Here is a 72,089-nt window from a genome sequence, read left to right on the forward strand (position 1 = left end):
TAACAAAAATTAATAAGAAGGGCAATAATGCTGATCCGGAAAAATTTTAAAAAATTAACTACAAGTGCAATAATGCCGATCCATAAAAATTAACAAACATTAACAAGAAGTGCAATACTGGCGATCTGGAAAAATTAACAATAAGTGCAACAATCAGAAAAATTTTAAAAAATTAACAAGAAGTGCAATAATGTCAATCCAGAAAAATTAACAAAAATTAACAAGAAATGCAATAATGCTGATCCGGAAAAATTAACAAAAATTAATAAGAAGTGCAATAATGCCGATCCGGAAAAATTAACAAAAATTAACTAGAAGTGCAATAATGCCGATCCAGAAAAACTTAACAAACATTAACAAGAAGTGAAATACTGGCGATCCGGAATAATTAACAAGAAGTGCAACAATGGCAATCCAGAAAAATTAACAAAAATGCCGATCCAGAAAAATTAACAAAAATTAACAAGAAATTGAATAATGGCAATCCGGAAAAATTAACAATAACAAGAAGTGCAATAATGCCGATCCGGAAAAACTAACAAGAAGTGCAATGATGCCGATCCAGAAAAAAAAATTAACAAGAAGTGCAACAATGCTGCTCTGGAAAAATGAACAAAAATTGACAAGAAATGAAATAATGCCCGTCCGAAAAAATTAACAAAAATTAAAAAGAAGTGCAATAATGCCGATCCGGAAAAATTAACAAAGTTAACAAGAAGTGCAATAATGCCGATCCGGAAAAATTAACAAAACTGAACAAGAAGTGCATGAAAGGAGAACGGTAAATCGAACATGAATAAAAAAAATAAATATAATGAATGAGCAAATGAGGTTAAATCTGAACGGTCGGTAATTCTTATTCGCTAAATGGCTGGTATTTTCATGTGTTTAAAAATCTGCTGGGCTCTGTTATGTTAACACTGAAAGTACTCAAATAGGTCTTCAAACTCACTTTGAAAGTGTGTGTGTGTGTGTGTGTGTGTGTGAGAGAGAGAGAGAGAGAGAGAGAGAGAGAGAGAGAGAGAGCAATGTTATGTGAGTACTGAAAGTACTCAAATAGGTCTTCAAACTCATTTTGAAAGTGTGTGAGAGAGAGAGAGAGAGAGAGCGAGAGAGCGAGCAATGTTGTGTGAGTACTGAAAGTACTCAAATAGGTCTTCAAACTCACTTTGAAAGTGTGTGTGTGTGTGAGAGAGAGAGAGAGAGAGAGAGAGAGAGAGAGAGAGAGAGAGAGAGAGAGAGAGAGAGCGCACAATGACAAAGTGTTATAATGCTAAAACGTTCAAGGTGCCTTCCGTGAATGCAATTCAAAAGTAATTTTAGGTTCCTGTTCTGATTCCCAGGTGATATGCGGCGCCTCCCTGACGCCATAGCCAGCGCAGTTTATTTGTTAATTAGCCTATGATTCGCTGAATAAGTTGGACCTAGGTTCGGTCCGGTGCCCGGTCCTCGAATTATGCAAGTTCCAAAATTAGACGAATTCAGTAGAAGCGGTCTTATTGCCAGGACAGTCTTAACAATAACACTAAATACTGATGTCACTCAAAACTTCAAAACAAGAAGACACCGTCAGCTAGAACGCCCCTAGTCTGACGAACTGAGAAAGTAGACCTCCAAGATTTTGATATATCATTCAACCCTTCTAATTAGCTCATCTTTTGAGGACATTTGGTTGGAAAATGTGACAACGCAGACAACTGAAGTTTTGATATGTTATAGAGTATCAAAAACTAAGACACTTTGGCTGGAAAACTCAAAAAACTTAAAAAAAAAAAAAAAAAAAAAAGGATACGCCAGTTCGTCAAAACTGGGACTATCTGAAGCACCAATGCGTCCCCTGTTGCTCACTGTATCCCACGCTAATAAGTTGGTCGGAAAGCTCAAAGGTAGTTAGCCACTTTGAAAATTTGTAAAGTAGCCTTATAATAAAGTTATAAACATTAAATATAACGGGAAAACACGGCTGCGTTAAAAAAAACTACCCGTTATCAAGTCGTTCAAGTTGTACATATTTCAGCGGCTACATGCATCCTGTTTCAGAGTGAACAGCAGTTAACAGAATACTTACATAGTATTATCGTAATATTTTTTGGTATTTCCCGTGATAGTCCTTTGTGATTAGAGGATTGCCTACACACCGTCAGACTTTTCCTGTTCGAGTTATGGGTACTAGCACGACTACTACTATTACTACTACTACTACCATTCAGCAATTGGGCTTGTCTGATATTAATTAATCTTATTCCTATGGAACACGATGTATTTGACATTATTGGTCTCGTGATGTAAGATAATTTCGCGATGAGTTTGCCTTGTAGTCTGCTAATCATCAGTTGGTGGAACTGATTTGAAAGTTACACATAATAAGATGAGAGAGAGAGAGAGAGAGAGAGAGAGAGAGAGAGAGAGAGAGAGAGAGAGAGAGAGAGAGCGATTTTATCGATTTCTTGAGACACGAAAGTAAAAATTTCCTGCAGTTTTAAACCTTTCCGTACCTATCAGTGTTAGTTTTATTTCAAAGATACAGTACTGATAGATCGTCATCCACCAGTAACGATATCTGCCATGTAGGCCTAATGCTGTAATGTAATCCAAGGGAGAGTTAGATTTTTCGAGAATGTGGATTGCAATGAAATGTTAATTGAAGAGTAACTTTTGTAAAAATGAAATGTAATGGATGCTTGCATCCTTCATCTGCAAAAGCATCTCCACGTGGCCATGAACGGTATTGGCCCGGTATGTATTCAAATTTGTCAGTCAAGGGCAAACTCAATGGGACGCCGTGTTTAGTGCTAGCCCCACGGGGATCAAAGATATCGTTTATTAATATAATTTGTCGACCACACAATATAGAAATGGGTGTATATCATACTTTGATCCCCGAGCAGTACTCAACACGGCGTCCCATTGAGCTTCCGCTATGTTTAGTACTAGCTGCTAGCACCTCGGTGGCGGTGGATACATGTACCGGGTTAATACCGTTATGAACGTTATCCTGAAATGCGCCTTTATTATTGACATTCTTTATGTGCCTTTACCTTAAGCTTTGAAAGCCATTCATTGTTTTATGCATTCTTACTGTCTGTGCAAATGCAGCACCATCGACTTTGTTTCATATAGGTACTGCAAGTAATTTCAATACGAGTTCTTTATAGAAATAATCCCCCAAAAATAGAGATATAGCATTCGGGCCCTGACCGTAGATATTCTGCATTTCTGCAAAAGCCGTTTTAGTGTTGTCTATAACAGGAATCTCTGTCACGACGGAATGTTGCCCTAACCCTGCCAGAACACCAAATAGACAACATGCGGAGGTCGGCAACATGTTGATGAAGATTAACTGCAGTCGACGGCAGGCAGGGAATTGCTAGGATTGTAATCAAGCTTTCCCAATTAGTACGATCCCAGTGCCCCGACGTTCATGGTAACGAATGCAGGAGTAATCGAATCTAACTGAGAAAAACTACCGGCGATTTTTAATTATATAATAGTCAGTCAACTGGACAATGATGTGTGTGTGTGTGTGTGTGTGTGTGTGTGTGTGTGTGTGTGTGTGTGTGTGTGTGTGTGTGAGAGAGAGAGAGAGAGAGAGAGAGAGAGAGAGAGAGAGAGAGAGAGAGAGAGAGAGAGAGACTCAGGGAACATTTTACAGCTATAAGAATGGAAGTCGTATATACGTTACGAAATCACTTTGTGAGGCAGCTTGATATTCCGAACCAAAAGAAGGGAAACCTTTCTCTTTAGGGATAAAAAAAAAAATTGAGTAAGTTGACAATGGAAAAGTCTCGAGACACGTTGTGTGTAAACATTAAAGGATCATCCGTATCAATTATTGCTCGCGGGATATCACAGTTTATGAGTTTAGTGAGATAAATCATGAACTCACCCCCTACGGGAGCGTAGAGTATTTGAGTAAGTCTTACGATGCCCCCTTAATCATAAAGAAAAAGCAAGCCATAGTTACGGAAGCACGGAAGGTAAGCATGGCCTTATTTGTCTTTTGATTAGACTTAACTCATAATAGACCTATCCTGACACCACCTTAGCATTTGATCGGTGACTTCACCCTCTGACCCCAGTTCTCATCGACTATGTGTATCCCCCCCCCTCACAAAAAAGTAAATATATGAGCCGAAGTTTCTTCGGCGCAATAGAGTTTTACTGTACAGCCACTGCAGCGTACAATCAAGGTCACCGAAAATAGCTCTATCTTTCGATGGTCTCTGTATAATGCTGTATGAGCCGCGGCCCATGAAACTTTAACGACCGCTCGGTCGTGGCCTGTCCTATATCGTTGCCAGACGCACGATTATGGCTAACTTTAACCTTAAATAAAATAAAAACTACTAAGGCTAGAGAGCTGCAATTTTGTATGTTTGATGATTGGAGCGTGGGTGATCAACGTACCAATTTGCAGCCCTCTGGCCTCAGTAGTTTTTAAGATCTGAGGGCAGACGGAAAAAGTGTGCACAGAAAAAGTGCGGACGGACAGACAAAGCCGGCACAAAAGTTTTCTCTACAGAAAACTAAAACCTGGAATACAAATATTAAACTCATAAAATGCCACGTTTTCCTGTACTTTTTCAAAGGACAAAGGTTAGTACATAAGAAAATGACTATCTAGAGAGTCCTAGTTGGCACATCGAAAAATATGGCAATGAAATTTGCAGTAGCTGATCATAAGGAGATAGAATCAGAAGATGATAATAAAAAACAAGTAAAAAATGCGCCGAAGTTTCCTCGGCGCAATCGAGTTTTCTGTATAGCGTATAATGGTGTATGAAGCTTTCACCCAAGGCCCATGAAACTCAACCACGGCCCGATGGTGGCATGTCCTATAGCGTTGCCAGACGCACCATTATGACTAACTTTAACTTTAAATAAAATAAAAAAAAAAAACTACTGAGGCTACAGGGCTGCAATTTGGTATGTTTGATGATTGGAGGGTGGATGATCAACATACCAATTTGCAGTCCTTTGCCTCAGTAGGTTTTAAGATCTGAGGGCGGACGGACAGACAAAGCCACCTTAATAATTTTCTTTTACAACAAGTAAAGGGCATTGCTAATAACTGATTCAAACAACCTAATATCCAGCGTAGACTCAATTGACTTGTGAATGTGCATCAAATCCTTGCTCTAGAGAGAATTCTGATTTTTTCCCTTATCTTTCTGATACGGTTGCTTCTCCCGAATGCACAAATCCTAAATAGACCGTACATGAACGAAGTTTGTTAACGGAAAAAAAAAAGCCGTCCGTATATATAATAGTCACCGTCATATTCTGATGCACTCGTTTTCTCTATTATCACTGGTTTTAAAAGAACACGGCAAAGGAAACAGTTTCAATAGAAACTAAATGTTTTATTTCAAAATGGGTAAACGGGTTATTTTCTATACTATAGTCTAAAGCATACCATCTTAGTCAGTGACAGAACTATTAGGGTGAGAGGTCCCAGTTTACCTAGGAGTCAAGGGAAACAAAGCACCGGCCCCCCTGTCAGGTTAGGGCACGACGTCCTTGGTTAGGTTAGGTACAGGTAACTGGTTAGGTCATAATCCCTCTGAAATAGCCTGCCTACTACAGAAGTGCCTGCTACAATAGCCCTGACCCCTCACTCTGTATTCGTCCCAAAGAATAAGAGGTATATAATACTTACGACTGAAATCAAAGTATTGGAGCAGGTCACTGATATTGAAATTAGCCAGTGATATTAAATTCTTAATATTGATATCAGCTCGGTATATGACCAAATGCCCATGTCTTATGGCCTAGAAATACGTTGGTTACTTACTGTCTTTATCAGTATGGGGTCCCAAACCTGGCTTGTCCTTCCAGGGAAAGGGAAGTGACGCTGTTAGAAGTACTCCTACGAAGTGTCCAGATAATGACGAAATATTCCTAGATAGCAAGGAAATGCCCAAATTCTCTGATATTTACCCAGTAAATATCCCGTCGAGCTGTGGGGGTGACGGGAGAGTAGCGTTTTCAGTGGGGCTATTGTACCTTTAAACAGTTGAATCAGCGGTGTTTGATGTACTGATTTAGTAGAAGTTTTCTGCGGAAAGTTTTTCTTAATTCAACAGTCAACAAGTGGGGACTTTCTTTATTTGTAGATACAATATATATATATATATATATATATATATAAACATACACACACATATATACATATATATATATATATATATATATAAACACATTGTACAAAAGTAGATACTTGTAATTTCAAACTTCTCGATTTCTTCACATTTTAGAAACGCTTGTATCACTTACGTAGCGTCAACTTGATGTTTGTTTTTCACTTACGATGATGTTGGGTTACCAAACAGCTCACTAATTTGAACTTATTCACAATTCCTTACAATGTTTTAGTCTGTAATTCATCTGTGATGCCTCATATTTTTCAAATAAAAATAAGTTTGAAATTTTTGCAGCTCATAAATTTAGTTCAGCTCGTGGCGTTTCTGTGCTTCCCGACCCTTCCTTCTTGTTGCTTTGGATAGATACAAATTTATTTTTGTGGTTCGTTCCTCCTTTGCAATCCCTTCTTTTAAATGCCTGACGTTCAAAGTCATAATCATTTACTGCCTTAGCAATGAAGTACTGAATACCCAGAGTAAAGAATTAACTGAATTTCTTAAGTGTAATCGTAAGTCATACTGATAAATATTTTAGTGAGCATCTAGTGTAAAGAATTGATTAAAATACTCAATAAATGTAATGGGAAGTCATATCGATGAATATTTCAGCAGTAAGAGTTCTTCGGAAATTCTGTGGATTGCGAGAGATTGCTACAGACAGTTGTCAATAGTCAAATTTGTAGTTACATGACTTCATATCTGAAAAAAAAACTGAGCGGGTGCATTTCACCGTAATAATTATTCACAGCAATATTACTTTCAACATCCTACCTACATATCTACAGCACAATCTTAATTGTATGTGAATATTATATCATAAAACCTTTGTGGTTAACATTAATATATATGAGTTAAGATCTTTCATTATATCATAAAATATATATTTGTATATATATATATATATAGTATATATGAGTTAAGATATATATATATATATTATATATATATATATATATATATATATATATATATATATATATATATATATATATATATATATATATATAGTTAAGATCTCTTTCATTTGTAAAATTCTCAATAACTACGGTTCCTGATCCGTTTAACAACGCATTTCTTGGAATAATGACCAAAAATTTTCAAGTAATCAATATTATAATAAATTCCCTTTACATTTTAAATTAAATGCATCTTTTAATGGAATGCATCAGCAAAGACACAACTCCATTTGTCTGATCCAAAACAACGTGTATCCGTAGCTCTCCCGACATTCGCCCTTCTAAGTATCAACATTCTGACGTGTTGCACAGCGACAGGCCGCTTCATATATCAACAAACAGCTGTTCACCTTCTGGAGGAGAAAACTCTCTCCTGCGACGAAGATTCCGGACAGAGATGGACACTTTCATGGGGTTTTCTGTCCACATGGTAAGTACATTTACATTACAGATGTGCAAGTAATGCTTGTTTGCTAGATGACTGCTCTGTTGGGGTAGCATCTTAGGTTCTGGCCGGGTATCATAATTTTGACATTCGCTGAGGCCAGGTTAGGTCAGTCCGCTTATTTGGAGCGAATGCAGAGTGAGGGGTCAATAGGACTACTGCAGTAGGCCTTCTAAGCCTTTCTGTAGAGGGCATTTCTGAGGGAATGTGCCCTTGCTGGACTAACCTTTACCTTTACCTGACCTAGCCTCAGACGCCGAGCCCTAACCCGCATACTTCCCATAGGGTGATAATGCCATCATTGCCCCTCACGCTGTGCACTGTAGCCATTACAGAAGGTTCATTGCAGCGTTCCTTGGGCCCTTATCTGCAAACCCTTTAATTCCTTTTACTGTAGCCTATCTCCGTTCACATGATCTCTCTTCCATCTTACTTTCCACCCTCTCTTAAGATTTGCTTCATACTGCGAGTGTGAGGTTTTCCTCCTTTTACGCCTTTCAAACCGTTTGCTTTCAATTTTCCTTTCAGTGCTGAATGACCTCTTAGGTCCTAACACTTGGCCTTTGACTGAAATTCTATATTCCAGTTCCTAACCCCCTTACTGATGCTAGCCTATGTGTACCTGTATCAGCATCAGTAATATTTTTAGGCTTTTTTTGTTTGTTAGATTTCTATTTTACCATATTCTGTTGACTGGAATATTCCCTGCCTTTTGTTTGTTTGTCATTTGGGATAGTTTGCAGAATGATGGGATGAGGCCTTTCTGATGTTCAGTGTTACTTGGTGGGGGGGGGGATACAAGATGGGCAAAACCCCCAGCCAGGTTAGGGCACGGCACCCTAAGTAAGGTTAGGAAGGTAAAGGCTGGTTAGGTCAGGACATGGCATTTTAGGAAAGATTGTTTGTTTTCGTCTGCGGAACTTTTTACTGTCATTCTACACTCGCCCTGTCATTTGTTTATGTTTATGATATTTACCCTCTTTTGTTTATGTTCTTGCATTCATTCCCAAAGGGCAGTGTCGCTGAAATGTAGAAATGTGGCCTCCGGTGTGGAAGTTTTCATGCACCGCATAATTTGGTGCAGAAGTGGCGTCTTCTTTTAATGGTCTGCCACACTTTTTAGGGGTTTATTGTGGTCAGATATATTATTTTGTTATATTAAGCGATTCATTTACCCATATTCTCGGTAATTTTCATATTTATATATGTGTATGTAATAATGACTGAATAAGGAATCATCAAAGAATGGTTTTTACGTGCCAAATTATGAAGCTGCAGAAATTGATCGAGGAGCGATGGCTCGACTGACACATAGACTGCAGATGATAACAAAGAGACAGCTTTAGGTTTCCATCTAATTAAGGTAGCTTTAATCTATTGAAAATTGTTGTAATAAATGTAAAAAGTGATTGCGATTAACTTGATAAGGGAAGTTCTTTGCAAAGTGATATTGTAAATGCACTTGATGTTTAGATCTACTGTACTGTATATAATAGTACAATTATCATTTAATGCTGTAGCATGTCAAGAGACCCATGTAATGATAAACATTCAGGTTTTCCTGTTAACATATGTTTAAGGGAAGTGATCTTTAGAGAGCAAAGGAAAGCATATATTGTATTGTATTATATACATTAGATTTTACTGATGGTTGAATGAATATAAATTAAAGTGGGAAATGAGAACAACAACTCTATGTTATAGCCAAATTCTTGGTAGGCTGTCCATAGCCTGTGATATTTACTCTATACTACTACCAGACATTTCAGATAATTCATTGGATAGCCTAATCAAGGCCCCGTGGACTGTGAATGTACTATGTAAGCGTTTATTTTGGAAGAATTACTCGAGTTGAATTTTATCATGTTAAGGTCGATAATTTTTAAGGTATCTAGAAGCAGATTTTTAATACAGTATCCATTGTACAGAATATAGGCAGAAATATGGTAAAAATATTCGGGTTAGATTTTCACATTTCATTGAATCTTGATGGGAGTTTTTTTTTGTTTTTGTTAAAAGTTACTGTAGGAAGTTAAAATTTCATGAAAAGTATTTTTAATATCAATGAAAAGGATAATTAAGACAAGTATTCATGTATTGTGTCATTATTATTGCCAGAATAAATAATTTTTATTCTTGTTGCAGGACTTTGAAGGCCAGAGATTAGCAGAGAGATTATTCCAAATAATTGTTGTCACATTTGGTGTAAGTATAATATTCCTGTTCGTGTGAGTTTTTAATATTCTTTTTGTGGGGAAAAAATATACTCCTGTAGTTGATTTGAACTAGTGGTTTCAGGCAAAATAAATGTTATCAGATTCAGAATTGCAGACATGTTATTATGAATCCATACGTTTTACACCTTTGGTAATGGTAACTGCTTTTTAGTTTTTTAATCAGAGAAATGTTGAGCAAGAGGAATTGGACTTTCTCACAGTTCCACCTGTAGATCCTTGTACTTTGTTTCCTTTAATGTCTGTAACTCTTTATCTTGCCATCCAATCACTCCACCTCCCTCTCGGTGCTTGACTTAGCCTAAATTCTATAAATCAGTTGATCACTCCTTTACTTTTGCAAGCAGATGAAGTTGCTCCTCAGTTGGGTGAAAGATGCCCCCAAGGAAGCAAAATCCCCCTTCTTTCTGGTTTCTTTACTCTGAAGAAGTTAAGTTGTTTCTGTTTCAGAACTAGTGGAATGGAAATTTAAGATTTTCTTAGGTAGCCTTAATCTCTTTCCTTCACATCATCATTACCCTTCTTAATTATATCTGAAACCTCAAACACACCACTCCATCAGTGGTTTGGTGCATGATCATTATACAGTGGACTTATGGTCTTGGCCTATATACTGGTAGGTCTAATTCCTGTGCTGGTATGTAAAGTAAGCTAGACTTGAGATTGCACTCTAGGTGAAGAGAATCAGATCTCCCCCATAAAAACACTATCTATCTGCTTTACAACTTGTAGCAGCCTGAAGGGAACCATTTGTCTCCTCCAAATTTCAAAATCCTACTCCAAATAGTCCTAGAATTTGATGTGGTGTTTCCTTGCCCTGACATCTCCCAACTGATCTTAATTTCTTTCTGGAGTTGATTGCAATCTGTGCTGTTTATCATCTTGACTTATCTCATATGATGTGCGGTGACCTAAAGTAGCTAAGGAAGACATTTTGGTTCTCTTTTTAACTTATTGTTGCATATCATCCTGAAGACTGTCCATCCCAGTTAGAAATCCAAAACTTCTTCAGCATTTTCTTCTAATCTGCTAAAGTAATACAGTTTAGGAGCAATAGAACTTGTAAGGTTCCACAAAGCTTTGGATGTCTTCTATACAAGAAAAATGAGGTCCATTGGAGTTTTATCCAAGGGTACTGGTTTGGCTTTTGACAGGGAAGATTTGAGAAATACAATTTGTGTTGTCACGAAACACTCTGGCAAGACTGATGACTACACTTCACAGGAAAAAATCGATCTCCAGTCTATAAAATGCTGATTTTCCTTGGTACTAAACTATCTTTTTAGTGTTGATCAAAACTCTTGGTTTCACTGTTCCTCATTCAGCATAATGACCTCTTTGTTTCTGGATTATAGCCTATGCTTCCTGTAGGGGGGTAGTGCCATCAGTGCACTGTAGGCATTACTTAACATTCTTTGCAGCATCCCTTCAGCCCCTACCTGCAACCCCTTTCATTCCTTTTACTGTACCTCTCTTCATATCTTTCTTCACTCTTACTTTCCACCCTCTCCTAACAATTGTTTGATAGTGCAACTGTGAGGTTTTCCTCCTGTTGCACCTTTAAAGCCTTATTTACTCTAAATATCCCTTTCAGTGCTGAATGACCTCATAGGTCCCAGCACTTGACCTTACACGTAAATTTTATATTTTGTTCCAGTACAGCCTCTGCTGTTGCTGCTTTAGATTCTGGTTTACTTCACAGGAGAAATAATATTGTTAAGTGATCTTGATTTTGCAATGATACTGTAATAGTGAAAACATAAGCAGCTCTTTCATTCATTATTGGCATTTGGTTTTCTCTTTTTGTTAAAGTGATGGTTTGCTCTTTTCAGCAGAGAGCACCCAGTTTGTATTTGCTTAGGTCTATTTAAACAAATATCAGACACTTTATACCTTCACCCAAATTGTCCATTAACCACAAAAGCCTGGGAAGTTATATGTAACATTTGTGTGTGTATTAAAATAACATAAAAGATTGAATGAAACTCATGCTATATTAGTAAGCTTTTGAGCAAGCATGCCTAGAATGACATTGGTTATAGCTTTGCTACTTTTATTGATAGGTATCAGTCACATTGGACGTTGTATTGCTTTTTGTTCAGTTCACTTCACTCATCCTCTCTGTGGCCTTTCTGGGTTTGAGTTTGGCATCAGTAGAGAGGAGAGTAACAATTTTAATGGGATTTTTGTATGAGTGATACAGTGAAGGTTGCAAAGAAAGGATGTGGGGAGAAATAATATTAATTTGAAACATTACAAGCCACTTTGCAATACCAAAATGGACATAGGTTAGCAGAAACAATAACAAAAACATTTAGCAATTGTAAAACCCATTCAAAGTTTTCCTTTACAGTAATTTGACGCATAAGATCATTAAAATGAGTGAAATGAGGATTTGTTGGGTAAAAGCTGTAGCTTCAGGGATAGTTTGGGATGTAATTTCTGGCTCATTACCTTTTGGCTTTGGCCTTGCATTTTAGCTAATTCAACAAAACACCAAGGTTTTAATCTTTCTAGGTTTTTGGTTAGAGTGGACTTATCAATAAAATTGGTTTTAATGTGGCATTAGTGTGGCTAATCACAAATGCTGTTGCAATTTTGTTTTAATAATGCAATGTTGCAGTCAATGCAAAACTCAACAAAATACCAAGGCTATAGTTTTGAAGTATTTTCAGTTTGAATGGACTTTTCATGAAACTGGGTACAATGCAGTTATGATTGCAAAATTTCAGTATATCACAATTTCTTTGTGGTGCATCAGGATTGCAGTCATTTTGAGATCAGTGCTTTTGTATTCCTAGGTTTTAGGGGTTAAGGCATATGGCTAAGTTGAAAGATTTGAGTGTATGAAACAAATGCTGTTTAAAATGTATATTTGATTAAATACCTTTGATTAAAAAATCTTTACTTTTACAGGCTGTTGGTTGGCTGTATGGTTACTATGTACAGGATTTCTTTATGACTGTTGCAACTCTTGGAGCAGGATTTGTTTTAGCTTGTTTGGTAAGTTTATCATGCCTCTACACAAATGCATCATCCTGTGGTTCCTCACAAGTCCAGACTTATTTTTCTTTAATCTCCAGAGTAGTTTAATTGCTGATATTTATAATAGAAGTATCCTTCAATAACACTTGCTCTGGTCATTGAAGCTACTAACAAGATTGTTAAGGTGTGTATGTTTGGTGAGTTAGTGGAGAAGCCCAGTTCACTCACTTGGCAGTACCTCCACTTTTTTCATGACTATTGTTGAGACAAGATGCTCTTGTTTTTCTGTGTGGTGAAAGGAAAGGTCTTGACTTGGTTGTGAAGTTTATTATATTTCTGTTTTATTGCTTTTGATGGTTGTTCTGTATGTTTGTGATATTAGAACAATGATCTTGCTTTTGTGTTTTCTTTCCAGCAACTGTACCTTTAGGACAATGTACGCTTACTGGAATCCTTCAGGTTCATTGTACTGTGATTATAATATAGATTATTATACAGTAGCTCATACAAAATACTGACCTATGTCTTTACAGTAACATTAGGTTTTTAAGATAGAGAAACATGGTGTTTTAATTATGAAAAAGTCTTCTATAAATTATTTTTTGTTAGGTCAGGTTTGTTAATGTGTGTCTAAAAGAGAATTGTTCAGGGACACTGTTTCTGTCTTTGGTGCCATGTCCTTCCTGTCTTTGTTGCCTTGTCCTTCCTTTATTGGTCTTTGTACCAATTAAGGAAGGGGGAGCAGTGAGATTGTTCTCAGGGTCATTTATTTGGATCCCTTCTCCTATAGAAGAAAAAAAAAGAAGTATATCTTAGTTTAACCAGACCACTGAGCTGAGTAACAGCTCTCCTAGGGCTGGCCCGATGGATTAGACTTATTTTACGTGGCTAAGAACCAATTGGTTACCTGGCAATGGGACCAACAGCTTATTGTGGAATCCGAACCACATTATGACGAGAAATAAATTCCTCTAATTCTTCACTGGCCGGACGGAGACTCGAACGCTGGGCCAACAGCGTGCTAACCGAGAGCTCTAGCCACCCCTCCAAAGAAGAACTCCTGTAGAAGAGAATCCAGGCTTTGAGCCCTTCCTGGGGGAAGCTGTTGGCTTAGCTAGACTTTCTTGACCCCTCCTTTTGTTGAGCTGCTTGTCATTCTTGAAGTCTCCAAGACATTAGGAGAGCATCTTAATGGAGGACTGAAGGGAGAGTCTTTCTGGCCCTTTCAGTCTTCCAGCCTGCCTCAGTCATGAATGGGAGCAAGGGGAAGAAGAGAAGATGCTGGATGTGGCAGTCCGCTCCAGCCTCCATGAGTGGGGATGTGCCTATTATACCATGGGCAGTGACAGGGGGGGGGGGGGTGAAACCCTGGGTAATGTGTCTTTCAGGATGCTTACAGACTACTCTTGTAAGGATTTAAGCACACCTTTCCCATATGGGACTGATTCTATTTCCTCCCAACTCACCAAGATTGTTCACATGTCTTGTTCTCTCAGTGGAGATGTGGACAGTGTTGGAGAAAGATGCCCTGGAAGTCATAGACAACTACTCTTCAGGCTTGTACAGCCATATCTTCCCTATGGTAAAGGCAACTAGAGGCTAGAGACCAGTCATCTACCTTTCACTTCTGATTGGGTTTGTTCCTCAAACTTTTCAGGATGGAAACCCTATGTTACCTGTTGGCTTCCATCAAAGAGGGCAACTTCATGCTTTTGATGGACCAGGAGGATACATATTTTCAGATACCCATCCATGAGGACCCTTGGGAGGTCCCTTTACTCCATCTGTAATGGACAGAACAGCATCTCACGCAAGGTTTGTGGTGAAATGGATGAAAAACTTGTGATTGGTGTTATTTCTCTTTTCTACCTTTGCCAAGTAGTTAGTGGTCATATTCTTGCTGGTCAGGCCAGGTGCAGGTCAATTACACAGCCGAGTTTCCACTCTGGTTGATTTTTAGTTGGTAGATGTAAATCCTGCCATCCCTCTTTTAATAGGGTAGGGGGTTAGGTAGAGCGTAATCGTATGGGAATTCATGATAATATGCTACCTTCCAAGTTGGTCTTCATGTTCCTAAAGGAAAAGTGAAGTTCTCTTCTTTTTCCTTGAGTAAGGTTGTAAACAAGCCACACTTTGGCACAGAGTGCTGTCAATTGTAGCCTCGCACATGCTAGACTTTACGAGTGGTTACAGGAGTCATCTTTCCCCTGTTCATATATGTGACCAAGAAGCTGACATTTTCGGGTGAAGAAAAAAAATACCATTTGTGTTTCTGGGTCTATACCCTCCACCTAAGTGAGTGAGGCTCCTTATAAAAATTGAAGGTATGTAAGAGATTACAAACTGAAGATAATTTTTGTATTTCCTGGATATGCAGACCTTAAATCTTGAATGAAATCCCACCTAGAATCAGTTGTGCATTTGTCCCTGTTGCTGAAGGAAAAAGTAGATGCTGTTTACATAGCAAGTTGTTGGTTCCCCATCATCCTCACACCTGCCATAGTTAACTACTTTATCTTGTTACTGAGTTTTAACTCCTGGCTCAGGTTTATATATCTAGAAAAACACACAAAATATTTTAATTGAGTGATATTTGTGCGACAGAATCATAGTTTCAATGACTTTTTGCCTTGGGTGCATCCAGCTAACCCAAGAAATGAGCTGTGTTTGTATCATACTTATGGCAAGTTGTGTAAATTGTCATCTCTGGCACCCTGTAGTACATTCTTTGCTGTTCCATTGCTCAGCATCATTTATGTAGGTATTATTGAATATTTCTAACACTCTAAGTGCCTTTGTTTTTATGTTTTATGTGAAAATAGTGTTAACCATAGGTTCCACAATATTATTCAAATTCTACATTTACAGGTTACGCTTCCACCATGGCCGATCTACCGACGATATCCTTTAAAATGGGCACCTGCTCAAGATAGCGCAGCTTCCATTTCTGGAGGTGAAAGTTCTTCAGCTAAGAAGAAGAAAAAGTAGATAGGATAATTTGAATTACTGTAGGTTATAGCTTGTTTTTCTTCAGCTATCTTTTAAAAAAATGAAGTTTCATTATTTTTTGTAGTTGTATCATACTTGGAGAGGTTTTTTCATTCGTAAATTAATAAAGTTCCAAGTTTCTTTCATTGTTCATTACAAGGGCAGGATATTTTTTGTGGTTGTAAAAGCTAATTTTTATATTCAACATTAAGTTTAAATAAAATTTTCATTACAATATGTTCAGTCCACTTGTATTTTCTATTAAATGTTACAATGAATATGCCCTTTATTTTAAATTCTCTTATGTCATAAGCTTCCAGGCCTACATCTCCCTTGAATAAATAATGGAGTTTTTAGGCACTGGAAAACCATTTTGTGCTGGGTGCAGACACTAAGTTCACCACAAGCTCTCCCGGGTTGCAAATGTGGCAAGAGTACCATCAGCATATAATGAAAATTGCTTTTAGTAGTCATCATTTTCATAGTGATCACATTTGGAAATGCCAGATGTGCTTGGCAAATTTTTTTTCTTATAGATTTGAAAAGTCCTCAGAGGAACTTCACCACTACACATATGCATTGACATGACCTTGACCATTTGCAAAAAATGTTTACTGTATAGTGTGGTAGTTTACTCAGACAGCCGAGTCATTTCCGGGCACTCGTGACTGGTCCAAGGGAGTTGGTCTTAAATGACTGGTGAAAATGGAAGCTAGACAGCAGTACAGAAGTTGCACAGGTAAGAGAGACAAAGGATTGTATGAAAGCAAAATGTAGAAAGTGATGCAGTGAGGTGGTTTTTGGCACTGTTGTAAATGATTCCCAGTGATGAGGTGCTCATGGGGAACAGTTAATCACCACACACTATCACATGATGAATTTGTGGCATGCCAATTATATGCTAGCTATAATTGGCAGGAAAGCTGCAAGTAAAGCATATTTAAAAATGGTAATTCTTGATACAACTAAAACTGCTTTATTATAAAGCACTGTAGAGTAACAAGACCACTGAGTAACACTGCTAAATTCATTATGAGCAAACCCAAAGGATCTGCTCTTAAGAACTGAAAATGGAAGTTGTAAAATTCAAGTAGTAAGACAGCTCAGTGACAGAACAAAGGGAATGAATGACAAGTGCAAGAGAGAAAGAAATACAGCTGGGGCCAAAGGGACAATGTACTATAAAGAAAACTTTATTACCACCTATACTATCCTATAGTGTGGTATGCAAGGTTCACTATAAACAGTAATTCCCCTTCCCTAAGGGGTACTGAATCTTGAAAATACAGACCTGACATGGTGATAAAATATTTAATTGCAAGAAATTATTTACAGTGGTAGTTACAACAGTAAGAGAGACACCGAGTACAGCAGTAAGAAAGAAAAGGGTAACTTTATTCTATTATATTTATTCTGTAAATGAAAATTTACAATAAAAGAAATAAGTAACTTTCCATTCTATCATAGCTATTGTGAAAATGAATAATTATTATACCAATAACAAAGGCATCTTTTATTTTTCTTTTAAAATACTGTAGTATAAAAAATAAGCAGACTTCTTTTTATTGATGCCTTACTATTAGTCTCACTATGTTGTACTAATGATTATGAACTAGTAAACAGGTAGTTACCTAACAAATATAACCTTCCTTATTAATGTGAGGCTCTTCTCAACTTTCACTTTTTTAGGGTGTGAACTCCGGTGCACCTACATTTGGTGGGTTGCAGTTTGCCATTCAATTAAAGTTTTCTAACTCTGTAACCTAAAATTGTTAAAAAATAGCATAACTTTTTTTGTAAGTTAGTATAACACCTTTTTCAAAACAATAAACTGCATCAAATTTCATCTTTTTATATTTCCTTAGGGCTGGCTCCCATCTCCTTATTTCAATCCAAGCTTATTTTCCATTGCTGTTTATAGGAGAAAAGCTCTGACTAGAGATGGGAGATGCCCCTGAAAAAATATGAAAACTACAGGAGAAACCATAGTACTGTATGATTCACTACTGAGCTCTTCAGCAATTATGTCCATCCGATTGGAAATCATCATCAAACTAGTGTTTGGACTTGTACTTATCTCCAGATCCTTTAACATAATCTTTATGACTGCTGTTTAAAACCTTTTGAAATAAGATACAACGCAACAAGACAACTATGTTTCTACAACCAAAACATCAGAAGGCACCAAGCACAACATTAAGTGTACCACCAGGACTTTATGAAAACGAGATGAAGTATGATGGCATCAAGAAACTCAAGTAATAGAATGAAGGAGTTAAGAAGCTAGTCAACTAAAAAAAAAAACTACAAAAAATAAAACTTTCAGGTGAAAACTGCAAACAACTTTACCAAGAAAGGGGCATGACAGTGACTTTAGATTTCTGAAAAGAAAACTATTGTGCCGGCTTTGTCTGTCCGTCCATACTTTTTTCTGTCCACACTTTTTGTCTGCTCTCAGATCTTAAAATCTACTGAGGCTAGAGGTTTGCGAATAGGTATGTTGATCATCCACCCTCCAATCATCAAACATACCAAATTGCAACCCTACAGCCTCAGTAGTTTTCAATTTATTTAAGGTTAAAGTTAGCCAAAATCGTGCATCTGGCAATGGTATAGGCCAGGCCACTACTGGGCCGTAGTTTAAGCTTCATGGGCCATTGCTCATACAGCATTATACCGAGATCACCAAAAGATAGACCTATTTTCGGCGGCATTGTTTATACGCTGTACAGAACACTTGATTACACAGAAGAAACTTCAGCACATTTTTTACTTGTCTAAACTTTATGATGATTAATAACAATTTCTTCATATGGAATTCATAAAAAAAATTGCTAATTCAGCTAATAAAAGAGTGATGACATTTCTAAACTGAATACCCTGTACAATGGAGAAAATAGGCCAAAGGCTTCAACAAAATATTGTTTGTTTGTTTATCACCTAAACACGGAAATATTAAGCATGTGAAAAAGGGCCTCCAATTTCAGGGTATGTCTCATCTGTAGGCTAAGTACTGCTTTAGTTTGTTAAATAGCACTTCAGTAGTCGACCACTCTTGTTTGACAGGTGATAATGACTGGAAAAAATGAATGGTTTGTTTTTCAATTAAATACTCAAATTATTTCCTACTCGTTACCTTCTTTTGGATTATTTCTGCAAATGACTGACACCCTTCTATCTCTCTGAACTGCAATGGAACCAAAGAAGGATTTGTTTTCTTCTAATATTTCATGTGTGTAGTTGTACCGAGAGCCATCTCTGTGGAAAAAAAGGAAAATGCATCAACTAGAGGAAAAAGAAAGTTTAACATGGAAGAGATTACGTATTATGAGGAATTCATCACTGCTGAGTCATAAAACATCAAAGGCACTTGAACTAACACAATTGTGAGATATTAATGGGCTCAAATCTTTCTTTTGCATCTTTCTTTCCAGCACTCATATATTACTGATACTGCAATTTTAAAAATCTTCAGAACTAATTATTGTTGACAGTATCTTAAGGGATAAAAAAAGGATTTTGACAAAGGAAAAATATATTTCTGGAGAGGGTCCCGTGTCACCCGGTGAAAAAGTCCATTCAGCACTTATTTCTAGGTAATTCCGTTGCTAGATACCAGAGAAAGCTAATGAAATGCTGGAGTTACTACCCCCAGAGCGAGCTCCACTAGATGGAGTCGTGTATGGAAAAGGGTGAAACTACAAAACACGGAACCTTATCCTATAGAGATTCCCAATGTCAAAAGTCCCAACGAGAGAGGTGCCGATACAAGCCCATGCACTACTCAAGGACTGTATACAAGGCAACACTAGCCGCATTCCATGTTAGCACCCACCCCACTAGAATGAAGTTTACCATGGGAGGGAGAGAATGAAAAACAGGGTGGGTCACCGGGTGACACGGGCCCCTCTCCAGAAATAGATTTTTCCTTTGTCAAAATTTTTCTGGATCAACCCGTGTCACCCGGTGAAATAATAACAGAGAAATAAACATCATTCTTATGCTATTAAAGACTTAAATAGAGACGTTGAAAACTAGGAAAATTCTACCCTGAACATGAGTAAGGTCCTCTAAATTCATGTAATGAAAATAATGTAAGTGGTCACCGTCTAAGATCATGAGCTTAGAATAGCACCTGAATAGGCTTGTATTAAGAAAATACTTCCTGCCTAATAGCAGACCCAATGACAATATAATGTTGAAACACACTGGTCACCTGTACTTCCACAATCATTCAAACAAACTTATACATTCAAACAAATCGCTGTTTATGCAACAAGCCTATTTTTTTTCTTTCTCTCATATTAATATACAACTGAAAAAATGTACCTGTCATAATTTTAAGTCCATGAAAGATGTCTGACAGCAATATTGTGATTTTATACTTGAATTTGCAGTTGTATTTAAGATATTTTCCAATGCTAATAAAAATACAGTCAATTATAAACTACTGTAGTTGAATATGTTCACTTAAATGTAAACAATTAATGTTCCATGTTGTGGGATATTGTGTTGAGGGCACACTAAGGGATCAACATCAGCAGCAGGGGAACATTCATGAAAACTAATGAAATGCATTGCTAAGTAGAGGCATAATGACTGATGTACAGTATAATGACTACATTTTACAAATATTGAAGCTAGTTGCTAATTAAATATGTAAAATCCAAAACCCTTATCAGTAAGCATTTCTACAAAGTAAAGATGACTGGTATGTACCGTTACCTTACATAATATTTACTGATGTCACATGACAGCTAATGCAATATATTGATTAGTAAAATCATGATCACTGATACCTTATCACTACAGTTTAAAGCTTTTATGCTAGTTGCTTTTTACCAAAGGGATATGTAAAAACCTTAGGCATAGACATTTGTATAAGGAAAAGACATTTGATAAGTATTGTTACTTTAGATAATAGTTACTAAAAACAAAAACTGGTAAAATGTTTTCTTCCAAAGATGAAACTTTAATTCAATTTAATTTTTCATTTGATTGTATTCAATTTTTTACATTATTTTTGTAAAGAGAAACAGTGTTCCAAATTGCAAAGTAATGTGTGTCATTACATGGCTTATATCTGTTGTATCAGACTACAGTGGCCCATAGATGAGACTTGTACATTTTGACCTTCACCTTATAAGTTGCATCATGAATTTCTGTAACCTTTTTATAGAAAAAGTGCTTATATGACAACAAATACAGTATGGCATACTGTATCAGCATTTTAGCCTTTTTCTCTGGTTGGAAGTGACTTGAGAGAAAAATAAACCATCACTCATTTACACTTCAATCCTTTGCCCGCTGAATAAGAAAAAGTTCTTGCGCAGAAAACTTCTAAAGAATGTGCCCCTTCATACACAGAAGGCTCCCCAATCCCCCTAAACAATGCATCACTCATCTTTATCGCAAAAGCACTTGAGTATTCTGAATATTAAAGGGTTTCCATTCTAACAACTCCTGCAAGTCATCTAGCCAAAACTCCTATTCCCTCTCTCCTCCTTCCTCCCAAAACTTATGAATTATGTGAACTTTCCTCTAATCCATCATTATGCATTCTCAGATACAGTATACCTAATTTTGACTGATACTATTAATCATGCATACACCTGGCAGCAGAAGACAGGAATGGGAATTGTAGCTTTGCATCCTTTAAAGGCAAGCTGCAACTTGTCATATCTCCTCCTCCTACCCAACCAAAAACCAACTACAAACAAACTAAACACTTATGAGTAAAACAAGATGGTAAAAGAAAAAAAGGCATGTTAATACCAAAAATATGCATTAAATGTACATGCCTACCACTACCACATACAATCATATACCAAGACCACTGGAAAAATTATAGTTTTATGAAATGCAGTAACAGTACTAGGTAAACAAGCTCAATGGAGAGCATAGTAAATTAGGTACAATGTACACAATAAATGATTACCTGTAAACAGTTAATCATTTTCACACCATCACTTGATCAGATATCAGTTCAGTCACTGAAAAAACAAAATACTCCTAAGAATAGTAATTATGAAAATTAACAACGGATGGTCATAAATTAGGCCAGTTAAAGAGCTGCCAAAGGTTATTTGCCTTCCACCAGACCGAGAAAAGAAAAGAGGGCTAAAGCAGGCAAGAAATGAGGCTCCCCTACCAAAGGATTTTTTTGCCTGTCTTCTAAGTACGTCACCCATTTGCTTGTTTGATAGTCAGTGATATGACGCCTGGTTTCCTGATTTTCTTTATGGGGTGCTCACACAAACAACACCCCATGCTGGTATAAGGCCAGCTTACTCTAACAACAATGAGGTCTCTCATTAGACGGGCAATAAAGGGATAAATAAAGTAATATGCTTACTCTCTGTATGAACACTTTATGGCAGAGTTGAAAAATTTAAATTTGTTTGATTACTGTACACAAATTTTTACCTCATTATATATAGTGCTCTCCTTGGTAGCATGACATCAATAACTTGGTCTTTGTTGTTAACATGAACAAGTCGCATCACAGCATCACTCAGTAAACACACACCAGAGATGATGTTACCACAAAACTGAAAAAAAAAGTGTGCTTAGGAAAAGTATCTTTAAGTTGATAGCCTGAATACAATCTGGTATTACAATGCATGGAGAGGTAAAAAATGTATAAACTCAACCTTTTACCAACCTATGCCTTTGCTTATTGTGTAAGTTCATGTTCCAATTAGTGTTTTAAGTCTATGAAGATGGGAAAATTATATGGGCCTTCTTGCAACCTGACCTCAGTATCTCAAAGCATAAGGAGTTTGCTAAATAACTTTATTTGGTATTTTACTGTCCTTCATAGAAACATGTTTTTGCACAACCTGTTCCCAACAAAGATAACCTCTCTAACCCCTGCAAATTTTGTCTAACTGCTCAGACTTTTATTTAAAACGTCTTTGAAAGTGCATAAAGTTTCTAATAACTCTCTTTCTGATCACCAATACAGTATACATACTGGAAGGCATAATAAATACCAAATGATGGCTTCAACTCTCATACCAGTACTGTATATAGAATTTAAGAACTACTTATATCATTATGTTGCTGCTTTTGACATCTCTTTTAAGATATTTACAGGGCCTGGTGTAAGGCCTTGTTAGCCAAGGCTCTCTCTCAGAGATACACTTTTCTGTAAACTTTTTCATGTTTCATATCTGACCAAACTCTCTGTTGCATTTGGTGGTGTTGCATCTGTCCTTTTCCTCAAGTCCATGTGTTCCTCAAGAATCTATTCATTCTCTTGCCTTTTTCAATCTTTTTAAGAAAACTTAAAATCTCAATCTGTCCTTTATGACTACTCTCCATAATATGTCCTCCTTTACTTCCTAGCTCCTTGGGTTATTCTCAATGTCACTTAATACTGTGTTGTGAAAAACTATTAACAGGGAACTTGATGGTATCTCAGGAGGGGCTTGAACTTGCCTGCTTTAATCCTTCGAAGCCCATTTTAATTGCCATCTCAGTCTCATACTCCAATCTTCGAATTATTGCCTCAGAATGTTACATTTTAACCCCTCCATAAACTCAGTTATTTTATCATTACACGTAGTCTTATGTTTTGTCTCTTTTCAAAGGGAATTTTGTATTGTGGAAGCCAGCTTTACAAGTTAATGTAATTTTGGGATTGTTCCATACCACAGGAGGGGTACCACTTACATCATGCACTGCACAGCACACTTCATCCCTTTTGCCGTGTTGTATTGCTTTCTGACTTGTACTATGTATACAATCCTTTGATCTCTAACTTCTTTCCTAACTTCTTTCATTTTACTTGTGCCATTTTCAATTTTCATTTAGGAACAAGTCCTTCAGTGGTTTCATTAATGATTTATAGCAATAAAATTAAGCCTTTTCTATATGAATGCCTGTTCATGTTAATTTATTCAAAATGATAATAATACTGTAATGAAACCTGCAACACAGCTAGAACAAGGGGACTGGAAGGAGGGCATGTATTGTGACTGATGGGTTTATACAAAAATTTTTGTTTTTATTTCAGAAACTTGCATGACAAAGCCCTCAATCATAATTAAGCTGAATCACTATTTAGATAGGAAGATGAAAGGAATTATCCCAAGCTACTGCAAGACCCTATGGATTTAAGGAGTACAGTATTTGGAGATAAAAAGTTCACGAATCAACGTCCAAACAAACTCATAGGTTTCTTTAAGTAGGTGAACACCCTTAGAGTGAAGCAATAATCAGTACTTGAGAAAATTTTCAATAACAAATGTGAATAGCAAAACTGAATACTGTATTGGTTGTAACCCATAAAGTCTATTCTTCAATATCGAATGAAAATGATTATGACCGAGTTAGAAAAAGAAAAAAATAGACGCTCTACATCCTCTTGAGGAATAATGATCTACCATAACTAATGGTCCATATGACTACTTCCTCATCCCCTTATAAAAATGGCATTTTTATAATAAAATAGTTTTATACTGTATATACTTACCAAGTAATTACATAGCTATTAGTTCACTTTACACGGCAGCTTGAATTCAAAATTTTGCGGGTAACACCTTTCATGTCTGTGTAGGTGACCAGTTCCGTCCACTAGCTGGAACACTATGAACGACTTTAGCAGATAACCTCAATCTGTTCATGCCTTATGTCCATCAGCAGGGAGGAGGGTGGGCTCTGATCATGTAATTACTTGCTAAGCATATATAAAACTATTTTATTATAAAAATGTCATTTTTATATAAGTAACTTACTACATAATTACATAGCTGATTCCCACATTGATAGGTAAAACAGAAAAAACTGCTAGCATTGAAAACCAATGCTTGTCATTACCTATCAGCTAAGAGAGCTACTAGAATACTGTCTCTGGTAGGTGCTCATCTTAATTTGTAGTGGCGTAGCAGTATACCCAAGGGTCTCCTCCTACTTAGTGGGAACTTTGTAGTGAAGGAAGTGCTCCATGGCTGGCAAAGTATGATAGGTGCTCGCTCTTGCCATGGGCGTAGCACCAAAATAAAAACCAGACAACATTGTCACCTACACTTAGATAAAACCACAACCCATCCACTGAGAGTGGTGGGCACTTCAGGTACAATGTACCCCCTGGCTCCGCAAAAAGCTCGACACCTTATTACACGGTGAAGAGACAGTAGGAAAAAACAATCCTATGTTTCCTTCCTTGATACCATGCCAGTCACTAGATATGGTCTCAAGGCACTGAAAGATTCAACACTGTTTAATTTCCATTAAAAATAGTGAGACACGAAGAATGATTACAATCCCAGAAGTTCGAAGGCAGAATGGACTCATGAGGCATAAAATGCACACAAGCGAAAGAGGTAGAGGCTACCATGACGTCCTTTAGCTTTACTTAAAAGAAGGCAAACTGTTCTCTTAATTCTGAGTGTGCCCCAAGTTAGAAGTCCATGAGGGCAATACGTTCTAGTCAGCATATGAAACGGATCTTGCCATATCACCATATGTAGAGGATGGTCCTCTGAAAAACTCTAAAAGGACAGAAACCTCCCTATTCTCCCACAGATCTGGAGAGGGCTTGAACGCTCGAGAATGATCTGGTGTCAGACTGTAGCTGGGGCCGGAAGCACTGAGCGCCAGTTGAGCTAAGAGCTCAGGACTGGCAGGCACTCGTGGGAGCTCGCGGGCACCCGTGGGAGCTAGTGGGTGCCCGTGGGAGCTGGCGCCAGGTGAGCTGGAAGCCAGACAAGCCAGAAGCTCATGGCTCTGGAAGCTCCATAGATGACACAAGACAACAGCTGACGCTAGACTGTAGATGTCGCCCAGCAAACTAGACGACAGACGAGCTAGATGATCAGGATCACTTGAAAAGAAAGCGAGACGTGGAAGACAACTATACTTCCAGTAAGGCTATATGGAATGGAAGTAGAGACACAGAGGACGAATATAATTCCAGTAGGACTAAGTAGAACAGAAGTAAAGGAAAAATGAGCCTGAAAGCTAAGGTGGAAGAGGCTGCTCTGATGTCCTTGGCTTTCACTTAAAAGGCGAAATGTTTTCTTAAGCATTAAAAAAAATAAGCCCTTTCAGGATGTGATCTTAGTCCGATTCTGTTCAAGTAAAAACCCGAAAGCTGTAGCTGGACAGAAGGTTCTCTCTTATTCAGTCAATGATGTCCGTTAACTTCCTAAAGGAGAAGGGACGGATCTAGAGCTTGAAAAGATCCTCATAATGACTAAAAATCCCAGGGTAAACAAGGAAAAAAAAAGTGTCGCCTGTGAAAATACCTTCTCTAAACGATGACTTGGAGCTCACTAGTGCGTCCTAGTCAAAGCCAGAGGTCACTAGGAAGGGTGTCTTCCATGTAAGGTTGCCGAGAAGAGGAATGCAGGGGATCAAACAAGGGACTCGTCAGTCATTCAGAATATATCCAGGCTCCAGAAAAAATTAATTCCTTCCTTGCTTGGATGCATCAAAGACCAGATAAGGTTGTCAAAAGCTAGGCCCGTGTTTAAGCACTTAGTTAAGCATAGATCAATACCCTTACTGATGGAGTCCAAAAGATGTAGATCTCTTGAGGTACAGAAGGGATATCTGAAAATGGGCCATAGATGTCTCCAAGAAGAGGGGTAGAGACTGCCCACTTAGAATGGCAGATGGGCTAGGAGAATGACCTCTGCAACCACACTAGTTTAAGCAATAAGACTAGCAGAAAAGCCTCATACTGGTGATTTCTGAATCTTTGAAGGTTCCTTGAGGTGGCAAATAGGAACATAGATGGTCTGCCTCATGGACTCCACAGTTCCCACCAGAACAGGGGACGTAAGGAAATACCTGCTCTGAGTTCGTCTACAAGAACTTTAGACGACTTGAATGAAATTGAATCCTATCTGTTAACAGTAGAGGTCATCTTGCTTGGAGAGAAAATGAGAGAGAAAATGAGCCTTTCTCCTCTACGTACATGCGCTAGGAATGAAATCTCATCTAGAGAGAACTACCGCAGTCCAGGTGTAAACTAAGGTCAAGAAGCACTGAAGCTCCCAAGAGAAATGCTTACAGCTCTCTAACATACATGAGAAGGATCCATCATCCAGGGAGCACGACCCAGAAAGTTTCTGGTTACCCTGTGGGTTCCCCAACAAAGATACGAGGTGAAAAGCAGAAGACTAGGTCTGGGCTTGGAGGAAGGAGGGAGTTCCCTACTTCATCTATGCATGTACAGCCACCATTGCAGGTCCAACTCGTATGAAGTTTGTCTAACTTGACTAACATCTTGGTGGACGACAGAGTACCCAGAACAGTAGACTCATCCACTAATGTTCCAAGAAAGAAGAAAAAAAAAAGGGGCAATATTTGCCGACCATCTGAAACAAGCAGGGATTCTCTAGGCAGACAGAAAGCCTGAAAATTCCGAGAGTTGAGATTGACATCCAAGAAGCTGACTCTTGCAACGGAGACTGTGTTCTGAGGAAGAGCTGATATAGGTCTGTAGGCAAAAATAACAGGGCTGCTTGCGACTGTCACTCTCACAGTAGAAAAGGAGCACCACAATTCTCTCTTCTTGAAATTCCAGAGAAAAGAGTGGAAAGCTCTAAACCCCCCTCAACTGTCCTTGTCCGTACAGGACAGGACTAAGAGGCAATCCGAGGCGATGTCTCTCAGTAAACACTTGGAAGTCCTCTATCTTCTTAGCCTGTGCTCCTCTGCTAGTCAAGAAAAAATCTTTTACTTCAAAACCTTGACAAGATCTCCGACAAGGAGGTCTTGTTCCGTCAAAGCACCAGAGGGAGCTAAGCAGAGGCGTACAGTAATGGGGGGAGGGGCAAGTGCCCTGGGCCCCATCCTTAGGGGGGCATCAAAATGAGCCTGGGGAACAATTTATGCTGCTTACAGGGAGCTGTGAGAGAAAAAAAAAGTATTTTGTATCACTATCATATATACTGTATATATATCATAAAGAGTTACTAGTATTTGTATTCTTCATGCACACACACACACAAACACATTTGTGTGTGTATGCGCATGTATATATATATTGGCGTGAAATACTGTGCAAAAATAGAAAATATTAGCATATTGAAATAACTGAAATGAGAGAGAGAGAGAGAGAGAGAGAGAGAGAGAGAGAGAGAGAGAGAGAGAGAGAGAGAGAGAGAGAGAGAGAGAGAGAGAATGGTAGTCCTTAAAACAACGTAATGTGGAATTTGAATTTCGAAGGATGGATGTTGGTTGACCTGCTGAATCAAACTCATTTTCTTGGTAGAGTGATTGCAGTCAGGTCATTCTTTTGGTAAGTCTAGTTTCTCCTCTAACTTTTACCGTTCATATACTGTACTATACCATATGTACAGTTTTTGAGAGTATGCCAAATAATTGCAGTGTGCTTTTCTGGCAAAAAAAAATATAAAAAAAAAAAAAAAAAAAAAAAAAATAAAAAACCAGATTCTTGGATCCATTTACTTACGCATGCAACTGATGAGTCTCAGTTTGTGCATTCGTGGTTCAAGGACTTCATGAGAAATTACAGTTACACCTAACTTTCCTAAGCAGAGCAACAGAGTAAGTACAGTATGTTAATTTTTGTTGTTGTAACTTCTTGTTGTTGCTGTGTTTAGTAATTTAGGCAGTAGGCAGTATTTATTAATCCATATTATATTTATATGATTATTTATATATTTATTTATTTATACATTTTGCTCAATATATCATGGTAAGTCACTTTACTTTCATAACAATTTTATGTCAGCAAAATTTACATTATTATGAATATGAAGTTGTAATGGTTCCACAAAAAAAAAAAATACATTACTAGTTGTACACAAGAGTTTTTGATGTGCTGTTCACATAACATAACAATAATAATATTGGTAAATATCTTGGTAACCGTTAATCTTGACGGAAATACCATAGAAGAAAAAAAGTCTTACAATCGTCTAAAATACCGACTGCAAGCAACAAAACTATTGAGTTTCTCTGACTGAAGCTATAAAATTACCATTCATTTATTTATTTATTTTTCTTTTTTTAAATTTATTCATTGTACTTGTCTTTGCCACAGTCAAGACACAGACATGGTGAAGCACCAAAAGCTTAGTGAAGTGCAACAGAGGAAGAGAAGAAAATTACAAGAAGCAAGAAAATCAAGTGAAATTATGAAAGCATTTTTCCAGGAGGGTGCTGGGCCATCAATAGCAAATCAGTCAGAAAGTCAAGTAAGAACAGCAAGCAACAGTTCCTTTGATGTTTGCATAGGAGATGGACCCTTGCAAACCGCATCCAGCCATTTAAGTGAGTCTGACCTCAAAGAAGAGCTTGACAGTGACCAGGAGCTCACATCAGAGCAGGAACCTGCCAGAAAAGATTTGCCCCTAAAAGAGGCAACAAGTGACAACAAGTGACGACCATGCAGTGGTACATAGCAAGATCCCAGCAAATTTGAGCAATGTTTCAATACCAGATGTAATTCAGCATCATGGCTTTGGTTACTTGGAATTTGACATGAAGACCAGAAAAGCTATCGTGCCAGATGCCTTGAGAACTGAGATTGTATCAAAAGGGTCAAGTATTTTCCAGAACAAGGATGGTCCATTTGCAATGAAAAATAAACGGAGTATGAACAGTCGCTGGTTTAAGCGCAAGCTTGGGATTGGAGATCAAGGAGGGGAAGTTCCTCGTTCATGGCTGGTATACTCACCTAAAAAAATGCTGCTTTCTGTTTCTGTTGTGTTCTCTTTTCTCAGTCTGAATGCAGTCAATCATCCTTAGAAGTAGAACATGTAATTGAAACAGCATGAAAACAGTAAATGGCACTGTCAGTCCTTCACAATTTGGAAGGAAGCTGAGAGAGTTTTAGTCACAAATACAGGTGTCAATAAAACACTGCAGACCCAAATAGAGAAAGAGAAAGAGCGATGGCAGCAAATTCTTTGTAGGATCTTACATTGTATTAAATTCTTAGCTAATCAAAACTTAGCTTTCTGGGGTCATAATGAGAACACACGTGACGCTGACAACAGAAACATTGGTAATTTCCTTGGCCTGGTGAAACTAATTGCTGAATTCGACCCAATAATGAGGAATCACTTGGATTATGTAGAGCAGAATGAATTTATACAACTCTTCGTATCAATTGCAATGAACAAATTACTTGATGATATCCGTCGAGCAAAGTACTATGGGCTTTTATTTGATTCTACTCCCAACAGTGCCCATAGAAAGCAGATTTCTGAAACCATGAGAAATGTTGATATACTTTAAGACAAAAACAGTAACTGTAAAAAGAGACATTTCTTGGTTTCACTGAAGTCAAACAAAAAGATGCATCAAGCATAGTTGAAGTAATATGTAATCAGCTAGAAAAGGACAATATGCCACTAAAGTACTGTTGGTCACAGTGTTACGACAATGCTGCAGTCATGGCAGGGCACAAATCTGGTGTGCAGCAGAGGATCACTGAAAAGAACAGGAAAGCTGTATTTGTCAATTGTGAGAACCACTCACTTAATCTAGCTGGTATTCATGCAGCCAGTGAAGAATCAGTTACAGTTACCTTTTCTGGCACATTAGATGCACTGTACAATTTCTTCTCATGCTCAACAATGCGATGGGACAAGCTGAGGAAAGTTATGCCAATCACACTAAAATCTGGATCTGAAACCCGATGGAGTGCAAGAGAGGAGGCAGTTAAACCAATCTGTCACCACTTTGATGACTTGGTTATTCTACTGGAAGAAATGTCTACTGATCTGAAAGAAAATGTAGATACAAGAAGTGAAGCCAGTCAGCTGTTGCACCAGATTCTTACCTTTCATTTCCTTGCATTACTTTTCTTTTGGAATCTTATATTATCAAAAATAGACCACATTCAAAAGAGACTTCAAGACCATCACATAAATTTCCACAATGCTGTCAAAGGCTTAGAGGCACTTGAAATGTATTTCAATGAAAACAGAGAAACAATCTGTAATGAGTCGCTCAGTGCAGCATTAGAACTATGTGAGAATTATGATGTTATGGTAGGCTGAGGATCAGACTAAAGAAAAGGATGCCAGGAGAAACAGCTACTGATGTAGACCTCAGTGCGAAACAAGAGATCATGCATCTAATGAAAGGTACAATAGATAGGCTGCATACTGAAATGAAACAATGTAGCACAAGACTTGCAGATCTAGACAACAAGTTTGGGTTTCTGCTAGATGTAGAACAAATTCTTAAAAAAGGTAAAAGTTCAGGATTACTGGATGACGAGAGAATGAAGGAAAACTGTTTACATGTTGGTGAATTCTACAGTAGTGATTTGGATGGTAATGAACTTTATGAGGAAATCTTAGACTGCAGAATGGTCTTGGCAAGTAGAAAAGATGTTCAGATTTCCACTCCAGAGAAGCTCATCCATTATACAATATGGTGATGAAAGTGTTTTCACCAACTTAAGAGTAGCAGCCCAACTTATGCTCACAGTAGCAATTTCAATTGTAAGCTGTGAACATTCGTTCAGTAAACTGAAATTGATTATGGCTTATCTCAGAGCCTCAATGGGATAGGATAGACTTAATGCCCTAGCACTTCTTAGTATTGAGCGTGAAGAGTTAGAACTCATTAACTTTGATGATGTTATTGATAATTTTGCTTCAGCAAAGTCTCGCAGAGTCCAAATACAATTGCCATCAACTTTTATTTTTTCTAATCTCTTTACAGAAGCTGACAAATTAGTTTTCATTTTTTTTATTCTGATTTAATTCAAGTTCTTTGATTGGTACGGGCTATTAGAAAATGACCAGTCAAATCATTACTCTAATTAACGAGTTTGCAACACTGTAAAGCTTGACTGCATTTAAAAATTATCTCTAAAACCTTTTTTATCAATGCTAATTTAAACATTTCTTTTAGTTCAGAACTTCAAGATTATGCATTGCTTTTTTTTTTTTTTTACAAATAATAAATCCTTATTTCATTTATTAATTTTTGTGCAGAATAGTGTTGGTAAAATATCTGTATCTCCTTCAATAATGTTGGTATCACTAAACTCCATGACTTTAACTAATGTGAAGTTTGAATGCATTTGAAAATTTGATCTAAAACTGTTTTTATCAATGCTAATTTCCAGTTTTTCAGTTCAGAACTTCAGGATTATGCATTGGTTTTTGAGTGTTTTTTTTTTTTTCAAATACATCCCTATTTCTTTTTTTTTTGTGCAGAATAGTGTTGGTAAAACATTTGTATCTCCCTCAATAATGCTGGTAACACTAAACTCCATGATTATACCTTCTGGTAATAAATAATGTTAACTTGTTCTAGTAAACTCAATATACCTTCTGGCAGTAAATAATGATAGCTTGTTCTTCATGTTGTCAACTGAATCATTGTGGTACAGATCCAGAATCCTTAAGATTTATTCCATGACAAAGGGTGCCATTTTCTGTGCTTGCCCTGGGCACCAGTAACCCTAGTTATGCCTCTGGAACTAAGTCCAAAGGCACATAACTTGTTCCCTTTTCAACAAAAGTCAAACTTCCAACTCCCTTAGAGACTTTTTGGAGGACAAAGAAAAAATGCCAGAGGAGAGAGATTCCTTCAACAAGCACAAAATTTGGGACACAAAAGTCCCTGTCTGCAAAGGAAAGGACTCTGAGATACCGTCACTAAAATGGGAGCAACGTCGGCTCATCCTGAACCCTAGGCAAAGGTGGGACCAACTGAAGAGAGCCAAAACATTATCGAGCAGTCTGTATGGCTCTTAGAGGAGGGAGTCTGATACTGAAGAATTGGTGCCTTGATCAGAGACTGGTGGCGGCCACTTGAAAAGCTGGAGCCAGGCATTCAATCGGAGACTGGCGCTCAAGACAGAACAACAGTTTTCTTAGCAAAGATGGGTGCCAAGTACTAAAGAGGAATTGACACCAGACACTAGAAGGCTGGCACTGGGCGCATGAGAGTGGATGATGGGAGCTCTGAAGTTTGGCGCCAGGTACTAAAGACAGCATTGAGCACCCAAGAACTGGTGTCAGGTGTCCAGGAATAGGCGCTGAGAGAACAGGAACTGGCGCTAGACACTAGTAGAATGGCGCCAGGTGCTCAGGAAGACATCAATTTGATGAGAGATGATAACACTACAGATCTATCAAGACGCCTTTCCAGTGGCTGTCTAACACTACACATCCTTCAAGACGCCTTCCCAGTGGCTGTTTGCCGATACCTGGGAATGTACTACAGGTTCAACTGAGGGGGCGACTACCCGTGGGCAAACCACACTGACCTCCCTTGGACTTCCAGTATGCCTCCTCCCAGGTTTAGGGGAGTCTGATAGGGACCTTCGTCTAGGAGAGTCAGCAGGACGAGCAACCACCTCCTCTATTACACTTGCGCCGAGATGCCTTTTCAGTGGCTGTCTGTCTATACCTGGGACTGTGCAACAGGTTCGACAGAAGGGGCAACTACCTGGGGGACTTCCCACCAGCCTCCATTGGACTTTCAGTATGGCTCCTCCCACGTCTAGGGGAGTATGACAGTGACTTAGGTCTAGGTGAACAGGTGGGCCGGATAATCACCTCCTCCACTGCACAACACTCACTTGCAAGGCTAATTTTCTGTTAACTCAGACACAAGGCTGGCGATGGTATGGGAAGGAAGCAAGGAGCGGAAGCCAGTGGATACACACATAGGGCTAGTAGAAGGAGAGAAAAAGGGTATGTCAGCTTTGTACATGCCTGGCTGACTGCTACAGTTGTCCCCCGTGGCCGCACTTGGGTGCCTTGGCTGCACAAAGCACGAGTTGGCGCCAAATGGTAGGAGTCGCCTGTGAGCGTGCATTATCACACAGCATGTTCCACACTCATCATGTGATATTCCATATCACAGCATTGATAAACAAAAAAAGTTTAAAGTTCGTTTGAAAGACTTCAAATCCTCAAACTGCCTAAGCTCAAGAGGACACTTGCTATAAAATCTATGAGCTGCGAAATAAGCACCCTTCTCTCCTTACTATTTTCTGCCCTTACAATTTCAATTCTCTGCAAGAGAAAATGTGAGGGTTGAGGCAATATTATTAACCAACAGCTAGTGTCGTGAAAAAATTGGATTCGTTTTTTCTAGACAATCCTTCACAATGTTCAGGATTAGTGAGGGGGAGTAATAAGCAGGCGGCTTAGTTCGTGGTTCACTTTTTTCTGTAAATATGTTTGGTTGTTATTTGTGTCTGGTGAACAGCCTGTGTAGGGAATGTCAGAGACACTCTTTTTTTATATAATTCAAGTACGTTCTTTAGTAAAGTAACCTATGTAGAAATTCTGAGAGGGAACCGAGGTGACAACGAAACATGCAGAGGGGCAAAATGCGTCTTTCTCGAGGGTATAGCATTGAGGTAAGTCAAGAGCCAGTTCCTTTAGTATGCTAAATTAATCCCCTCACATTTTTCCCATCTGGGGCTTGATATAGTTAATGTTAATTTAAAGTGTAGCCTGACTGTTCGGAAATAAGTTTTGTGCAAAACTGTAGCTTTTAGAGGCATGTATTTTCGAGTTTTATGGGGTTTTGTATAGCTTTCAGCATTGTGTCTTGTGCCCGACCACGTGGTCCTTGTACGTTAATGTATGTTAAATTTAATTAGTCTATTTTTTTTTTTTAAATAAAATTGTAAAGCCCTGCCTGGTCTTGATGGTCCTTTGCTTATATGTTTGCTGGTAGTGTCTTTCAGGCGTGACCATCCCAGTCCCATGCCATCAGGGACTTAGAACCTTCCCAGTCGTGGGGGAAAATTCGCGACAGCCAGCAAGTCTACTAGGTTCGGTAAACAAAAATAAAATGCAAAACTTTGGCCTAAAGGAGTGACGAAACATCCAAGAATTAATTTTGATACAATTATATAATGACGGCTTGCGAACAGTCTACACCCTGTAAACCGCGCTGATGTAAAAATTTGGACTAAAGGAATGGCGTAAGATGCAAGGAGCACTTCTGGGGCAAAACTACATCAGCAGCTCGCAGTTGCCTAGGCAAAAGAAAAAAAAGTTTGCCTGGATTAGCCTAAAAGGCGTAGAAAATATAGGTAAAACATTTAATATAGATATAAATGGATTGAGAAAATATGACAAAATAAAAAAAAAAACTGAAAAGGGAAATAAGGAGAAGAATAAAGCAAGATGTCGAAAAGACATTGAAAGAAATGAAGAAGCTCAGATTCCTAAATAACTTTGAAGAAAATAAGTATCTAAGGGAACTATAAACAAAGGATGCATGCATAATAATGAAAACCAGACTGAATATGTTGAACCTGAAAGCTAACTACCGGGGAGGATATAAGGACGAGGTCTGTGATAACTGCAGAGTAGAGGACAGCACTGAACATTTGTTCAGGTGTAAAACCTTACAAAAAATAGAAAACTTAACATTAGAGACCCTGAAAGCCCCGAACAGAAAACTAGTGGAATATATAAGAATAGCCATGAAAATAAAGGACGTCACCAACCCAGAAAGCGACGGCACCAATTAAGTATACCTTAGTTTAACCAGACCACTGGGCTGATTAACAGCTATCCTAGGGCTGGCCCGAAGCATTAGACTTATTTTACGTGGCTAAGAACCAGTTGCTTACCTAGCAACGGGACCTACAGCTTATTGTGGAATCCGAACCACATTATAGCGAGAAATGAATTTCTATCACCAGACATAAATTCCTCTAATTCTTCATTGGCCGGCCGGAGAGTCGAACGAGGGCCCAGCAGAGTGCTAGCCGAGTACGATATCGACAATGCAACGAGGTACGGCACCAGTTAAAAAGAAATAGTAACGTAAAGGGGAGGAGTAATAAAAGTAAATTCGAAATATTAAGTAACATCTGGGAGGTTTCGGGGTAGGGTGCTGAATTAAATGAACAACTGTTAAACGATATATATAATGTAAAGTCAAAATAAAATCGTGCAAAATTGTATTCAAGGGAATAAAGCTCCGCACCTCATGAGAATTGTGTAATGTGCTCGCAAATGTTAAGGCAAATTATCGGCGGATAGCGAATGCCTATGCCAGGAAAACACCATTTGAAAATTATTATTACGGCAAAATTATACTGAAGGCTTGCAAGTAATCTCCGTAAGATGCAAGAATTACACTTGTGGGCAAAACTATATCGGCGGCATGCAAGTAGCCAAGGCAAATAAAGTTTTGTCTGGATTATCCTAAAAGAATGACGATATACTGAAGAATTACTTTTAAAGCAATTATATCAGCGGCTTGCGAGTGTCTAAGCCGGGAAAACACCATTCGAAAATTAATTTTAAGGCAAAACTATACCGAAGGCTTACAAGTAATCTAGACCGGTAAACAAAACAGAATGCAAAAAGATTTAGCCTAAAGGAATGGCCTACTACATATGAGGATTACTTAAGGGCAGATTTATTATCGGCGGCTCGCAAGTCTATAGGTAAACAAAAGACTTTTAGACAAAAGTTCTGATAATGAATCAACTTGATAACAAAAGCAAGGAAAAAACCCATCCTGAGGTCTCATGAAGGTTACTAATAGGCGTTCCAGTGTATGTGTACACCACCGAAATCCAGATATATATCCAGAAAACAATGAATACAGCTGCCGCCAGACTCAGTATTCACTCGAGCACGGCACGAACAGATTGAGAATTTAGATAAGTGAGGTTATCTAGCCCAGGGTTGCCAGATGTAAACCTAGCGAGGAAGCCAAACAGCAGTGTTAAAAAAGCCAACTATTTTTCACATAATTACGACTGTAGTCTAATACTTACATGTTACAAAAAAAAGTTCTAAATCCACTTCGACAGTGTCGTTTACATCAGAAGTAGAATCTTTGGCATATATTTCCTCAGAGATAAAATCCTTTATCATTCTTGGAGCTGCCGTGAAGTCTTTATTTGTTTGTGAGCAGTAGCTCAGCTCTTATTCTAACAATAGCATCGGGAAGCTTTAGCTGCATTCGGTTTCTGGCTTTTGTTTTTACCGATGTTACAAGCGAGAATATTCTCCCGACTACAGCGTTACTTACTGGTGTTACTAAACATGTTACGGCAAAGGTGGCTAGTTCTTTAAAAGCTTGATGCTGAAGTACACCAATCCAAAATTTTTCAGTGCCTGCAGGGATTCCATGCTTTTTAAATGCAGCCTCCTCATTCCAATCAATAAAGGGTAATTTCCTATACTGGTCTTCAATCACACTGATATTGCTATCAGCAATGAATACTTTTGGGTGACCGCCCTATAGTCCGAAGGCCCGATAGTCCGAAAGTCAGCAGGCCCGATAGTCCGAAGGTCCGAAAGTCAGAAGGCCCGATAGTCCGACGGACTGTAATCAGCCCCCCACCCCTCCATAGCTAATACGGCAAAATTGTAACCAGTAAACACCCATAAAAATACCAACATAACGTAACCCAGACGGTCGAACAGGAGTCAGTGTCGCAAGAGCTCCTTTAAGATTTTTTGTTTTGTATATCATATTCTCTTCCACCCACTTCAGATTTTATTGTGTATTTATGAAAATGATATCGTAAACTAAATCTCAGTGAAATAAAAGCCAAGAAAAAACCAAGATAGTTATCGCAAAGCCAATCAACTTGAAAAAAAAAAAAAAAAAAGCCAGATCTATATTACAAAGCCAATCACCTTGAAAAAAGTCAAACTTCTGGGATTTGGCTTAAAAGAATCCAATCTGGAAACCCTTTTATCTACTTTTCTGCTGAAGTCGTTCCTAATATTCCCGCTAGTGGGCGGAACTGCTCACCTACACAGACGTACAGTGTTACCCGCGAAATTTTGAATTCAGGCTGCCGTGTAAAGTGAACTAATAACTATGTAATTACTTGGTAAGTTACTTATATAAAATTTCTCAATTAGACACTGCTAAAGGTAGATTGATTTCTCCAAGCACCTGCTCTTAGGACTGATAAAATCTAAGCATTTCTCCAAGAGGTAAGCCAGGTTGAGAATACTGTCCTGATTTCGCGAAGAGTCGCTCTCATCCATGCGGCTTCTTTAGTGACATCCAAATACATTAGAAGGATGACCTGTCATAACCAGTAGAAGAGAACATGCTATAGAATTTAGGCCAAGCACTGGGACCTATGAGGTCATTCAGCGCTGAAAGGGAAATTGACAGTAAGAAGGGTTGAGCGGTGGAACAGGAGGAAAACCTAGCAGTTGCAATATGAAACAATTGTTAGAGAGGGTGGAAAGTCAGATGGAAGAAAGAGATTATGAACAGGAGTACATTAAAAGGAATGAAAGAGGTTGCAACTAAAGGCCAAAGGGAAGCTGCAAAGACTCTTAAGTAATGCCTACAGTACACCACGTGAGGTGCACTGGTGGCACTAACCCCTACAAGGGTCAAACCAGTAAGGAACCACATTCTTGGAGATGTAACCTACCTTTGGTTGGCAGACAGGAAGTCCAGTACTGTATTTTTCTTCCTAAGATGTTCTGTTTTTTTAAGACAGAGCCCAACATCTGTCATGGGACAGGAGTAGGTCTTCAGTGTCATCAGATAAGAGGGCTAAAATAGCAAAAGGGTCAGTCATGAACTTCAGAGCACAAGACTTCTATGTTTGGTGATAAACTCATGAGAATAAGAAAGACCAATTATTGCCCAACCCAACCCTGTCATACCAAGGATTCACTTAATGATTTGAAGTACCAAAGAAAGGCCCACTTCAGAGACTGAATTAGCCCCCTAAGAAGTCTTTTTCAAAGTGCTGAAAAAGACACTTGATGCAGTGACTTCTATCCCCCAATTAATGAACTTGCCCCACTTTGACTGGTAAAGCGAAATGGTTGAGGGAATACATGAATGGGATATAGGTGCAGCAGCATCCTGCAAAAAGCCTCAGCATCCCTGAATCCATGCCTGATAATCTCCAAGTGAGAATATGTAACATTCCTGGATTGTTGAGGAACTCACAGACAGGCACAGGGGAGTGATTAGATTCATCCTGGTTTGGCTCAAAGAGCTGAGTTACTTCAGCACCTGTTGTATCAGACCAAATGGAGGGAAAGCACACACTTCCATGTGGGTTCAACTGTATAACATAATGTCTAACCTCCACGCTCCTAGGTATGGTTGGGCAGAACAATTTGTGGAAACTTGTGGTTCAGGCTTGTTGCTGATAAATCTATGTACTGCCTGCTCATAACTTTATTGCAGGTTTGGATAACAAAAGGGAAACACGTACAGTATGTGGAATAAGTTTGAAAACGTACAAATAAGAGAGAAAATTCAGCTTAAAACATGTGCAATTAAATGGATTATAAGTGTAAAGTGTTTAGCTCAGTAGAATAGGTTATGTGACCTTTACCACGAATTAGGCTGTACGTAAGAATAGGATGTTTGTATTTTCTTTGAAAAACACTGAATTAATTTATGCTGAAATTAAAACAAATATATCTTACTCTGACACTATCTACATGAGGTTTAATGACCCCAGTTTTGGCCAAATCTAAGATGTGGACCTGGGCTATCATGTCTTTTTCCTCTGGAAAGGCATATTTCTTCATTCTTGATATAATAGGCGAAGCACTTTTCCCCCATCTTCCTCGTTCAATCTCTCGAAAGCCATGTATAGCCTGTTGAAGATGATGTTTCTTTAAATGTACAATACTGCATAACAATAGATTATACTCTAGTCTATAGACTGCCTTTGTATATGGCCACATTTATTGACTAACTGTCTTGAAGAATAACAAAAGTGAAAGATAAGTCTTTAAGTGCATTATTGTCACTTGAAAACTGGATCTAATTATGCATGGGAGTTTCAAGAATAGTATTTTAATTGTGGGAAACAGCAAAAACAACACTGGATTCTGTAATTATATATAGGTGCCTTATATTTTACTAAATGCATTTACTGGTTAGTTGCAGTAAATACAAGAGAAACCAAAGTTCTGTATTGAAAATGTCACTACAAAGTAAAAGTCTATTATTGGTACTTTTTAATTTGTTATTATCACAATTTAATGGGTACAACTCAGGTAACTGAGTCATATCCAAGTAAATCACCCTACCAGTAGAGGAGTCTGTACCAATTCAACATGCAAAATACTGATAATTATGGTTGCGTGAGAACTGTACTAGCAATAAAATAATAGGTGTGTTTTATGTAAAATAAAAATTCACATAGGCTAACCTTTTGTAACAGATACAAGCTAAAGTTTTCCCTTGTTATACATGAATTCATTGTGATATGGAAAGAGAATATTAAATGTTCTGCTTTGGATGTTACTATCTTAGACAAGTAAGTCTGTTTAGTCCTCTCATCTACTCATCTGGCTCTGTCTCACTTCTATGTTCTGCATGTTAGGTTTGTCATCTACAGTACATACATATATCCAGGGGTACAGAGGTGTATCTAAGTTTTGGCCACAAACTCAAGTACAAAGGAGAACAAGAGAAATCTGCACCCTTTCTGACAAGATAGGACATGCCATATAACACTCCCACCTTTTTTGCTGTATCAGTATAAAATACTTTAAGGAAACCATTACAAAAATGATTAATTCTAAATAAAAGATGGTTATTGGAGTAAGGTAAAGTTACACAAGTTGCACATTTAGGTGGGAAGAAAATACACTATGTGGAATGGATGAAATACATATAAAACTTGCATTCAGACAAGGGCTAAAGTACATTACTATCATGAAAGCTATCCATCAAGATATTCAGCATGCTGTATATTAATGAAATTTTCTGAGAACAGTTGAATCACTTGATGATACAAGTGAAGCATGAGAATAAACAAGTTTCTTCGGAGCAAGAGAGTTTTCTGTACAGTGTATAATCAAGCCGCAGAAAATAGATCTATCTTTCGGTGGTCTTGGTATAATGCTGTATTAGCCGCGGCCCATAAAACTTTAACCACAGCCCGGTGGTGGTCTGTCCTATATCATTGCCAGATGCACGATTATGGCTAACTTTAACCTTAAATAAAATAAAAACTACTGAGGCTAGAGGGCTGCAATTTGGTAAGTTTGATGATTGGAGGAAGGATGATCAACAAAACAATTTGCAGCCCTGTAACCTCAGTAGTTTTTAAGATTTGAGGGTGGACGGACAGACAAAGCCAGCACAATAGTTTTCTTTTACAAAAAACTAAAAGCTAAAACCAATGTAGCAAAAAGCCAAAGAGATGCTGCAAGGAACCTTTATAAGCCTACCAAGAAGTGTGCCATGCAATGTACAGTCATAGGTGACCCCAGCAGGTCTCTAATCTCGCCTTCATGACAAATGTGAACAAAAACAATAACAATACACTACATACCCTAGGCCTACATGAAATTCCTTTAAGCCTACATTAGGTTAATTTACATCTACCCTAACAGGCCTATGTTCACTGAGAAGAAAACGGCCCCGGCTAAATAATCGAAAGTCTTGGCTAACATGTGTTTAAGCCTGCTGTTGTAGCTAGACCTGTTAGTCTATAAATGTAGGTGTATATATTGTTTCAGACTTCACTTACATCATCCCAATGATCAAACTCATATTGTAGTCGTTTTAGGTGTGGTTCAACTTCTTTCATCAGAATTTCCTCCTCCTCCGTACTTATATACTCACTGACAACTTGAAAGCTTGAAGTAACTTCCTCAATAGTTTCGAGAGTGCAGGACGAATGAAAATGCAAATATTTTATTCTCTCTTTGGAACTATTTACACTAAAATCGGTACGGGCACGTTCCCTTGAATTCGAATCGCCTGTTGGATTATGGTTAATATTATTAATAATATCTTTGGCTTGAGAACTTAGGTAACTATTTAACACTTGAAGAGGAGGTCTAGAGTCATAAAGCAAAGTTATATGATCACTTGGTCTCTTGCTTGATCCCAATGAACTTGATCTTATTACTGGCATAGACCAGTGACGGCAAATATATGGATGAATATACTTTGAGAAACTTCGTGCAGAGTTATTTAAATTACTAAAGTTGAGAGTCGCATTTACCGCACAGAAAAGATTTCCAAGGCTAGAGTCCGACATAACATTAGAATCACGACTGAGAGAAGAATATCTCATTTTGCACCACACTCTGCATCTGGCTCCTACCGAAAAACTTTTAGACTTTAGTACAATCATCTTTTTCGGGACAAGAACTTTCCACGAAGTGTTAGGAGCAGTTTGGCGGTAGGGACAGGGGCCACGGGCCACAATGGTAAACCATAACAATGATCAGCTGATCAGTAGTAGTAGTAGTAGTTAGAACAATTGGGTTTTCTTTGAAACGGCTCCCTTGCTCGTTCTATTTTACCTTTAGGTATACGCTGTGCTTGTTGAAGTTTATTTTTTTGTGGAAACAAATGTTTTAATAAATTTTTACATATTTTCAATATCATCATTAGAAAAATCTATGAATAATAAGATATTATCTATTAGTTCCTCTTTATCCCCCTTGATAAATGGCTGATGCATGAATCTAAATCTGTTCCCAATATTTTTGTATGCTGGACAATAATGGTGCTCCAAGTTTTCCATTACTTCTTCACAAAATAAATACTGACCGCCTTTCCCGCCTTTTTCCTGCCAGTTAGTTCTAGCGTATTTAATCCAGCTTTACTAATCAGCAGATTTTATGCGGGGGAAGGGTCTCCGAGGGGGTGATTTTATCATGCCAAGTTCTTGCTCTATGGGCCGTTCAAAAGTTACGTAACGCCTTAGGGGAGTGGGGGAAAGGGGTATGGTGAAGTGTTATGAGTGTGGCATGGCATAAGAGAACATTTTCATTTCAAATTTATCTGTGATTCTTTAATAACATGACATAATTTTCTAGGGGGTCTGGACATGTGTTATGAGACGTGACAAGGGGGGAGGGGGGTAAAAAATTACCCAAAAAAAGTGTTACGTAACTTTTGAACGGTCCCTTACATTTTTTTATCAAATTTCCTGCATATTTGCCTTGCAGACTTTATTCATTGCTCTTTTCCATGCCTTTTTTGTCCCAGTCTTTTATCACTCCTTTTAATTACTTTCCTTTAACTGATTACATTTTACTCAAATTTAACAAGCTCATTCAAATACTCTTTAATTAGCAAAATCCAAGGCGTTTTGTAATTTTCGTGCTGAGGCAAATTGATTTCATATAGGGGCCCATTCCTGTTAATCTCGAGGGTATGTTTTACATAGAATAGTTTGTTCTTTATATTCCTAGATTGGAAGGACGAAGCCCTTATTTTAGGTCTCAAAGCACAACTTGATGCTTTCAGTATTGTTCTGTAAACTTTATATTCTGGTTTTTATATTTCATTTGTTTAATTTTTGCGGAGCCTCATTACTTCTGAGGCTACTCATGAAAACTCAGGCACGATTGGGTAGCTGGGTTTTTGTTTTTGTACGAGTAACAGCACCTCAGTTCACTTATATGATCAATCTCTTCTGTTGCGTGTGTCGATGTTATCTTTTGCTTCTTTTCTGCACTGTTTTCACTCTAAATTATATTACTGATGAGTAACTTTTCATCGACTTCGTTTTTTTTTTATATATAAGGTGGGTGTTATTGCATTATATTTTACTTCTTTTCCTTATCATGATCTCAACAAAAATCTTTCAGTTCACAAACATAAAAACCCTTCCTATGTTCGAATATAAAGTGTTCTAGTTCTAAACAATACCTTGAAATTTTAGCATTCTTCCACTTTGCTGACTCAACTCTTTGTTCTTGCCTAAACATTTCCTTAACTTCCCTCGATCCTAAATGCACTTTAATGTATCTGCTAGCCACGTTAAATGGTTTTCTTTTTCGTAGAGCTTCCGTATTCCCCTTTAAGCAATTCTGTTTCTTTTGTCCTAATAAAGGATGTAATTTGTGAGCTGCATCTTTCCATTAATGACTTTTTGTTTTCAGACTAAATTGTCTTTGCCTTTTCTTTGCAGAAGTCTGCATTTGGTCTTGCAATATTATTCAAGGAGTATCTGATTATACTTTTGGTTCTGGTTGCTGACCTCCTCTGAACCGTATTTTTAGACTTTGATAAATCTCACTTTACAGTTCTGTTTAATTTACAACAGTCACGACATGCAAATTAGGCAGAGAAATGCTTTTGTAAACTTCCAGTTACACTGGCAGCCTGTCAAAGATAGGATGATTTTTTAAAAATGTGTTATGACTCATCAAGCTGTCAAGACAAGGTGTTGAAAGTACTGAAAAGATTTTCTGTACATAATACAATATTTATATAATCCACTGAGATCTCTGGGCTACCATAAGCCTGCCCCAGACAGCAGCTGTCTATTTTAAGTTATTGTCAGTCATGAAATTCACTATAACTTCCCATTAATACGAAGAGGCAGCACTTACTACCGCTGACTTAAGGTAAACAATCTGAATATCAGTGACAATTTCTGTTCAGTTCTAGCTCTTTCCCTGTCCTTCCAGTGTCTCAACCTCTTTCCGTTAGAAAGCGTTGTCTGTTACAAGGTTTTGTTCTTTTGAACTAGGTCAAATTTAAATTTATGTTCAGCCCTATCATTTTTTTTCTGTACGGAAGTGTAAACGTTCTCTGACCTGACTAAGGATCAAAGTTCATTGCTTTCAACATTATTATAAATTTTAGCACTTAGCCATCAGAAATACAGAAATGCTTTCAGTACTCAGGAAAATAGTGATTGTTTCTTTTATATGGTAAACATATAAAAGGAACGTGAAAACATATATTACTGTAGAAGAAAAGTGGATATATGTTTTGTTGTAGAATTTTTTAGTGTAAAAACAAGCATTTGGCTAAAACTCTACTGTAGACAAACAACACTTGCAAAGTTTCATTTAATAAGGAAAACGACAACAAATATGACTGGCTAACATCATTAGCATATCATTACTGGTGCTTTTAGTCTTTGGAAATTAATCTGCTAGAAGGGAATGCCCTAACTCTCCCTTTACCTCGAACGTCAGCGAAGGGAAATGGTGCTCTGAAGATGTTGTCGAAGGCACAGCAGCTCAAACTCAGACGTTGGTGCATTTCTTGTGGCGGAGGCAACTGTCCCAGCAACAAAGGGCACCTCCGTGGCAGTCTGCGTCTTTTGTGCAAGGCTGAAATAACATAATATTGCCATTGAATTTTCCGTATTTCTGTGAAAAATGTTTTACATCAAGTGTACTTTAGTAAGACTTTTCTGCTGAGGAGTCACGTCAGCTGGCTTAGCAAATTTCATTCAACGAAACAAAAAAGAAGAAATCTTTTGGGTATGCTTGATGACTGCATTGAGATTATACTTTTGATGCTGAAATTCACATGAGAAAATAACAGTATACAGTAGATATTAGAAGTTAGTAAACAGTAGAGATTAGAAGTTCTTGTAGTCTTTCCAATGAGCCTAAGAAATAACCATTGAAAAAAAGTCAAAATCTTTCTTCTGGAAACTTCTCACTGAAGGAAATATTTCTCTATTCAATGCCCTTATTTTCGTCCAGCTTGGTTGTAGTATAAAACTGCATTAATCATTAATATTCAATGCCCTTATTTTCGTCCAGCTTGGTTGTAGTATAAAACTGCATTAATCATTAATATTCAATGCCCTTATTTTCGTCCAGCTTGGTTGTAGTATAAAACTGCATTAATCATTAATAAACCTATCTGTTAATGATATTCAAATGATTAGTTACTGAAGTAAATCAGGATTTTTCCCAAACCGAGAACTTTTCTGTATTATTTTTACAGGGTTACAGCCTGACTGATTTGTCCCTTTTCCTCATAAAAAAAAAAAAGTTATTTAAAATCCGAGTCTCATTGTTATTGAAATCTACCAAGAAGAATGAACGATGATTCCGGCAGCACGTGGAAACGAGGTGATCATTGCATAAATTAGTTATTCAGGTTTTAAATCTAGCTCTGCTGTTAAAAACAAGGATAGGCTTCAGAATATTCCGACTTTAGTGGCTGTGGGACCTAAGTCACACAGAGCAGGTCCTGAAAAAGAGCATAGTCTACTTACCTTGGGACCCGAAGCGCTGGCTGCACTTGCTAATCCAGGCCTGTTGCAGTTACCAGGTGGACGTGTATCAACGGGACACTTCTCTGGAAGAAATGAAAACTCGTAATGTTTCTCATTCCCGCAGAGCGGTGTGCCGGCAGTTGCACTTCACTTTGTGCACTACATTGAATTGAACTGAATACAGAGTTTAGGCCAAGCACTGGGACCTATGAGGTCATCCAGCGCTGAAATGGAAATTGCCAGTAAAAGGTTTGAAAGGTGTAACAGGAGGAAAACCTCGCAGTTGCACTATGAATCAATTGTTAGGAGAGGGTGGAAAGTAAAATGGAAGAAAGAAAATATGAAAGGAAGTGCAGTAAAAGGAACGAAAGGGGTTGCAGCTAGGGGACGAAGGCACGCTTGCAAAGAACCTTAAGTAATGCCTACAGTGCACCGCATGAGGTGCACTGACGGCACTACTCCCCCTACGGGATTTGTGCACTGCAGGCATTACTAAAGGGTGTTTACAGCGCTCCTTCGGCCCTTAGCTGCACCCTCTGTTTAGCCTTTTACTTTATCCCCGCTTCCTTTCTTCAGTCTTGCTGTCCAACATCTCTAGCGGTTACTTCTTAGTGCAACTGTGTGGGTTTCTCTTAATTCCACCTTTAGATCCTTATTCTTTATTTTCTGGATCCTGTCTTGCTGTCCAGCCACTCCAACTCCCTCTTTTCACTCGCTTAATCCCTGAATGGGCGACAGAACCTCAGTGCTTGGCTTTACAGTCTAAATTTCATAAATGAATCAACAATGTTTCTCGTAAAATTATAATGCTAATCTGAACACCATTCTTTAATCTACTGGAAACAGGTGACTGAAATACACTAAGAAATAAGAAATAGAGAACGAGGTTAGGGCGTTTAACTTCTTTAGTCTGTCCTATGCTTTGTGATGACAGTAATAAGCTTAAACGTGGGCAATAAATGAAAGACAGGGTTGTACTCGACATGTTACAGATCTGCAAAATTGGAGCAAAGAAATCTCTTGACAACGGGGGACTGGAGTTGGAGTAGGGCTCCCGGCTCGCGTCCCGCCAGAAGACTTCTAATAGTTAAGATGCATGAATTACAGTTTCATGTACTCTGAAGTAAAAAAAAAAGTTACTCAAGTTATGACTAAAAATTTATGATTTAATAAAATAATAAATTTTGAGTTCTAACTTGAAATAGATCTGAAATACACTTCTCTCTAGTTTTCATTCTTTTTTTTCTCTAACCTAAATTAAAATTTACGACTAAACATTAATCCATATATTGCTTAAGATCATCCATGTCACATTGGTTATTTATTCAGGAGGGAGCGAAATTAGTTTGAGGCCTGAGTAATTCTTGTTAAATTATTAGGTATCTTTCCCTGCTGATTTTGAGATGATCTAAACGAAAAGCTGACTACTGCTGTTCAGAGTTAAACAAGTTCACTCTCAAAAGAGAGGATACGTTCCATAAACCTTGAAATTGGTCTGAAGGCAAGTTTTTTTTTTTTTTTTTTTTTTTAACTATACTGACGCCCCTTTGCTGTGATGCATTTGAATGCAGAAGCCCTGCCTATGACTTGTTCTAGAGGTCCAAATCAAAATGGACAGCAATCATGACCCTGTCAATTAGACGTTTTCAACCCAATGCAGAAACAAAAATCTGATCGAAAATTTTTCACGTAAGTCATAATTCTAGATTTGTGAAACTGACGTGCGACGGGGAGAACGGTTCTAATATCTTGAGATTCCCCGAAATTCCAGGAGCCTTACGAGGTCCGAAAGCTATCAAAATATGTATCTATAATCCACTTAACCGTTTGATTAAAAAAATAGTTAGTAATTGTGTACAGTAATATTTTGAGAAGGAAAGGCCAAATACTTTTGTGACAGTGTAAATAAGAGAAAACTGGATCCATTTCAAAGTTACTTGAATAAATGTTCCTACTTCTATATTGGAATATAAAGGCAAAAAATTTGCGTAAAATTGTCGTCTGCTAAGAAAAAGATCTTGCGACACATCTGTCGAATTGAGGACACTACTGCTCGATACAGAAGCAACTCTGAACTAAACATTAGGTAAAATAAGGAAGAGCTTAGGTCTCAATTGAAGAGGGACCCTACAGACGATGAAAACTCATTATAAAGATTTGTGAACATTCCTGCACCGTTTTGATACTTACTGTCACAACAGACAAGGTTTGGAGGAGTTCCACACCAGTTGTTACATACTGCCACGGGAGGCTTAGTTTGAGGCAGGGCCAAGGGATTAGCGGCTGCTAGAGCAGTCCCCACCAACATGGCCAACAACAAAAGTTTGCAGGACATCTGGAAAAAAGGGCAGTTTATGATATTAGGCTGTACATACTTTAATCCCTTGGACTGTTGTCCATATACTGATGTACTCCAAGGTAAACTGGAAAATAAGAAAATATATACGTTTCTCTCTCGTTAGACGTAAAAATGATAATCATATTTCAAAACACCCATCAGCTTTTTTTTTAAGAGAAGCTTACCATTACGAGTCGAGTGTCTCTCGGTTACGTGTGCGTGCGTGAGTATTTAACGATCGACAGTCGACTGTTCTCTGTGGCTGAACGCCAGACCTTTGCCTTATATATCATCGCCAGCGACTGGGTTTCCAAGACCAAGAACATTTCACGTTCGCTGCAAGAAGAAGAAAGCTCTATTAATAAAATACAACTTTAATTGCTCTGGTCAGATTAAGACGATCTACGTGGATGAATGTTACAATATCCGATTAGTTGAAGGTTCTGAAAAGCTAACAGGAATGAAGAAAAATACGATAACGATGAAAATACTTTTTGGCAACGCCTCAACGCTTTGACATTGCCTACTTTGACGATAGTTTTTTTTTTTTTTTATCTCTTCTCATGCTGCTTCACTGGCAGCGAGGAAATAACTTCAAACAGTAATTTATCGTTCCAGACAAAGACTTGAAAAAAAAAAAAAAAAAGGAGATGTGGAAACCTCTTGAATACCATTATTGAGCGGTGTTAATGGGCTCTCTCTCCCCTCCCCAGCCCCGCCCACTCCCCCCCTCTCTCTCTCTCTATCTATCAGTGTGTCTAATAAACTGAAAATAATTACCGACTTTTCGTAAACATTTTCCCCCACATTTTGTTTACGTTTAGACTTAGGTGTGATTTGGGGAAGAGGGAGTTGAAGAATGTTGTTGTTCATAACGTTGCTCGTGAAATCAGTGCTTGAAAAATGGGGAGAGTACATTTGAGGCCGAAAAGCACGCAACCTTTGTTTAGTGCCTGGTGGTTTTCGTGAGTTTGGGATTCAGTAAAGCAATTCACAGATTAATCAGATTTGTCTTTACTGATATTTCATCACACTTCAACAGCGTCCTCAGGAATTATGTTTAATGTGTACAAAGTACCCAAATAAAATTAGTGAAGAAATTAATATAACTTCTTAATATCGAAGTCACGGCTGCACGAGCCTGCATTGTCAAACAGTGTTTACGTGTCGCTGTCCCTAAAGAAAAGTATACCATAGTTTTACCAGACCACTGAGCTGATTAACAGCTCTCCTAGGGCTGGCCCGAAGGATTAGACTTATTTTACGAGGCTAAGAACCAATTGGTTACTTAGCAACGGGACCTACAACTTATTGTGGAATCCGAACCACATTATAGCGAGAAATGAATTTCTATCACCAGAAATAAATTCCTCTAACTCTTCATCAGCCGGCTGCGGGAATTGAACTCCGGCCCATCGAATGACGGTCTGAAGCTCAACCGACTCGGCCAACAAAGGGCTTTGTCCCTAAAGAAGCAGGGCCGGATTAAGGGGGGGGGGCCAGGGGCCTGGGCCCCGGGCTACCCACCGAGAGGGGGGCCTCCCACCAACAAAAACAATGCATTTTAATTTAATAAGATTAGTATTGTAATCGGGCACTTATATCAAGAAAAGTGTCGAGAAAGTAATCCTGGCTATACATATAACTCCATAAGAAAGAATGAGCTATTATAATTATGTGTGTTAGTTACATTATTATTTTTATATAAATAATTGTAACTGTATATGTGTAAAAAAATATGGTAAGAACAACTTATGCTTATTTTATTTTGTTTATGCATATTAATAACATCAGAAGAATAGTCCCATTGCAGTATTTCCTAAATAAAACTGTCCTACTAATATATTAGTATTACTGTATTTTGGCTACTAGATTAATTAGACTATAGTTTGTGGTGCATGCAATAGGAGTTGGAAAGGGGGCCTCCCACCACAGTGGGCCCCAGGCCTCCTACCAGCTTAGTCCGGCCCTGAAAAGAAGTACACCAATGGTTGCAACGGAAGTACATAATCAGCATCGGGAACACGGTTCCTCTATCAATTGATTCACCACACCGAAATAAACTTTTGTTAATTCACAGTGAATGTCTAAATCAGTATCTCCGGTTTGTTTGTCTCGTATAAAAATTAAGTGTACGCCAGACCACTGAGCTGATTAACAGCTCTCCTCGGGCTGGCCCGAAGGATTAGATTTATTTTACGTGGCTAAGAACCAATTGGTTAACCTAGCAACGTGACCTACAGCTTATTGTGGAATCCGAACCACATTATAACGAGGGATGAATTTCTATCACCAGAAATAAATTTCTCTAATTCTTCATTGGCCGGTCGGAGGATCGAACGCGGGCCCAGCTGAGTGCTGGCCGAAAACGATACCAACCAGTCCAGTGAGGAACTTTGACTCGGATAGAAAATGGTGTTTGCACAGACACTCATCTATAACTGAGACGTAACGACGCTAGCGCCCAGCTCGTAAGAGCGCAATTAGCCAAAGTAGGCATACGTGACTCAGTAGTAGGTGCAACTCTGAGTTCACGTTTGCAGAGTCCGTGGGACGCTCCCAGTCTACTGCCCACTGTTTACCAAACTGTAAATGGGTACCTGTGTTTGCTAAGGTTAAGAAAAAAAAAATGAATTGTCTATATAGCAGTCTCACCCTCAAAGACTTGATGATGAGAACCAGAGGGCTATAGCCTAAACTTCTGGTGCCACCCCTTTCAAAGAGGATAAGGGTGTGAAGTTGCTGCATATTTAATATATATATATATATATATATATATATATATATATATATGTATATGTATATATATATATATATGTATATATATATGTATATATATATATATATATATATATATATATATATATATATATATATATATATATATATATGTGTGTGTGTGTGTGTGTGTGTGTGTGTATAAAGGAATCACGAAAATATGGAACGTGATGAATATATAAATAAAGACAATATATATATATATATATATATACATATATATATATATATATATATATATATATATATATATATATATATATATATATATATATATGTGTGTGTGTGTGTGTGTGTGTGTGTATAAAGGAATCACGAAAATATGGAACGTGATGAATATATAAATAAAGACAAAATCCACGAAGGAAAGAGAGACAATGGAGTGCTGCAAGGCCTTTCGACTTATAGTCCTTGACATAGCTAAGTAAAGGACTATATATAAGTCGAAAGGCCTTGCAGCACTCCATTGTTTCTCTTTCCTTCGTGAATTTTGTCTTTATATGTATGTATATATATATATATATATATATATATATATATATATATATATATGCCAGGAAGAATAGGTAACCATACCGTAATAGGACAGTAAATAACATGCTTAAACGTTACTGCAGGTTGGCATGCAATTTTACAGCATGTAAATAGGTTCAGCCTAACTTTCCTAACTTTCAAATGGTAAAATACTTGCAGTAGCAAATGTGCAAAGCAGTTCAAAATCACATTCTAGGTTATTAACGTTTTTATACAAGAATAAGAATGTGAATTACTTATACGTATGTCAGTGATAAGCATAAACACAGAGGTATGTCTGCTTCCGGAAAACAGCCATACCTTCTTTGCTTAGGAATATCTGTGGGGATGCCAAGAAGAAGACAGGACGTTTGCTTCCGTCATTTTCTGATCAACTTTGGACATGCATGTGTCTCACTCGTGGTGCGTGGCAATGATCACGAATTCGTCTGTCATTACATATAAATTCATAGTCATATATCAGCGGGAAACCCAAGAAATAGTGTAATATCAGGATTCAGTGATAGGTGAGCGAATGCTGAGACTCTTCCTTCCCCGTGTGTTCTGATTATGTCTGGATTCGCATCGAGTACGTCCTTTGTGACCGCCTCCTCTTATTGTGCCTGAGGGGTAACTGTAGGAAAACCAAAATTCCCATTTTGCTCTATTTCTTTCTTTTTATTTTCGTCTTGCTCTGACTCATTACATAAGGACCAAAACACACTCTCTTAAGCTGCTTCTTTTTTTCTTTCAAACCTCCAGAGCCGGGAGAAACTGGTTTTTACGTAAGAACTGGGAGAGTTCTCGGAAAAAGAAAGCCGGCCTGAGAACTGGCTGCAGTATGGAGCGAACGAACGAGATATCTTCATGCATCTTACGCAGGCTGTAGTTTATTTCTGCCTCATAATTCATGATCCATAAATTATAATTTATTGTTCATAATTCATTCATGTATTTATTTGTGTGTGTGGCAGAACAGGACATAGCCCGATGAAAGCCGCGACCTCGGAGGTATATTGTTATGAGGCCGAAGAATGACGAACCATAACATTTCCAAGAAAGTAGGAACATGTTAATGGCAGATATTCTGCTTATTCACATATTATTCTTGACCTTGATAACACTGCCTACGTTGTTTGCGTCCTTCTCATCAATGAGTTGCACAATATCATTAGTAAATACGTTGCACACACTTACACGCACAGACATAAAAAAGACACACACACACATACATACATTCCCGCACAACAATCTTGTCATGATAATTTTGAGCGTTAACATATTTTTCATATGATCTATTTCTTACTGTTGAGTATTTATTAGTATCATCTGTTGTCATTTTCTTATGACAACAGACGATACTAACAATTACTCAACAGTAAGAAACAGATCATATGAAAAATATGTTAACCCACAAAAATATTATAAAAAGATTGTTGTGAGGGATTGGATTTTTTTGTTATTGTGAATTGCCTTTCGTCAGGTAACCGGCAGACGAGAGAGAACCATGTTGTTTGGGAAAGTTATTTGTGCGAATTCCAAATGTATCTACATGGTTTATGAGTTCTGCAGAAATATGTAGTCTCTCCTGCATGATAATAAAGGTAAAGGGACCACATCTATTCGAGAATGGCACTATCACATTATTTTGCTTGATTTTGCTATGACACTGATTAAATCATTTCTGTATTAACTGGCGAAGAAGCCAAGAGGGAGAGTTGTAGATGAGTCCAGTGGCGTGTTTATGAAAAGGATGCTGACGTCTGCATCAGAGAGTTGAGTGATCCCAAATGTTGTCGCTTTGCCATTTCCGGCATTACATTTGAGATAGCGTGTGTGCGCAACTGAGTGTACTGTATGGGCATGACGTCACCCAGAATTGTATCGTCACACACCACCAGTTAAAAAAGTATATCTCAGTTTAACCAGACCACTGAGCTGATTAAAGTGAACTCACTACATTTAACAAATATGTTGAACTTCCTGAGTGTTAAGCTTTGAATTTATTTTCGATAGTGAGCTTGGGAATTATCTTAAAGCGTTTTCATGTTAATGTGAACTTTGTAAGTCAGTTCTCTACTCGCATTTAGTTGTATAACTTCTCTCCTTTTCCCCCAAGAAAACCCGAAAGCAGAACGGAACGAACCGCTTCTTGGCTCATCTTTCGAGGTGACCTGTGCCCTTACCCTTAATCTTTGAACTTTGTAGCTTTGGTTCGTTTGTGCGTTCGAATTGTAACCCTTTTTGAGTAGCTATTTTAATTTATCTCTTATATAATTACCCACTTGATATAATTAACCTTTAGTTATTGGATCAGTTTTAAGTTTAAATTCAACAAGTGCGTTTCAGTACTCCTCAGTTTTATTTAATCTTTTTCCTGTGATCCAAGTTTAGTGAATGGTGAATATAATTCAATCTGACAAACTCTGTGCAGTGTCCATACTTTGAAGTTAAGCAAGTAACTTATAGAAACGAGGTAATATATATCGAGTCCTCTAAGGTCTGAAATTCAGCCCGTGAGTACTCGTAAGACTTTGAGAGAGAGAGAGAGAGAGAGAGAGAGAGAGAGAGAGAGAGAGAGAGAGAGAGAGAGACGAGCACCTCGCGCCGTATCTCACAGCAACTTGTGATCTGAGTTCATGGCTATAGGGACTACTTAGTAAGTGGAAGTACTTAATTGTGTTATTATTCATTAGTTTGTTTTCCTTGTTAGTACTGAATTGGGTTGAGAGATATCTCCCCGTAATTCAGAAACCGCAAAGGGAGCTTGGTGTTGTTATGTAAAGCTTTTGGGGGTTGCTAAACAGGCAATAACGTTAAGCGTACAGTCCACTTTGTCCATGCAATCACTTCTTCCCACAAAATACATTATATATATATATATATATATATATATATATATATATATATATATATATATATATTTACAGAGTTTAAAAGCTTTCGTCCATGGAAGGATTGACGAAAGCTTTAAGCTATGTAAATATTTCTACAATTACATTTTTCTTGCTAAACAATAGTATCACTGTGGGTCCTTCTACTCATAACTCAGAAGCACGATACGGTGTTTTTATATTTCATATAATATATATATATATATATATATATATATATATATATATATATATATATATATATATATACATACATACACACACACATCTCATAAATTCATTATACCTTGGGAATAACTTGCTCCCAAAGGGAATTATAACTGATAAGTGCATCGTTACTAGCCAGGATCGAAACTGGGACTTCAGTATAAACAACAAAGGACAATTTGCTTTAACTACTCGGCTTCTGGATTCGAGTCCTGGCTAGGGGCGAAGTACTTATCAATTACAATTCCCTTTGGATGTAAGTTATTTACCAAGGTATAGTGAATTTTATTCGACTGTATTTGTTGCTTAATATTTGTGATTGTAAAAAGTCATATTTACAAAAGTGACAAAGGTCAAATATATATGTATATATAAATAAATGTCTGACACATTAGGATCGAACCCAGATCTTTTAATTGAATGGGACCAGCGATACCAACCAGTCCATACAGGTTATGAATCAATTTGGAACCTAAGTACCACTGTACCTAAGGTTTTTACCCGGGCAGGCCAGCTTCCTCGCACACCAGCAAGTTTTACCCAACTTCCCGACCCAGCAGTGACTCAACTGATAGCATTTCATTCGAATTATCCCTTCTAAATGAATATGACACAGGTACTCAATATACAATCACGCATAGAACAGAAATACATTTCTGCCTAACACTGGGATCGAACCCAGTCATTAAACTGAAAGGTAAGGGCGCTACAAACCAGACCACACAAGTCATAAAAGACAGTGGAACCTAAGTACCAGCTAGTATGCGAGGCAGTAGGCCTGCCCAGGAAGACGCCTCAAGTACAGTGGTACTTAGGTTCCACATTCTTTTATAACATGTGTGGACTGGTTGGTAGCACCCGTGCCCTTCAACTGAAAGACCTGGGTCTTGATGAGAGTCAGAAATTTGTTTCTGTTCCACACGTGATTGTGTGTTGAGTACTTCTATCGTACACACACACACACACGCACACGCACATATATAAATATATATGTATATATGTATGCATGTATATATACACAAAACTATAAAATATTTGCGGTTATAACAGTTTCCTCTAATAAAGGTTGCTCATAAAAACACCAAGAGGGGTAGCTTTGACACTTTCAGGGGGTTTTTACGATCAAATTTCATAATAAAAAATTCATATATATACAGTATATATATATATATATATATATATATATATATATATATATATAAACAAATATATATATGTATATATATACAGTATATTTATATATATTCTTTATATATATATATCTTCCAGAACACTGAGCATTGGCGGAATATAAATATAAACAAATAATATATATATATATATATATATATATATATATATATATATATATATATATATATATATATATATATATATATATATATATATATATATATATATATATATATATATATATATATATATATACACCCACACATACTGTACACACCCACACATACTGTACGTTATCTAAATTTTCCTGGGGAGGCCCTCCTTCCTAACAAAAATACATAACTGCTCTATATTAAACTACTCCCCGAAAATCGTCGCGAGAATAAAATGTCCCTCCCTGTCACGTCCCCAAGAAAAGAACCTATGTCTTAGATTCTCATGACTGGGACATTCGACCAGCAAATCTCTCGCAGTCAAGGGAACGATACAGTCGCCGAAGAATGGATGGTTTTCGTCAGACATTGAGTACCCATGACTGAGTCTTGTATCCCCAATCTTTAGCCTACACAACATAGTCCCTAGTCTGGCACAGCCTCCGAAGTGGCAGGCACACCAGGTATAATTGGTGCAGCCTCTGAAGAGGAAGGAGCACCAGAGACAACTGACGCAGCCTACGAAGAGGCAGGAGCCCTAGAAATTACGGCTCAGCCTCTGAAGAGGCAGGAGTGCCAGAAATTACTAGCGCAGCCTCTGAAGAGGCAGGAGTGCCAGAAATTACTAGCGCAGCCTCTGAAGAGGCAGGAGTACAGGTCGCCACTGATCTTCCCTGTACATTAAGAAAGGAGGCACCTCAGGCAGCATTGACATTTCTTCCTCGGTTAGCAGGAATGTTCCTGGTCTAACATACTGGCTTAATCCTTTCTGTTTAGCCTCTGCAAAGGTGATGCGTTCAGTTACCCTTAATGTCTGTATTTTTTTCCATGATGTACAAATCACAATTTGTGAAGAGGGTGGATGATTATCTCCACATTGTATACATTTCGGTTCTCTATAACATACGCCATGCTCTGGTTCACTACACTTAACATATGTGGCAGGCTTGCCTTGTATCTTCTGCCTGCAAGATCCTAACTTATGATCATATTCTTGACAATAAAAATATCTCCTTAGTCTCGGAATATATTGCTTAACCTTAAAACATAACCAAGCTGCTTTTATGAAGTTGGTTAAGTGCGTAGAATTAAATGTAATAACTAAATTTGGAAGTGAACTAAGGCACCATTGATCATCTTCATTCTTTCAATTCTAATCACCCCTTGATCTTCTAATTCTTCTACAAGTTTCTCTTCTGAATACACCATCAGTTGGGTTGCAAATATGATTCCCTTGGAGTGATTCCAAAAAGCATGAACTGAGCAGTCTACTTTACTCCTCCTTTGATGAGACCAATTCTACTGTCAGTTTTCCCTGACCTTCAGATGATATCTTAAGTCTCTCGGCCACAACACTTCACAACGTCTCTGTAAGCATTAAAAATATCACAATTAGGATCTTCCAGATTAAAGGTCAAATGCTCATCATGAGACAAGGTTTCAAATATCCTTCGCCCTATTTCACATACATTTCTGGTGGCTTTCCCTTTGGTCTCTGTTGGAGCATAAGGTTTGAGAACTAGAAGGTATCATAACCATGTCCAAACAGAGGCTATCAGAGGAGGGGGTGCAGAGGTTGCCATCTGTGCCAAAGGGGTATCAGGGGTCCAGGGGTACTTGATTCTTTATTATCAACCATAAAGAACGAAGTGAGGGAAAATAAATAAACCTGAAAATATAAAAAGGTGTCATCAGCTTTTCATGGAGTTCATTCTTCTGCCAATGACACCAGTAAGAGCTGATTCCCCAATATCCTCTCTGTACCCTGCCACACAGGGATGGCACCAGCACAATTAGGGTGGCTCAAGTGTAAGCCAAACCTGGATGTTGGGACTGAGAGTATTACAAGAATACAATCATCCCCACCCTAATCATATTAATTGGCAAACTGGATGAAATGCCGAGAGCCCTATCCCAAGGACCAGGCCATCCGTGGAATTCATGGCCCAGTTCTGCAGGACAGTTTTGCCCTTGAGGTATCAACATGAATAATCCCATTGATATCCCTCAGGTCCAAATATTATCCAAACAGTTCCCACTATTAGCTTCAGATATAAAACCCCATTCCCAGCTACGATACATTTTCCTATTTATCAGGTCAAGTAAATTTCACCAAAAATGTTAATTTCCACAAGACTTCATCCAAAACTAATAAGTAACTATATATGTATAGGACTCTTGGACTCGAACCCGGGAACGCATTTCAGGGGTTCAAGAGCCCCCCCTCACCACGCTAAGGTAGTCTAAAGTCGAGGGGGTGAATCAAAGGAAGAATAACATACAATGGTTTCCTACGAACAGTTGGGAAATTTACCTTGGGCATAATTTTACTGTTAAGAAACACATTTAAATGTTTAAAAATCAATTTGGGAGGACAATAATTGTCCGAAGAATATTTCTGGAGAGACCTGATCTCCTCAAGAAATTTCGACCGGCTCGACGTTGAGGTAAAAGCCCTGTGGAAGAGGATATTATGAGACTTTAATTTAGAATTGAAACAATACATCTAAAAACAGATGTAAAAAAACCGTTATTGTTACGCTATACCTTTAAAACCAGCTTACTTTCCTGTTTATAATCGATGGTAAATTTTTGGTTAGGCTGAGCATAGTCTTTTTCGTTTCATTTTTGATGTGAAAATCGAAATAAAGTTAACAGATACAATAGAGTCAGGATATCATTCAGTCCCCTTCCACTTGCACAATTTGTCTTACGTGCTTTTGAAACAGAATTTGAAACCAGTATATTGATAATATAATATAATATTGTTGATTCATCACACTGACTGAACCTTCCCACTGGTTATATCAGGATTTGCTGCAATTCGGTAGTGTCTAACCTTATAAATCCTTATGAATCATCTTTTGCAAGCAGTTAACATACTGTCTCCCAGTGTTCAAGTTTGTATTTAATTTTCATTAACTTTTCCACGACTTGCTATCAATAATTATTTTCTACTTTCGTTTATTTTCCTCTTCAATGTGTTTGTTTATATATATATATATATATATATATATATATATATATATATATATATATATATATATATACATATATATATATATTTTTATCTTAGCACAAATCTAACTATAACAATCTTCACCATTCTCTGTTTATTATCGTGATAAAGTATATTTTGCTATACTTCACGCTTCTTCTCTATGTGTGATAGACTTATCCGCTGATATTACTGCTGCAATGACTGAGTAATTAAGCGAGTATTGTGGAGCAAATAAAACCAAACCGCAAAGAGGTGTAATACAGGGAAATAATTCTTGAAGTATCAGCTTTTTTTTTTTTTTCCCGTACACCGAACTGAATCTTGTTACCAAGCTCGTAAAGGAACTTTTATTTTTAGGAAACTTAGAGTGTGGAGAAAGAGTAACTGATCTAGCTCAAAGTTCTAGGTCTAATAAACCAAATGCAAATACTTCAGTAAGCAAGAACAATCATTTCACATGGAGGAGCATTTTCCAGGTTACTCCACTGTTTTACGTAAAGACTCTCTGGATGGACTGCCTGTGGCTCAGAGACAACTGACGTTTCCCACACATGGTACAAGGAAAAGAAGGGAAGGCCAGTGATGCGTACAGGTTTCCAAGGCCAAAAGTTAGCTCTCGGCAAGAAGGGAGTGGTGGCGGTTATTTGGCTGTTTATAACGTCTCCACCCTGAATTGCCAGGTAGTGACTACAATCCCCTTGATAATAGGGTTTCTCTTTGAATATAAAGATAAAACTGACCACCTGTTGACATCGAATACGGTTTATTTATTTACTTGTCCCGGATGTAATAGGGGAAAATATGCTGGAGTCTCTTGTAGACTCCTCAAAGTTCGCAGTGATTGCCACAGGGGAGTCAGTTACCGTACTGGTGCTCGACTGGCGTCTCTCGAATATTCCTAATATTCGGAATCATGCTGTTAAATGTAAATTAAACATCAAATTTCAATATTTCCAAATTCTTACTAGGGACTGTTCTCCACAACATCCACAGTTAAACAGTCAAATACCCACCATCCTTCTCCTCACGGCTTCAGCTGACTTTTGGCCTTCGAATCTTGAGGCAGTGATTGGTCTTCCTTTCTTTTCCTAGTACGGTTCTTGGCATTTTTTGTTTTATTTTAGTTTCTCTTTGATTTTTACATGGCAGTAGGCGAGTCACTTTTATGATATTTTTGTATGTTTATATCTCTCAGGCTGATAGTGAGTCGAGGGCTAGAAGCCTCGAAGCGTTGCACGAAAAAGGTGATGGAATGCCGTGGGACGCCTCCTTCTGATGCCCTTTGATCTATGGTCGGTGCTCTGAATCTTTATATATATATATATATATATATATATATATATATATATATATATATATATATATATATATATATATATATATATATATATATATAGATAGAGAGAGAGAGAGAGAGAGAGAGAGAGAGAGAGAGAGAGAGAGAGAGAGATCAGAAGGAGACGGCTCAAGGCATTTCATCCCCTTATTTGCGCAACGCTTTGAGTCTTAGACTCTCTATCAGGCTGAGAGATATAAACACATACAATAACAACAACACTGGCTCGCATAATGCAACATGAAAAAAAAAAAAGAGATTAAATGTCCAATACCGTACCAAGAGAAAGGGTGGAAGTCGTTAGGCTTTTTACCTCTGGGATCATTTGTTTTATATATATATATATATATATATATATATATATATATATATATATATATATATATATATATATATATATAAATATATATATACATATATATATATATATATATATATATATATATATATATATATATATATATATATATATATATATATATATATATATATATATATATATATATTAGTGGACCATGGAAACGTACTCATCTCAACATAATTCTTTATTTCCAACATTTCGTAATAAAAAGCTTTATTACATCATCATGGAATCTGTTAAATAATGAATAAAATTACTTTAAAAATTGCTCTAAAGAATTATGTTGAGATGAGTACGTTTGCATGGACCACCTTTGCGCTAATGTGTGCCACTGGCCGTCGCCTACTTCTGTTCTTTTTGATATATATATATATATATATATATATATATATATATATATATATATATATATATATATATATATATATATATATTTATTTATATATATATATACTAACTGACCAACCCGGTGCTGCCCGGGAAAACTCTGAATGACAGCCAATAAACTCTCACTCTCTCTCTCTTTCCCCCTCCCTAACACCCCCTCTATTCTCTCTCCCTCTCTCTCCCTTTCCTGTTAAGATAGTTGCTTCAGTTGCATTGCCAAACATTATTGACATTTTATATTTCACCCCTTCTCACCCCTAATTCCTATTGGGGCTGAACTTGGACTTAAAGGGCATTGGGAGTGTCATTATTTATCTCAGCGACCTCGAAAACTATGGATTAGACACTAATATTTGTTGTTTTCAGTTATCTTCACATGTCACCACCTTCCTACCTCACCCCCTTTTGTGCCAGTGATGTCTTACCCCCACAGTATTCTTTCCCAGATAGTAAGTCATATGTATACCAAGTTTGGTTGAAATTGCTCATCAGATTTCAGAGTTATGCTAGAACATACACACACACATATACATACATCCATTTATACATATACACTGTATATATATATATATATATATATATATATATATATATATATATATATATATATATATATATATATACAAACATTAAGCCACAAATATCGTTTAATATTGACTTAAGCACAAATAACTTTTAATATTGACTTAACTTACACCTAAGGGTGAATTATAACTGATAAGTGAATGTTGAATGCAAATGAAAAAAAGGTTGAATCAGATGAGAAAAACTGCTTGCGTATTATGTTTAACGTAAGAGGAGATGCGTGAAGATACAGAGAAGTGGTAAGAAAGTTAATGTAAGTGAAAAGATGGATCGGTGTTTGGGGATGATCTGGCCATGTAGGAAGAATGGAGGGTGATGGGCTAGTGGAAAGAGTGCATAATTCTGAACTGTGAGTAGGGAGGAGCAGAGAAGATCTAGGGAAGACTGGAATAGATGGGTTTGAAAGATGTATTGAAAAGGAAGGGCCTTCAAATCCCGGAAGAGTAAGACTGTATGAGAGATAGAGGTGAGCAATTATATGTTGTGGAAGTTTCTGCACAGGAGGTTCATCCAAATTACACAGTTATTTAAAGCTTGAATGTGGCAGTGACTAGTGTAATGTTCTTTCTCTGGAGCCATCCCTTGTAAATCAAATAACTGGATACCAGATTTAAAAAGTTAAGTCCGATAGATGCTAATTCATGCACAAACTGCAGGAATTAGGGAAGCCTTAAGATATATACATTTTATAAGTTATTGTTTGCAATTAATGTCATATCAATTGCAACTTTCATTTCTGAAAACAAAGTAAATTACCTAGAATTCTGATCGAATGCTTTGCCCATGTCTGAATTCAGATGCAAAAAAGTTGTCATTGTAGACAATATCGAGTACAACCAGCCATGTCAGCACTATTTTTGACTCAACAATACTTCGGGCACTGTAATGTGTGCAAATTTTCACAATAGTACTTTGATGATGCATTACCACTCTAAAGAAAGCCTTGGCTACGACACTCTCCCATATTTCTATATTAACCCCAACCCCGTAGGGGGTAGTGCCATCAGTGCACCTTACGCGGTGCACTGTAGGCATTACTTTAGGTTCTTTGCAGCGTCCCTTCGGCCCCTAGCTGCAACCTCTCTCATTCCTTTTACTGTACCTCTGATCATATCCTCTTCCATCTTGCTTTCCACCATCTCCTAACAATTGCTTCACAGTACAACTGCGAGGTTTTCCTCCTGTTACACCTTTCAATCCTCCATTATTCTTATTTTTCCTTTCAGCGCTGAATGATCTCATGGGTTCCAGGGCTTGGCATCAGGTCTAAATCTCTTATATTAACCCAAAAGGCGGCTGAATTTGTATGGAAAATTTTGGGGTACTTTCACTGGAATCTTCTATAGATGCAGAGAGATTAGCATCACTACGTGCATGACCCGGAATTCTCGCAGTGGCGAAATCTGGAAGCCTAATTAGTGAGAGGGTCAAATGGAAGGACCCCTAAAACGCAACTTCTTGTCACAACAGCCATCAAAATCAAACGCCACAAGAGCATATTATAACAAATGTCTCCCTTATGAACATCATATTCTTTGGAAGTTTGAATTTCAAGTCAATGGTCCCTGTAGGCTTGTTCCATATAAATAGGGTTCATCTCTTGAATAATAATAATAATAATAATAATAATAATAATAATAATAATAATAATAATAATAATAATAATAATAATAATAATAAAATCAAATGCTCTAAAAGACTGACTCCTGGTTGCCAAAGAAAATTGATCAGGAATCTACAAACTTTTCTCAGGAGGTTTCAAGAAGTTTTGTCTCTGAACTGAGTGGAAGAAACTCAAAAATATGTTTATTTTGAGTCACAAGTTGCCGGTAGACGCCTCAGATTTTATAACTCAATTCTTTCCTTAGAAATGTGTCCAAGCATTCATTATCGCTGACATATATTTTGCGAGCAACTAGAAGTTAATAAAACTGAAAACTGAAGCCAAAAGACTGACTGCAACAGGCGGAAACCAATCGATTAAAGACGCTACAGAGATATCTTTGGCTCACACCAACGAAACATAAATAAAACAATTTAGCCAAAAGATTGATTGAGCAATTAAGTAAAAAAAAAAAAAAACGTTCTATGGTCAACTCCGCTCACTGCCTAATTTTGGAGCTCATCCCGTTTCCGTTTTCTGCAACATATAGTCCTCCCTCTTTAAAGAGGCAGGCAGCAAGCCTCCTCTGAGGGCTATCCCTACTCTTTTTCGGTGCCCTTTTTCCCGTGTGCTTCAGGCCTGGGCTAGACCAAGGCCAAGAGAAGAGAAGGTTTGCTCACTCCCCCTCAAATCCCCCATGTAGGCGGAACTCTGTCTACCTCCTTATTGCGTCAGTAGGTGAATTGCCGTAATAAGCAGTTACCTCTGAGATACGTCATCGCCTACGTAGTAACCCCAGGTGGGAGGTGACTCCACCCAATTGGGTAAACCTTGTCTCGACAGGGACATTGGCTTTCAGAGGGCAATTTTGCAATACCCTTTGTGTTCTCATTCATTCCTGGGATTACAGACCTTGTCAGTATGCCCTCTTTCATTGAATACCGTTGCTTTCAAAACATATAACCAAATCAGTTCTTCAGCTTTCTGCATTTTCAGTCCTTCGTTCTTGGACTATTTAAAACACATTCGTACTTAATTACACATCCCAACAATCTTCCAAACACATCTTATTCTGTTCCCTCCACTGCCCTGCTCTTTTCATCCCCTAGAAACACAATTTTTTGTTATCCTAGTCCTGAATACCACTTCCTTTCTATCTGGTTCCATTAGCGGTCCAGTATCCAATGTTCTCTTTTTTAATCACATCTATACTCATACGTCTTTTCTAGTAGGTATCATATTCATACACGTTGAAACCCCAAGACTATACACAAGCGAGGGCATAGAGTAAGGAGGACAACCTGCTGTTCAGGAGACATTTTTCTCCTCCCAAAAGCGTCCAAAACCCTCCAAGATGACGTCTGCCCGCTTGGTATATGATTCATTGATATTTTAAGAGATTGGCTTCTCCAAAAACAGCAAAAACCCTGTTTACAGTTTGCCCCAATTGCGGTGGCATTCAGTTGTAGATTATTTGGCGTGGCATCATTGGATATTGGACAATGTGGTACCCGATCTGAGAACCTATAATTGAAATAAAGAAAAATGAAGAAAGTTCTCTCCTCATCGGAATTTTAACCAGCATCTTTTGATATCAAAGCTGAGTCTCGGTGTCTAATGACGGAACTGCAATAAGAAAAAAAAAACTATAAGGAATTTTGTCATCTTGTACAAACACATATCTGCCGGGTCAAATAAGGTATTAGAGTTATAATGAGTCCATTCCCATCAAAAGCTCCTTATCTAATCTTATATATATATAATGTATATATATCTAGAAATATATATATATATATATATATATATATATATATACATATATATATATATATATATATATATATATATATATATATATATATATATATATATATATATATATATACATATATATGTATAATATATACATACATATATATGTATACACACACACACACATATATATATATATACACACATATACACACATATATATATATATATATATATATATATATATATATGGACGTGAATGTGATTTTAAATTATGCATGCTTATAAGTCCTCTGAATGCAAAATTCGTGAAACATTGGTCCGAATCGAGAAACTGTTGGCTGGTGATAAACAACAATATGTACTGTTCTTTATCTTATCCACGTAGCCTCAGGGGCACCTCTGGAAAAACAATTTCGAAGCTCCTCGCTGATTGGTGGATGAGGGCAAAGGTATACCTTGCTCCTCTCTTACCGGGCAAATACAACTCGTATGACACAGGCTACAGAGTTCATAGTCGCCGGAATGGTCCCTGCCGAGACATGTTTGCAGTTCCTGTGTATCTGGCAACTAGCGATTGGGCCATTGGTATAAAAGCTCAGCAAGTCTTGCAGAGAGACACTTGTTTCTGAAGCTTCTCTGTGGAAGAAATCATCCAAAAGTCCCTCTTCAAAATGGTAACATAAACAAAAATTTGTTTTGCTTCAAATAATTTAACAGCCCACTCTTAATTCGCAGGGAAAATCTTTCGAGGCAATACTCGCTTTTCTTTCATCAGAATTAAAATGTAAAGTCTTGTGGAAGAATTTCAGATTGATTTTTTTTTGTGAAATCATAAGTTGCCGAGGTAATCCAGAGACCAAATTGAATGAATATCTCAAACCATCAAACATTTTGACTCCCTTTCCAGAAAAGTTTCACTTTGGCTCTCGTGACAGTTCTGTTGGTGGGCGTGGCAATTGGAAAGCCTTCAGGCAACCCAAATAACTGCGACAACTGGTGCAAAAACAGCTTTGGTCATTTGACATGCTGTGACAAACTCCGTAAGTATATATTTTTTTCTTCTTGTTCGAATTCTTCACGGTGATGCGTGAGTCTTGCGCTCTCTGTCCCACTGTCTCAAGTTTTTTTAGTTTTCTGTAAAAGAGAACTATTGAGATGGCTTTGCTTGTCCGTCCGCACTTTTTCTGTCCGCCCTCAGATCTTAAAAACTACTGAGGCTAGAGGGCTGCAAATTGGTATGTTGATCATCCCACCCTCCAATCAAATTGCAGCCCTCTAGTCTCAATAGTTTTTATTTTATTTAAGGTTAAAGTTAGCCATGATCGTGCGTCTGGCAACGCTATAGGACAGGCCACCACCGGACCGAGACTCATATACGCTGTACTAGATTGCGCCGAAGAAATTTCGGCGCACTGTTTACTTGTTTTGGTCTTGACTGAAAACTTTTCAGTAAATGTTCACATTTCTGTTGGGATTGTGGGTAAGAAATTTTCAGATAAAATTTACCATTGCAATCAATACTCGATTGCCACTGTGCACCTTTTGTAAGGAGATTTCTGATTTTCCTTAACAGCAAAATGCCCCGTTGATAGTCGTACACCAGGAGACTGCAACCGGCCATTGCTAGGATCAGGATTAGGCGTTTCTGGTCCTCGTGTAAGTGACATGACGCTTTAGTTTAAAATTTTCTGTTCTTTTCTGTCTTTGTAATGATATAATTGTTTCACAGGAATACAAAAACACTAATATATTCAAATGTGATAAAAAATCAATAACTGAATGTAGCCTTGATTTATTTGGCTCAATAGGGGCAAAGAAAGAAGCCCAATTTTAGCTTCGGCTGAGAGACACTTTGCATAATGGTGCGCATTCCTTTTCCAGCGCTGCTCAGATGACAGCTCATGCGGCCCAGGAGCCATCTGCTGCCCTGACAAGTGTCTCGGATACAACGTCTGCAAAAATCTCTAATCTTCCTGAAGTTCCAAATCATCTGGAATAAAGGACTGACACATACAGATGTTTGATCTAATTTTCAGAATTAGGATTTGCTTTTATTGGTAAAGGTATTGTTGTATTGCATCAGTTGCTTGAGATTATTAGTTGCTATTAAGGAAAGTGTCATTAATAAATCTCTGATGATGAATGCTTGTTTTTCCATTTCGTACAACCCCCTTCATCGTCGGTTCTTGATTTTTATGAAATACGGGAAAAGATTCTCTGAACCCTATGAAGCCTAATTAGGCACTTTCATGCTTTATATTTGGTGTCAGGTAAAAACTTGAAACTTAAAATATTAAAGAGACTATTGTAGACAGGAGTACAAAGCAGCTCCCTTATTCAGTTCCACAAACCTTCACTGGTTGGCCGCTATTATGAGCAAGGGCCCGTTCCGGCTTACAGCTGGCGTGGATGGGAAGTTAGGTGTAAAAGAAAAAAAAAATGTGAGTAAATGTTGTTTTCAGTAATTCTAATGTTAAGAGTTCAGTAATAAATCACTTGCAAAAGACGATCGGAAGGACGAACACATTTCCATTACCCAGAATGAGGATAGAGGTTTTCGGTAATTAATCAATCATATATGTGAATAAAATTGACAGCAAGATGTGAAAAAAGTCTGCGACAGTTAAATACAAACTTGAAAAATGTGAGTAATATGATGATCACTTGCAAAAGGCGAACGGAAGGACGGACGCAGATTCAAATTACCGAAGCAAGAAAAATCCTTTAAAAGTCTTCTTAATCGTGAAGATGAACAGAAGAATTTTAAACTCTTCACCAAATTTCAATGCCAGTGGCATATACATCGACCATAATGGAATGATTAAGAATCCATTACAAGAAACAGGTCAATTCACGGATAAAATTTACCGTAGAGGAAGAAAGAAATTGTAATGTGAATTTTCTTGATGTAATTGTCCACAGACATGATAGAAATTTCACCTTTTCAGTCTTTCGAAAATCAACTAACATTGCCTCTTTTGTTCATTATTATTTCAATCATCATCAAAATATTAAATTCTTTGTCTTTCTGGAATGTTCTTATGGGCTTTACGGGTTTGTAGCCCGCAGTTCATTGATGCTGAGATCAAAAGTATTTATGATATTGCTTTGAAACTTAAATACCCAAGGACCTTTGTAGATGTAGCATGGAAAAGAGCCAGGAAAACATTTTATTTAACTACTAACAAACTTATTTTCAGCAAGCATAATACTCTCAAATTACCGTATGATGAAAGTTTTTACAAATTCCTAGAATTTTAAAGCTTTTCAACATAAATGTTGTTTTTAGTAATTTTAATGTTAAGAATTTAGTAACAAAGAATTCTCCTAGAAATGTTTCTGGCTGCATCCATGAAATTCCTTGTAAAAAATGTGATAAAATGGACAAACTGCAAAATCACTTTCACAACGAATCAAACAACACCAATATTCTGTGAGAACTGGCCAAATATCGAATGCATTATTCGTACCTATGAGAGATTCATATCATCCTATTATCTGGAGTGAAGCAAGGTCTCTAGTCCCGTGCAACGGCACAGTTAAAACGAATATCATCGAATCTTGTTTTATCAAGTCAAGTAATGAAAGTGTTCTAAATTTAAGTCTTGGTTTGTTTAAACTTGATGCCTTCATAATTAAAAAAGTTGTTGATAAATATAAGCAAAATTAAAAAAGTTGTTGATAATTATAAGCAAAATTAGTATTCATTTTTATACATGTTTCTGTAATTTGAATGGGTAAGATTCCGCATCTCTTATGTTAAGTATTTGGTTTTAGTTTGTGACCGCGTGAGCCCGGATTTTCCTGGGTTACCCTTTTGTTTATTATCCCTTGGCAATTAACCGTCTGGTATTCAATTTTATTCATGTTTTTGGATTTTGTATGGCTAAATTTTCGTATCACTTGTAGTTAGGCCCATGTTTTAGTTTGTGACTACTTGATCCCAGATTATCCTGGATTATCTTTCTGTTTATTACCCAGACGATGCGTTAATAAACGTGAAAGCGCTTGGTACTGAACTTCTGCCGGTCATTTTCCTGTGAGATTCTTATATATATATATATATATATATATATATATATATATATATATATATATATATATATATATATATATATATATATATATATATATATATATATATATAATATATATATATCTCGGAATAGCATGCCCAGAGAGAGCTTGATTAGTATATGGCATATTCATCTACTCTTAAGATAGTAACCTTGTCTCCAATCTTCTTCTTCCCAGCTTGTTCCCATTTTTTTTTATATGGGGTTGCCGTGACCATTCCATATTTTCATTAATTTCCAGATTCCAGGAGAGGGTTAACCATTCCATGCAAAAATATTAGGCCTACTTGAACTTATAATTATTTAGATTTTTCAGTTATTTGAGTAACAAATTGAACTGAATAATTTTGTTGCCTATATTTAAACATTTGACACTCAGCCTGGTATTCGCGTCGATGTGGTAAGTAAAAGAAATGTTCTGTTTTTATTTCATAGTATATGAATAACAAACAAAACATTTTTTTGTGATTTTCTATTGAGGTGTAGAGAAGATTGCAATATATGAAAGTCATAAGGCATCAGAATTCTACATGAAGAGGATTTGAAGCCATGATTATAAATGATAGCAATGATTAGATTTCTAATCTTTATTTGAGAATCTGGAAGAATATAGCACTGCCTACTGCACTAATTACAACAGCCATAAAGGGTTAGGAAAAATTATGGAACTAAAGAGTGCTCTTGACTTCCAGATAAAAAAAAAATCGCTTGAAAAGAGATCAAAATTTTCTAGGAGATTGTGAACAGAATAAGTGATTGTGAACAGAATAAGTGATTGTGAACAGAATAAGTGACAATCATAAACAAGTTAAAATGCGCCGACGTTTCTTAGGCGCATTCGAGTTTTCTGTACACCGTATAATCAAGGTCAGGGTCTCTTTCTTTGACCATGATCAAGGCCACCAAAAATAGATCTATCTTTCGATGGTCTCGGTGTAATGCTGTATGAACCGCGGCCATTGGAACTTTAACCACCGGCCGACGGTGGCCTGGCCTATATCGTTGCCAGACGCACCATTATGGCTGACTTAAAACTTAAATAAAATAAAAATTACTGAGGCTAGAGGGCTGCAATTTGGTATGTCTCATGAGTGCAGGGTGGATGATCAACATACCAATTTGCAGCCCTCTGGCCTCAGTAGTTTTTAAGATATGAGGGCTGACAGAAAAAGTACGGACAGAAAGAAGTGCGGACGGACAGACAAAGCTGGCACAATAATTCTCTTTTCAGAAACTAAAAGTTTCCTTTGATTCCAGTGTTGTGAGTTTTTCCATCCTGGAAAGTGCTGCTATTGTACAGAAGCAGAAGCTGTGGATGGTTTTTTTTTTATGTACCTTCCTCGTGACAGTAATGGTCCTTCTCGTGCAATGATCGCAACAGCAGTTGAAAAGATCAAGCCAAAATCCTGCAAAACAGTAGTGCAAAAAGGTCCTTGATTTCTTCTAGAAATTGCTGTCCTACAATGGAGAAACCACCTTATGCCAAGAGCTGTCTTAGAATTAGATGCAAAAAAGTGGCAAGTGCAGCTGATGGGAAAACGGATGCTATCAACGAAAGCCCAATATTTTAAAAGGGTTACATATGTAGGGAGGAGAGTGATGCAGACGGAGGTGCCTGGTGGGAGAGCAAGAGGAAGACCAAAGCGAAGGTGGATGGATGTAGTTAGAGAAGATCTGAGAGACAAACAATTGTCAGGGGACGATGTGTTTGACCGAGTCAGGTGGAGGACGAAAGCTGTCAGGAACATGGACCCCACATAGAAGTGGGAAAAGATGCAGAGAAAGAAGAAGAGTCAGAGTAAATGGCTAAATATTTCTTCCTTTTTTTGTTTTTTGACATGAACGACGTCAAGATAAAATTTCAAGGAACTCAAAATGTTTATGAATAAAGACATGGTTTCTCTAATAGATGGAGTTACATCCTTCAAAGACATCCTTGTCTCCTAATTAAGCTTGAGATTCATGACGACCAGTTGACTCATCTTGGAAGATGACTATTAATGGTGTGAAAGAGGAGGCGCTTGAGAAAATGAAGCGTGTGAAGGTTTTTTTTTATCCGCTGGGAATCATCAATGAACACACGTTTGGCGTGGAAAGTTTTTCTATTCAATGAGGTCATGCCTAAACTATAAATCTTCAGTGCACATAGTATGGTTTTATTTTAACAGACTGAACATTAGTATAATAATAATCTGCTTGTCACTAATGGTGACGTATTTTCTGGCAAGGGTGAATCAAGAAAAAGGAGAACAATTTCTTTTCTTTTACATTTTATTCTTCCATTTTCAGACTAATTTTGGTTATGGCGTGGCAAATTAATTTCTCACCAAACACTTCCGCCATATATTGTTCCAACTGCTTTGTCTTGTTTCACGCTTTCTGACCATTATTATTGAATTTAATTACTCTTTCTATGGTTTCCTGTACCCCCTCATTCAACAATTTTGCTAAAAACACAAGTGAAGCAGCCGTATAACTATATGGTTAATGTATGTACTCACAATTAATTACAAGGAGGAAAAAGCTCCAGATAAAAGCGAACAATTGTCTTTACTTTATACAATACCAATCGAACCGTTCCGATGTCGAGTCTGCTATACAATCGGTCAGTGCAGCCTTCTCCGACACTAAATGCAAAGACCTGATACCAAGAAAGTATCATATATCACGAATTGGCTAAGGACCTGCTCGGTGGAAATCTACGTCGATGACCCTTACAATCTGCCTCCAAAGGGGCCTGCTGATCTAAGCCTACCTGCAGTGTACCATACGGCAGAAAATGCCTTTGTAAAAGCAAAATCCCTCCCAGAAAAAATTGACAAAACTTCAGAAAAAATTGAGGAAGCGCAGGACAAATTTTCACAGATCTCGGACGTGATCAAAGGATTACAGGAATCACTCGGCAGTCTTCAAACTGTGGAAACAAATAACAATCTTTCACGGATGTGAGATGCGATCAAAGGAGTGCAGGAATCATTAGACATTCGCGCAAGCCACCAGACTCCTTTCTTTGAACAGGCACCTGTTATTTCTCGCCTCCCCAACAACACGAGGTAATGAGGGTGTGACGCGAAGTCGAGATGGCTATACCCTGGCGAGGGAACCGCCCTCTCTCCCTTGGATGAAGCGCCCACATCACCTGTAGACCTATCGGAGAGGACCGACGAACCCCCAGCCTCCTCCCTCCCCAGTGCCTCTGGTGGAAGATAGAGCTTCAGCGACGATCACCAGCCCTCGTGAGTCTTCCGACCCTATCTCTCCCTCCCCAACCAACGCCCCGTCGTGGATG

At 37.7% G+C, this 72,089-nt stretch overlaps 3 protein-coding genes across 4 annotated transcripts; 1 reads left to right on the top strand and 2 right to left on the bottom strand.

The window, feature by feature from the left end:
- Positions 1-7,324: 7,324 nt before the first annotated feature.
- Spase12 (Signal peptidase complex subunit Spase12) lies at positions 7,325-16,029 on the top strand. The gene is made up of 4 exons (XM_067130113.1): positions 7,325-7,529; positions 9,690-9,749; positions 12,695-12,781; positions 15,632-16,029. The coding sequence occupies exons 1-4, from the start codon at positions 7,497-7,499 to the stop codon at positions 15,749-15,751; spliced, it is 300 nt and encodes a 99-aa protein (XP_066986214.1). The 5' UTR covers positions 7,325-7,496; the 3' UTR covers positions 15,752-16,029.
- A 1,111-nt stretch (positions 16,030-17,140) lies between these two features.
- LOC136854044 (alpha-ketoglutarate-dependent dioxygenase alkB homolog 7, mitochondrial) lies at positions 17,141-41,906 on the bottom strand. 2 transcript variants are annotated; one of them, XM_067130112.1, is made up of 5 exons: positions 41,661-41,905; positions 41,181-41,413; positions 39,118-39,291; positions 22,178-22,302; positions 17,141-19,009 (listed from the first exon to the last, which is right to left on the bottom strand). In XM_067130112.1, exons 2-5 carry the CDS (start codon positions 41,238-41,240, stop codon positions 18,877-18,879), a joined length of 492 nt encoding a protein of 163 aa, XP_066986213.1. In that variant the 5' UTR covers positions 41,241-41,413; positions 41,661-41,905; the 3' UTR covers positions 17,141-18,876. The 2 variants fall into 2 exon arrangements, with proteins under 2 accessions (XP_066986213.1, XP_066986212.1); XM_067130111.1 differs by having other exon boundaries at positions 41,181-41,906.
- Positions 41,907-44,386: 2,480 nt separating this feature from the next.
- Positions 44,387-48,307, bottom strand: LOC136854050 (uncharacterized). Its single transcript, XM_067130116.1, has 4 exons — positions 48,165-48,307; positions 47,832-47,976; positions 45,642-45,724; positions 44,387-44,739 (listed from the first exon to the last, which is right to left on the bottom strand). Exons 1-4 carry the CDS (start codon positions 48,165-48,167, stop codon positions 44,653-44,655), a joined length of 318 nt encoding a protein of 105 aa, XP_066986217.1. The 5' UTR covers positions 48,168-48,307; the 3' UTR covers positions 44,387-44,652.
- Positions 48,308-72,089: the final 23,782 nt, after the last annotated feature.

Source organism: Macrobrachium rosenbergii, chromosome 28, assembly GCF_040412425.1.
Source record: "Macrobrachium rosenbergii isolate ZJJX-2024 chromosome 28, ASM4041242v1, whole genome shotgun sequence".
NCBI lineage: Eukaryota > Metazoa > Arthropoda > Malacostraca > Decapoda > Palaemonidae > Macrobrachium > Macrobrachium rosenbergii.

Excerpts from the sequence above, each read along its gene's own strand:
- LOC136854044 (XM_067130111.1), bottom strand. The coding sequence starts at position 41,792 with ATGATTGTACTAAAGTCTAAAAGTTTTTCGGTAGGAGCCAGATGCAGA. Across the intron at positions 22,303-39,117 it reads CTCATGTAGATAGTGTCAGA|TTTTGTGGTAACATCATCTC; the intron begins GTAAGATATATT and ends TTTTTTTTTCAG. Across the intron at positions 19,010-22,177 it reads AGAGCACTATATATAATGAG|AGATGGCTCTCGGTACAACT; the intron begins GTAAAAATTTGT and ends TTTTTTCCACAG.
- LOC136854050 (XM_067130116.1), bottom strand. Across the intron at positions 45,725-47,831 it reads AAACCTTGTCTGTTGTGACA|AGAAGTGTCCCGTTGATACA; the intron begins GTAAGTATCAAA and ends CATTTCTTCCAG. Across the intron at positions 44,740-45,641 it reads CCAGCGCTTCGGGTCCCAAG|CCTTGCACAAAAGACGCAGA; the intron begins GTAAGTAGACTA and ends ATGTTATTTCAG.
- Spase12 (XM_067130113.1), top strand. The coding sequence starts at position 7,497 with ATGGACACTTTCATGGGGTTTTCTGTCCACATG. Across the intron at positions 7,530-9,689 it reads TGGGGTTTTCTGTCCACATG|GACTTTGAAGGCCAGAGATT; the intron begins GTAAGTACATTT and ends TTCTTGTTGCAG. Across the intron at positions 9,750-12,694 it reads TAATTGTTGTCACATTTGGT|GCTGTTGGTTGGCTGTATGG; the intron begins GTAAGTATAATA and ends TTACTTTTACAG.